Here is a 60,948-nt window from a genome sequence, read left to right on the forward strand (position 1 = left end):
GCTCTGCCGAAGTTTCAATTTCTTGAATCAGTTCTCTGCTAATTACTATGCAAAGAGTTCTTATCTGTTCTATAATTCTGTATTAGGATTTTTGGTAAATCGCTGCCATAATCGGATTCTATTTTGATTAAATAATCAACCTTCCTTTCTAACGTTTGTTTAGATTCGTATTTATTCAGTTTATCTTAACTTTTGGGATGCTATATTGTTTTATAGCACAACATCTATATGTTTGCCTGTATTTCAATTGAGCTTACTATTCTGCCTTTACCATATTTAATTTCGAAATACCGCCAAACAAGGGAACTGACCGGCAAGATGTCATTTGCTGTCTATCCAGCATGTACATCGGGCTTGTTTGTATCATCATACCCGAGCTTAAAGTTACTCGTATTTCCAGCAACACTTTCCCAGTTCAAATTATCTGACATACTCCAGAACTATATATCTCATTGTCATCAGTCAGTATTTGCCGAATGAAATCATCATTACAAGATGAGTCACGTTGGGTTTTTAGGTAGCCTGTGTTTTAGAGAAGCACTTGTAAAATCTCCCTGTTGAAAGCATGGATAGAATTGGGACATTATGCTTGTTCCAGGGCCCAATGTGCCAAATTTAGTTTGACAACCATTCCTGTCCAACCGAAGTACCCAGATGTGTAAACAGTGGCATACGGGAAACGTCCTGTATTGCGCAACAAGACCTTTACCTGCAATGCATCTTTAAAGGTTAACAGTAAAATAAATATTGGCTGCCCAAATTACATTTCATATGCGCGACTTCAAACTACTTTGCGGGAGTTCTAACACAATATTGCTCTCTAAATGCGTGAATTTGCACAACTTTTGCGCGATATGTGTGTGTAGAAGAGATAGAGAGAAAGAGAAATTAGGTATGTTCACACACCTTTCTATTATATTTCAATTTTAGAGTAAATAATAATAATAATAATAATAATAATAATAATAATAATAATAATAATAATTATTATTATTATTATTATTATTATTATTATTATTATTATTATCATGTACACACATGCTTCAGAACTATTCCTTTTTGTCTTTCAGGACATTTCCTGCGCAAGTTGTCGGTTAATTTTACTGACACAGGACAAGAATATCAGCAAGACTTACTCTGAATGTGAATATTAGTTTATCAGTATACAAATGCTTCTTTGTGCAAGCAAATATTAATACTTTGAACATTTTTGTTCAAATTATTTATAAACTAGCCATAAATAAACTACCCGAGTTTTATATCCCTCCGCAAAATACACTGGACTCGGGACGTGAGTGATATAGAGACAGAAATTTCAAATCATACCAGAAAACGATACAAAATTGCACCACGATTTACAACTGGCTGGTCGTGTTAAATTCTAGTGTTAAGACATTGTATGTAAATTTGCTTCAGTGGAAAATTTCATCAAGATAGATAAATTATGGGCTAAATATATTCTCAAACTGAGGAGAGTTATGCAGACTAACCTGGACAATCTTACATTGATCGCACGGTGTTTTCAACGATGATGATGGATCTGAAATTACTACTATTAAATGTACTTATTTACTTATTTTTGCAGCATTCTTATTTTCGTGCGTTTAACATTATGAACACATTTATATGCATCGCAAAAATTGTATTATATATATATATACATATATATATATATATATATATATATATATATATATATATATATATATATATATATATATATATATATATATATATTCAAGTTATAAAGCGTGTCTACGCGAATTTATGTGAGCGCAAACTGGTTTAAAAGCGGCGCTGAAATATGTACTCTCAAAGTAGTCAATTACAGTGGGAATCTGATTCAAATAAAGAGTATGTGAGTACCAGGAACAAAAATCATTACCTGCTTTTAAAAGAAAAGTACATCTGCAATTTCCGAGCTTACATTGTACATCATACTTAAAGTCTCTCATTAAGTCTAAAAATTGTTTTTGATCCAAAATAGATTTATGTTTTGTAAAACATCTATGTACCTACTGCATGCCAAACATCTTATTCGAAATGTTGAAAATGGTGAAGAAAAATACTTAATGACATGAAGATCAAAGTGGACCACGTGCAAAATGATTGCATACAAACATGGATACAAAGGTTCACATGTCTTCCTCTTTCGCCTTTTGTTTAATTCATGCTTGCAAATTCTGACGGTTTTAGAATGCATGCAAAATGATTACAATGGTCTGAAAATAAAATTCGATTATCTCTATATTTTTACAACTGTATCTATTAAATATATTTTGTCTAGCACACTTAGCTTTTGCTGAATTGTGCAAACAAGTTTGGGTTTTTTTCTCCATAAAAAACAAATAGGTCCGGAAAACATCGAAAAATGAGCACAAAATGTGATAACTTGCTGACAAGACCCGATGGTATTTTCTGAACATCTATATATATAAATATAAAAATGCGTAAAAATATTGCCCAGCATGGTAGTTTCGTCTAATCAGACTGGCAAAGTGTAAATCAAAAAGTTCAGAAATGAAACAAAAATGTCTTAACTGTCTTTAAATATCAACCGATCGTCTACATATTCATACAAATATTATATTTAAATATTATCTCTGTACTTTGAGTGGTTTTAGCGCAATCGTAGTAACAAGCTCTTTGGGACCGGCAGATGGGCGAACAAAACCAGATTAAGATCCTTCTGCTGCAAGCAGCGTGGGCATAAAAAGTATAACTTATAATAATATTATGGTGAGTTTTTTAAAACATGCACCTATAAATGCTCGTGGTTTCTTTTCTTTCTTGTGTGGCAATTAATGAATCATCATTTCATTCTCTTATAAGACAGCAGGCATGCAGGCAACATGCTAGATGGCTAAACGGATCGATTGACAAACAGAAGGATGAATGGACATAACTAGCTATATATTTAGGTCTGTCTTTAATACAAACTGGTTCACCAAAGCATCGCATCACCTGCAGAAAATCTAAACTTATGAGTAAAATATTCCTTGATGTATTTTGTACACTCTTGGAAACGTGAACATCATAGTACATGAATAGCTAAAACGAAAAGCTCTACTTCATTAGTGTCAGGTTTTACATTGTGGTTTATTATAAAGCATAGGTGACTAAACATCCAACTGATGCAATTTTTTCTTTATAAAGTTGTGTATTCTTTTCAATTTCATTGCATATTTCATTAGAATCTTGTTATGACTACCTGTGACTGAAAAAAGACCAAAACATCCTCAAGAATGAGTTAAAGACTAATCATTACGAGGTAGGTCCGACCCACCACCTACTTCCTGAACAGATTTGTCCTTGTATTCACTATATTTATAAATAACAATGCCACCATGCTGCTTCTTTTAAAGCAGCATATTTAGGTGTAGTTCGTCCTCAACTTTTACTTTAAAGTGAGTGACAGGACTGCTTTATAAAACAAGTTTTGGTCCTGCCTCACGGCGGGGTGTGGGGGCAAACAATAATGTAACATCATTGAAACCGAATAGACTCTTGGACTGAGTGATAGCACAACACAATGTTAGTGAATGAAGATTATAAGATGAAAAATAAATGTTCACGGCAATACATAAGCAAGTAGACTCGCAAAACCACCCACTACATATCATATAAGACTACCATACTGAACACGTAATGAAAATACAGATTTATATATGAAACAAAATATGAATATGGTTATTACATCCACAATATATGTAATGAAACGATTAAGATTCACATAATCATATTATACAAATGAATAAACTCGAGTGCGATTCACATGATAAAAAACCCAGCAAATAAGTATGGTTCACACAACCATATGATACAAAGAAAATACGTATGGTTCACAGAACCATATGATAAAGGAGAAATAAGTATAGTTCACACAACTATATGATACAGAGAAAAATACGTATATTTCACACAACCATATGACACAGAGAAATATACGTATGGTTCACACAACCAAATGATACAGAGAAAAATACGTATGGTTCACACAACGATATGATAAGAGGAAAAATACGTATGGTTCACACAACCATATGATAAGAAAAAAAATACGTATGGTTCACACAACCATATGATGCAAGGAGATTGGTTCACAAAACTATGTAATTGTAAACAATGCCTTTATCCAATGTTTGGAATTCACTTCGTTATTCCTTGGTCTTTTTTAGAATCCCGAATACCTATTCAAAAATTCCCGTCATGCAACAAATACACTGTCAGTTGAAATGGTTTCGCTGCCATTCTGTCTCTTCCAGCCCATCTATCCATCCATCCATCCATCCTCCCAGACCTCCAGCCATCCCTATGGCTGAATAAAGACGTAAGTGTATCGACACTCCCTGATCCAAGCGATCACTGTGTCGCATAAGTCAAAATGTCTCCAAAAATACCGAGACAAATTGTACAAAAACAGGGATAAAGTACCCGTGCACATTGTGCTGTATGGGAATCTCTCCGCGAGCGACCTACGGCGAGATGCATATATTGTTCAGACAACCAAAAAAAGAAAGAAAGAAAAAGAATATAAAGTACCCTAGATAACACTGTATGTGTCTAAGAAAACAAATTGTATTAAGGCATTACCAAATTATTTTCTTACCTTATTCCATGACAAATACATTGTAAAATAAAACCAAGCCAATATTATAGCGTCTCAAGAGACTTATGCCAGTGAGGTAATGAAAGGAGGTGGTGTAGCCCCTATTCCTCTAGAGGGGCTACATCAGCACCGAGAAATAAGCATCTCTTTCGAACATGCCTAGTTTTTTGTTATCCTACTAGATCTCACAGTGGGTCATTTAAAATAATGTCTTGCGTTTGTATGTCGCTTTTTGGAGTCGATTAATGACAGCTAGAAGCATGACGGCTATTGGCTCAGCATCCTGCTATACGGTCTCTTTTCACCGCCACTCCTCTGTTCATGCCCATAAAAAGTATATCTAGTGGCTACAGACAGATGATGAGCAGACAAAAGAGACAGATCATTCTATCACGCAGTAACACACATCTAATAAAAATATAAATGATGGTATTTAAATGTACATCTGATTGAAATAAATCTCTACATGATACTTATCAACAAAATGCGTTATCTGTCATTTAATTATATTATTAAATCGTATTTTAGTGTCATATATACCCAACGAACTATACACTTAGATTTATTTAAGACAACTGACAAGTAGCTGAATAAGGGCGTTTTGTCAAGAAATGAGACAGTATTTGAAGCTAGTTAAACGCATCTTCACCAAGAAAACTGCAATTTCTACCCACTATCATCAATGTCAGTAAGAACCTGTGCTTATTGTTTACATTCATTTAGACCAATTCTGTAACTGGGCTTTGAACAAAATAACAGCTCACAGGGTGAAAGTAAAATTAATAATAATAATAATAATAATAATAATAATAATAATAATAATTTCATTGAATTTGACATTCTAGATAAAAATCTAAATGCATAGTATTCTTCATGCGAATTTCAATATTAATTGTAGAGATATATTTGTATTAATATATATCAATAAATACAAAAATTTTTCAAAATATATATAATACATACTAAAATAATTCCAAATAAGTTTATTAAATGCATAAAATAAAGAAATATATGTTTAATAATTACTAAAATAAATAACATTTATGCAACAAACTGCGAAAGCTTTAGCAATATCAAAATTCCATGCTACAATGCATTTAAAGTAATAAACTGTTTTACAAAGAAAACAAAATCCACTGCTAAGTGTACATTTCGTTGTAAATTCAAGTGAGACCAGCGGACACGTCAGTATGAGGATTTGTATGTTAAAATAATTCAAATAACCTATATAGCTACTAATTTGGTGGTGTCTGAATGTACGGTCATATTAATACAGTTTTGGACTGCACCTTAGTTGTAAGAAAATTGCTTCTTCAGTAAACAGGTCAATGTGAAATGGTACTTTTCATAAACATCATGATATGTAAATTTCATATGGTCAGCTACAAGTAGATAGGCTGTTGTGTCGAGTGATCAAAGTAAATATAAGTTATATCACGCGAAAGTAAGTTGTCTAAGAGGAGACCTAAATATGCATTACACTCTTAAGAATTGATCATGTGGCCATTACACATAATTTTGAATTCACTGTTTTTTTTTTCTCTTCTATTTCTCGTTCAAGCCAAATAGGATACATTATGATTTACCCAAATGTAAGGACAGTTTGCTGTTGGTGAGGAAAAGATTGTTTGTTGTTTTCCAAGCTTTTTAGAAATGCAATCGGTATCCTGATGTGGGAACGCGACAGCACTGTAATCTGCGTATAATAATAGCTTACAATCAGCACATGTGCTAGTTACCATATCATTTACATAACATAAAAATAGCATAGATCTTAAAATGCAACCTTGAGGTACACCTCATGATATTGTTAAAGATCTATAATCTGTATTGATAACACTGATAATTTGTTGTCTATTTTTGTATATGAGTCTATCCTATCGACGGATGTAATTCCTGATCATACCAATCTCTTGCACACTATTTCATAATTCACTGTGTCAAAAGCTGTCATACAAACACGATCATTCCAGTGTACAAACCTTTTGACGTTTGTACCATAATATGATCACAACAAAGGATCAAGCACCTAGCAGTACAGTACAATTTGATAAAACCCGACTTTACTTAATAAAATCAGTCATTTAATAAATTTTCAATTTGAACATACATTGCACTTTCTAGAATCATAGACACAATACTGAATATGGTAACAGACCTGCAATTGTTTCCTTGTAGGTGTAACTAGCTACTTTCAGTTCATACCGCTTGATACAGACATCAATGTAGATAAATAGAATTATGAAAATACTAGCACCAGCTGTTTTAACCTTTGCTGGATATTGTCATGGCATGTAATTTTAGATTAAGGTTACTCAGTTCTTTGTAAAAGAAGTCCTCACTTACAGTTTGAAGCTGGAGTGTGTTAATGTGCCAAGGGTTGATGAAGTTGATATGAATTGATGAAATTTGGGTAGAACGGAAGTTTCAGCAAGTGAATTTGATGCAGATAACTAGCCTAATGAGTAATAAAATAAATGACAAGATTACAAGAGGCATTGGCACAATCCAGCAGTTGAAGGAAGTAGTTTTTCAAACCATCTAAAACATTGTCATTGTTGTAGCATATCGAAATTTCCGAAATGCTGGCAGGATTGTATCTAAATGATGGTCTCCCTTTTCACGATAATAAGGAGGGAGTAGAAAGAAAGGGGAGGAATGAAACGGTGAAAGTTCGATATTTATCTAACACTCAAATATCCGTCTCTCGTCCTGTTTCACTCTGTTAGAGCGTTGTTGAAATAAAAATCTTAAAAAGACGCCTCTTCACGTTGTATAAGCAACAATATATTGATTGTTTCTGAGCATAATCTGTTTCTTATTTATATATAAATATTGTTCTGTGCCAATAACCCCGTTTCACCGTCTGTTGTATGAGGAGGCATATACATAGCTCGGTCATCCAACTTGAACAAGTTGGAAAATTGTTCTTTATAGTTATTATGTACAATTTTCCACATCTCGTATATATTGTCACTTGGATAGCTCTGCTCCAAGATAAGACTTTTCAGTAGCATTAGCTCTGGCAAGTTTTCAGTTTCTTGAATCAGTGCTTTGCTGATTACTATGTAAAGATTTCTTATATGTTCCATAATGCTATATTAGGGTTTTAGGTCAATCGCTTCCATAACCCGATTGTTCAGAGAGAGATATTTTGGTTAAATAAATATCCTTACCTTTTAATGTATGTTCAGATTCGTATTTAATCAATTTATCTTAACCCTTGGGGCGCTATACGGTTTTATAGCACAACATCTATATATTTACCTGTATTCCGATTGGGCTTGCTATTCTGCATCTTCTACATTTAATTTCGAAATACCTTCAAATTAGAGGTTTACCGGAATGCTGTCTTTCGTTGCCTATCCAGCATGTACATAGAACTCGTATTTATCATGATATTCGAGATTAAAATCCCTCATTTGTAGTTCCAGTAACACTTTTACAGCTCTAATAATCCGACATACTTCAGAATTTTAAATCTCGTCGTCGTCATCACTGTCATTATATGGTATTTGCCGAATAAAATCATCTTCATGAGATGAACCATGTTCGGTTTTAAGGTAAACTGTATTGTAAACACGTACTTGTAAAACTTCTTTGCTGAATGCTAGGACGTTAGCTGCATTGCAGGAAACAAAGCGAGTCACTGAAGCTAACCACTTCTCTTTAAGAAATGGATAAGGTCCTGCACACTTCATCCTTGCGTCTTTCCAGTGACATATTCTAGCTAGAGAGCAAGTGGAAGGCTTAAATTATTATTGCTGCTTGGGCTGAGGCAGCATCCCTTTAAATAGCTTTGCTGAAGGCCGAAGGAGCGATCATGATCAAAATATTTCTTGGACAATTTCAATCTGCCATGAGCAGGAGGGAGGGAATATAGTTATACTTTCAGATTCTAAGATGCCATGAGAGGAATGAGACCTCCGAAAAGGGTCTCTGTCTTCACGGGCACAGTTCACTTTGGAAATTCCCATCTTCAATATCCCAGAATCCACGGTATAGGTTCAAGGGGCTAGGCATGGGAGTGTACTCTGTGCCTAGCCACATAGACCAAAAGTCTCATAATGGGGGGTGGGCGGACTACCTCTTGCATTGCCAAGCACACTCCTTGCCCTTAAAAAAACCAGTGGCGTCAGCTCCCTAACCACAGGCGTAAAAGGACTGCGTGTGAGTTAATCCCAATGAGTATCTTTATCTTGCAGCTCCTGAAGTGAAGGGACGAGATCATCCCTAGAATCAAACTTGGCAGTTGGATGAGAATGCTTCTCATCCTTCTTGTGTGTCTGAGAAAAGAAGAATAGTCATCCTCCAAGCAGGTGTTTTAAATCCATGACTCACAACATCAGTACTGCTATGAAGCTATAGCCAAGGCTTCCATTGCGACATAAAGGGAAAAGATAATAAACGTCCCTGAAATGAATGCCTTCAAATACACAGGGATCAAGAGGGATCACAGGAAATAATAAAAAGAAAATTCGGATTTCCTTCCCTAGTCGGAATGTGTACAGACTCTCTGTACCCAACATCATTGATCAGTGGTATGATGAAAGGACACATCTCGACGTAATCCATGTACCTGTACATTTGTCTTCCAGTTCTCTGTTGAGGCTGTCCGCTTTGGTCTATGGATCCACCCCTGCTTCAACAGCAACCAACTTACAGTAAGTGTGATTAAATTGGGATATATCATTAGAACAAATAGACTAGCTGCTGGTGTATTCATTTACAACTAGGACCGTGCCTGCTTCAAACAACACCAAAGGAAGTTTTCAAAGTGAAAGTTTCCTTTTATAATTTTCAGTAAGAGCATACACTTGTACTAAATAGTATTATTATTATTATTATTATCATTATTATTATTACTATTATTATTATTATTATTATTATTATTATTATTATTATTATTATTCTTTGGTTTCAAAATATAAATCCTTTCACATCACTTGAATGTTCTATAATTTCCGGAAACGTCTTCAAATAACTTTGTGTTTTTAATATTTATTGTTTCAAACTGCAGTAATGTTTATAATTGAAGGAAATGTTTTACTTTTCTTTTTAATCTACTTTTCTTTTATTACAAGCAAATTTATCATGCCATATAATTCAGGACGAAAGCTCTTGTAATTGTTTATTTCAATTAATACGATAAATTGCAAATCATTGTATGGGTGGGTCATTTCTTTAATCAGATATTTTTAACATGTTTAAAGGTAACCAAAATGTTTACTTTAATCTAAAAGCATATTTTTTAAACAGAAAATTCTTTAATCTTTGGCATATTTCGTAATTATACCTTTTTACGAGCAGGCATGCACATCGCAGGAACCGGACAACAGTCCCACATTTGGTACTCGCTGACTCATCAATATTTGGTCAATTGGAATGCAAAAATACATAATTCCTCTAATAATTTTAATATAAAAAATAAAAGTTCAATACCATTATATGTATTGTTATGAGAATGCAGTACATATTTCAGAATTAAAGCACAAAGATAATATCTTTATCAATTAAGTTGACACACGTTCAGTCGGACATTATTGCTATTATTCTCTTTCAGATTTTGCTCAAGAATCCATTTATCTACAGTTAATAAATATCGTATGTGTCTGGATGAAATCACACTGATACAATCTTTAGAAGTAACGCAAAAAGTGGAGTTATCAATCATTTTCACTGTAGTTTTGTAAATCATCTCGCAGTTTGCAAAATATTTTCGACTAAATGAGACAAATTTAAAGGAAAATTCAGCCGTAGATGTAGGAACTCAAAATAAATGGTCAGATCACATTTTGATTATCAGAACTCTTTGTAGGGAATAACAAGTTATGAAGTCTCAGTTTTAAACCTAGGGTTACATTTTTCCTTAAAGAAGGTCTCAGATTTTGAAGAAAATCTTATCCAAGAAGGACATCCATTGTAAAAAGAAATCCTACAAAGAGCAATGATTTAAGAAATACAAGTCTTGACAATATTAATTCCGTTCTATTCGTACACGTCTTAAACGCTATTTATAGACACATTCTTGTGAATTAATGCACTGTAATATTTTTGTATACAAACTGTTTATTACTTTGATAATTAAAAATCCATTTTAGACTTGTTATATATTTTTCTGATTTAAAAGCTTCAATTTACAGTGAAAGAGTTAAAGATGTGATTCTTTAGCATTTTATTAAAAAAAATTTTTTTTAAACATTGACGATTCTTTTCTACTAAATAAATCGGATTTCCGGATAATAATGTCTTAATTCTAAGTCGGACCAGTAGTGTGAGGAAAACACAGTAATTTTTACAATCTAATGAGAAGTGTTTCTACTTGTCTGCAGGTGCAGTGCCTATTACTAGAAAACGATTTAGAAATAATTAATTATTTTAGCTAATGTTTTTGGTTCTCAATCGCATATGCTGAACTTGATACACCCGTGCATCAACAAAATAGTACGAAGTAATTCCAGGTAAGTGTTTACAATTTTGAATGGATATGTTACTAATTATTCCAATCATCAATCGGTTCCAAGGTTGAATTTTGGAAGGCAGAAGTGAATTGTTGTTAGAGTGTCGATGATCGATTGGTATAGGTATCATTATAAACAACAGGTTCGATTATATCTAATTTGGAGCCAAACAATTGTACATTGCAACAACTAAATTATTTGATGCTAGCTTCGATGATTCAGGCTATCCCACCCGGTTTCCTCATATAATATCGCCCAAGCCACACTCTCGGATGCATCTGTTACTATTTTCATAGTCTCTATTTTTATTTTTCCAGTTATTCTTTATCTTGAAAGCTACAATTATCCAAAATACAATCAGCAAGGGAAGAATAAAATACGTATACATTCTTTCCATGGACGAGCGACTCAATATATATTTCAAATTTCGTAAAATATTTTCTTTCTCCCAGGCCTTTTCAGACACATAATACACATGGGCTTGCCATGCGGCATCACAAGACAATATAATATCTAAGTGCTTATGTTGGAATACTTCTTGAACCTTTCTGCAGGGCATCTGGAGTTTATGGTTGTTATTTGAAGTTTACTTTCGCGTGATGAGCATTGACTCTGTTTTGTCTGGGTTAAAGGTCACTATTCAAAGACGGGAATAGTTCTGTAATTTTAAAAAAGTATCATTTGGATTTTTGTCAACTATTATATATATATATATATATATATATATATATATATATATATATATATATATATATATATATATATATGCGAATATTCTCACTGATGTTTGTATATCATTTACGATGTCATTTCAGATATATATATATATATATATATATATATATATATATATATATATATATATATATATATATATATATATATGTATATATATATATATATATGTGTGTGTGTGTGTGTGTGTGTGTGTGTGTGTGTATCAATGCGAATATTCTCACTGATGATTGTATACCATTTATAATATCTTTTATAAGAACTACAATTATAATGGTCCAAGGATAGATCCTTGAGGGAATTCTGCATTTATAAATTGAGAATCGAAAAATCGGGAATTAAAGACAATTCCTTGACTTCCTAATGACAAATAATGTTCCAACCACGATAACAGACTGTTTTAGTTTAAAAAGTAATCAGGAATGTCAAATATGGTCAAACACTTTACTAATGTCAAAGAAAACAGTTCTAACTTCCTTTCCATGGTGTAGAGTTAAACAAATCGTATTATAAATATCAAAAAACTGATTTGTGGTAGAGTCACAGAGTGTATAGTATGATTGGTTTGGTGATATCAAGTTATGTTGAACAATATAATTATCCAAATATTTGTAGACACATTACCATACTTTCCATGCATGCAATTTGGATCGGTGTTTATGTTAAAATAATAATAATGATAATAAAAACAATTATTATTATTATTATTATTATTATCATTATTATTATTATTATTCATGTTATTATTATTATTATTATTATTATTATTATTATTATTATTATAGTGATATATAATCTATATTACATTAACTTTTCAAACTAACAGATATTTTTTAATTATGTTCTCTGACATTTGAAAAATCAATCCATGGGTTGTGTCGACCACTCTATTTACATTTGTCCGAGCTTTATCTTACCCCCTTAACCTCATTTTAGAGATCTTAACATTACGTTGGGGTGTGGGGAGATTAAACCAAAGGATGTGAACATCCAAACTAAATTTCATATCTATATTTTTTGTTTTATCTTTTGATGGGTGTTTGTCGTACCAAAACAGTAAATGTTAACCTAGTTCAACTGCTAATAAAGCAACTGATAACATTAATATGGTTTCAATTCTCCCGATATTAACATTAGCTACTTTAGCAGAAGATAGGCAGTTTGCTCAACGGCACTCAACACAATAAGCTGAGTGGAATTTCCAAACTATGCAGAGTACACTTTTCTCAAACCTATCCAATTCCGTGCATTATCTTTCATTAAGAACAATCCATCAATCTATTTAGTTATTTTAGAATGTCTTGTTTCTAATTCACACACGTGTGTGTGTGCGTGTGTGTGTGTGTGTCTTTGTGTGTGTCAAGTAATAAAATGGATACCGTATTCATATCCTAAGGGTTTCTAAAGACTTTGCTAAGAAAGGAACAGAAGAACTATTCATTAAAGGTTTGTTTTGATTCTTTGCTACACCGTACCTTCCACAGTTAATTTCAACATAATTTGATCGAAACAATTTTAATAAGAAAATATCTATCTGTATATCAAACGAATTAGTATAAAAAATGAACTGATTTAATTTACAACATTTATTAGTCAATCGGATTATCCCTCGGATTTTCATGCATAATCTCTTTAAATGCCTTTAAAACCTTTTTCCAAGTTAATGTATTTGGCAGTTTCCTATTTTTTATTCTACGTTTCTCATTTCATCAATTTGATAACAATGGCTTTAGCAAAGGGGGGTGGACGGCGGTAAGCGTGACATGCTATCCACCACCGATTATTTCTTCGGACTCCCAAGTTTGATAATAACTCGCGGAGAGACTAGCTTGCCTTCTTTGAACCTTTTCACTGTGGTGTCGGTATCTGGCTCAGTGCGTCAGTCAAACAATTTAGAGTTACTTCCCATCAGAAACGTTCACATTTATGGACTTAACACAAAATCACGCTATCTCCGCTGTAGCTATTCGGTTCAAAGTTCACAAAACTGTGTTGAGGTAACCAACGGTAATGTGATATTTCGTCAATTTATCCATGCATGAAATTTTTGTGTGCAAGCATTTTATTTGTTTTTCTTTTCGTTTCTCTTTGATGTGTGTGTGGAGGGTGCATTTTCAGAATTATTTTTGTTACAAATAGGAGCAAGAATATTTTTGTTAAAAGTTGTTGGGGCACCGACAAGTTTTATTTTTAAAAGTCCCCACCCTAAAGCTCACCCCCTGCTTCCGAAAATGAAATATCGGTCCTTGGTATCTTCCTAAACCAGCGGGAACATACATCTTTGTATTATCTTCGTTTTCACACACATTAACATTTAAGTAGCTACAACAGACACATCAACATCTTCAGCTTCCGAACTAGTTTGGGTTTCCCAATATTCATGATTGTGGACTGCTAAATTGTACAATAGAATAACACGGTAGGGACTGTTTCTTCATCTGTTGCTTTGATGGTAAATATGGTGTTAAATTACAGGCGAAATGAGGCTTAAAATCATGAGCTACGTTTGAATCACATGATAAATCATGTTGTTGGAATTAAGATGGTATTGACAATGATTGATACTGATGGTGCTGCTTACAATAAATGTAATCCGTGCTTGAAGATGCCAGAGTTTATTATGTCGAGTTCCATAATCTGTGCGACTCTGTCTCACATCCGAGTTTTAACCATTTCTGAACGTTTTCTGAAACGAAGAAACATAACAAGAATACCAAAACAAAATGGAAAAATACTTGTCATTCTGGTATGGTGAGGTGCCTTTCATAGACATTGTGCAGTTTTTGAGCAAAGCGTTAGAAAACCTTTTCAACGTACAGCAATATTCAAATATGTGGCTGAAGAATTTTGTGGCGCTTGTCGTGACAAACTTAGTTTTGTTAAGTGCAATAGAATATACCCATGTGACTTCGCGCCCTTGTAAGAGTAATTTAATGAAACTAATCTGTCGCGCAATGAAGACTGATACACGAAAGAACCTTTTCTGATACAGGTTAAGACCATGCTAGCCGCGTCTGAAACAAGTTAGGCTTCATACGTCTGGATGAACATCATGACTTGTATCTCAGAACGGATAACCAGATGCTCGCATACGTATTTGGAAATGTTAGCGAACTGTTTATGACATACTACAACTTGGATCCCGCTTGGTATTTCTTTTAACCTGGACTGGAATTGGCTAAAGAGCTTAAAATGACCAAAAGACAGGCTGGAGCTACTGACTCATGTGCACAATTTTATTCATAACTGGATTCAGTGTGAGGCTTTCTATAATCATGCATCATCATTCCTTTGCCAACAATAAGTCTTTGCCTGTATGTGATGAATTGCATAAATATAATTATGCCGTGTATATTAGCTTGGCTATTTCGTAAGGGTGTCTGAGAATAGGATTGCATTGATAACGCATAATACTTTTACGGAATAATTATTCATAGAAATGAAGACATTCGCTACATTTTAGAAGTTGAGCCCTAGTATCCAGATTGCATACATAAGTCTATCTGTAACAGCGCTTAAATATAATCTTTGCTTGCGAAATGTTAAAAGTCCAAATGTCCCGATAGACAGCGCTATATTAGTCCTTCGATATAGGTGCAAAACTAAACAGAGTACACAAAGTTGTAAAATTCAGGCAGCAAGCTTGGCTTAAACCTTGCATCGAGCTTAGCACTAAAGAGATCCGTTGCGACAAATAAATGTCAACTCGATTTCTTTAAGCTGACGAATAACTGTTCTCGGCAAGACGATGGAAAACATGAGTAAATATAGAGCTTGAAAATGATGTAAGACGACATGACATACTTGTGGCCTCCAACGTTTTGTTTCTCTGAAAGCATTTAATGAGAACTTAATTACTCCCCACCGAAATAAAACACATCTGAAATTTAAAATTTCGATTGATTTTGGCTTTACTATATTTGAGCTGTTCTAGTGGCTCCATTATGACGTTATCAAATCAAAATATGGCGACACAGCCAAACTGCTGCTTACGGACACAGACTCGCGATGTTATGAAATCAGAACTGAGGATATTTATGAATATATATTATATGCAATGAAGGACAAATTTAATTTTTCGTTTTGACTGTACTCGCGATGATGATAGTCCGCTTAGCAAGTTCTATGACGCTAGCAATTAGTCAATACAATCTCAAAGCCGTGAGCTATTGTGAGTAAAATACGGTATCAAGCTGCCTATTTTAGCTGATAAAAATATATATTCCCTGAGTATTTAATTTTTTAAGTTATTAATGTTTAACCTTTCCATTTTTACGTAGTATACGTAATACTGGGCTATATTACACCCACCCATCTTGTTAAGCTTATTCGCATTACCAATAGCCCTTAATATATAAGACCTTATGGAGCCCTTCCGGATGTCGTGCGCTAAAGTCAGTCTATTTATTTTCACTTAATTCTCGTCGTTTATTCGCATCTCTTTACCGTCATCATCCGCTAGAGAATATTTCATTTGTACCCTTGCAGCGTATAAGAAAGGATTTCTGTATATAAAATACATGAAATCATAAAGGCTAATTTTAGGACTTCCGGTCGAAAATCTCTATTTGATAGTACATTTATGTTACAAAAGAATATTGTGGAGTTTGGAGAGAGAACAATTATTCGCGTCCATTTCCACTGCCTGAGAAGGAAACTTTACCAAATAACACACTAAAATGATTACACCTGGCAGTAGAATTAAATTATTGTATTTTAAAACTAAACTACTGGGTTTTAATGGAACTAATTCTGAGTAGAGATCCAGCAATTAGCTGATTTTGATTAAAACTTGTAACATTTTAACACTTTTCTGTAAATATAGATCATATTTCATTAGGCTACGAAATAAATCTGTCCTTGAAAAACAAAGAAACAATCAAATATAATACACACAAAACTTCAGAAACTACTACACCTGCTTTGGCCAAATATTTTCAGATTAAGCGAGAATGTATATTTTTTTATTTCTTAAGATAGGGCAATGTTGCGTCTCAATTCGGAAATAGAAACTACTTTGTGCAATGAGAAGAAATCGACTGAACGGTTGAAAATAAATACGGCCAAAAATTATTTTTAAAGAAAACAACGAAAGTAATAAAGGTATCGCATCACATTGTGAATATGTAAAACTTCATCTTTTAGATTTAAGTGTCTATTTTTAATTTCCCATTGGGTATGCGTGTTGGCTTTGTAATTTGGTCACAAAATAGATGAGACTAATGTTTGTCGCATAATGAGCGGTATCAATGTTCAGCACGTGTATAAAGGATTCTTTGGAACAGGCGATATATGAATGCAACAATTTATACCAAAAAGAAAACAACTTTTGAAAGCAAGAAGGAAAACAATGAAAAGCTCAAAAAAGAAAGTGTATCTGTCACAAATACAGCAGTGAGATTACACATGATCTTAGAGCCTTTTTACATCCGATGCTCGTTTTTAGCATAACGGTTATTTGTGTGTTATATGTTTGACTGTCTTGTAAAACTTGAAATGTTAACATGTAAACCAATGAGGAAAAACGTTCTTTCATCAAGCGAATGTAACATGAAAGTTTCATGTTATCGACGCTTTTATATGCATCCTACAAGCAGAATATTTAAATAATGCAAAGAAATTTTTTAAATTATTATCTACCTAGTTTTAACTCAGTAATAGAAAACAAAGTTTTGAACTTTTCAAATGCCATTCTATCTGTAAGTATTTGAACTGCATTCAACGTGAAGCATACTGATATTAAAGATTTTGCGTGATTATCGCATGTAAATAAGCCCTCTGATCTCACCAACGTCAGATTATTAATAGCTTCCTTTGGTTTCTTCAGTAACATCCTCCTCAAAAACTTCGCAGCAAAAACTGCGCCATTGAGACTACATTATATTCGTCTAATTGACAAAAGAAATTAGAAGAAAGTTTTGATGACTCACTCGACTGATTTCGACAAACGTTACTGTTGATAACTTGTATCATATATTTATACTAAAGAAATGATGTTGATACAATTTTGACATAATACTATTAATTATTGTTATTATTATTATTATTATTATTATTATTATTATTATTCAGATTAACACTGGAAAATTGTTCAACGAGGATGTCTTCCCGTGAATTGAATAAGGTTTTCTTTACTAGGGCCCTTTGTTCACGCTGTCGAAGGATTCAGATCTCCACTAATCCATTCCCAACTTTAATCGAAGATTTAAGAAAAACATCTTACATACTCAGTTAATTGATTGAGAAAATTGGAAGAAAATGTTCATTGTTGATATAAGAGTTTTAAAGCAGTCATTGCAAACATACGCTTATTCGAAGCCACTAGTTTTTATGCTATCTTCTGTAAAACTGATGGACTGTCGCGGAGTGAAATGCTTTATGCTTAGTAATGTATGGTTCAGGAAAGATTGGCAGATGAACAGCTTAAACTTGACCGTGGCCAGAAAGGTAAAACAACGAGTTGATGTGTCTCAGAATGAATTATATGTTGAATAATGAGACGTTCTTTTCATTGACACAATCAGTAGAAGTTAAAGGAAAACGAAAAGTATATTACCTCTATAGCGAAGCATCTCATACATGATGAGTGTCCTTTGAACGGTTCAAGAAATATATAAGCAAACGATAAACTTTGAATACAACCTTTCATAACTGTTACCCACACACCATCGGGAAAGTGACCTCTTCGTTTACGTTTACACTAACGTAGTCTCGACAAAAATGGAAAGAACGAGATATCTAATTTAGGATCATAATGGAAAGATTCATAAATTTATCAAGACCCGATTTTCTGTGTTGGTTTCAATCTAGTCGCATGTCATCCAGGCATGCTAATCCGAGGCTGACGTGACTTCTTGTTTGTGTCTCAGTCGGAAGAGTGTCAGCCTTACCCTGTCGTGATTATGAGTCCTGCGATGGGCGAAACTGGGAATATTTACTTGGACACCGTCCATTCCCAGCAACAACTCAACCTCGATAAACATATGTATGTATGAATGTAAGCATGTATGTATGTATGAATGTAAGCATGTATGTATGTATGAATGTAAGCATGTATGTATGTATGTATGTATGTATGTATGTATGTATGTATGTATGTATGTAGCCTCAAAGCAAATTTATTGTGCCCAAACTAATTGTGAACCATATTTAATTTTGATCCTTGACTTTTTTACCCATGGGTCAGTAGGCTTCCTTTGTACCATAGAGGACGAATTATATGCAAAGTTAGAGGACAAACGAATATTCTCATATAGTAGGCGTATGGTCATTTATGTAGAAAAAGTAACTACGGCCTGCATATAGTTGAGAATGAAACCTCCCAAGATTTTGTAACCGTATATGTAACGACCCGTAGGAGCTCGAGTACAGTTGAAACATGACAAAACGTTTGTATCTTGAAGACTTAAGAGTGTGAAATCATTAAGCTACATATTTTAATGATTGTAAATTTACTTTATGGATTTTTGTTTTATATCTTGTTTATTTCTGCATTCATGCGCGAAGTTTTTGTATGGTCTTGGAAACTTGCAGGTTTTTCAATGACAGATGATGCACCCAAATTTCGATTGACACTCCATCTGGTTTGCAATCAGCACTCATCAATGCGTGAATTCTCCATCGTTTTGAGGCGTGATTATAATTGTGATGAAAGTTAATATAGCTAGTTAAACAATTTTGTTGCTATATTTAATCAAGATATTTTCTTGAAAATGTGTACCGTTTTTGTCATGGAATGTAACATATATACGATACTGTATGGGTGACAAAACATCGAATAGCAACAGGCCATGTTCGTTGAGTCACTGCAGATTTTAATAATTATAAAAATGAAGCCTATCCTTTGTTGATTGTGTTTGGTTTTAGGCATTTTTGATGGCATTCTCATTGATTACTTAAATATATAATACAAGGCCCGCGGTCTTGAAACATTTTAAGGTCTGTTCATACTGATGGTAAGAGAGAACGATGACGGTAGGAGAGAGAGAGAGAGAGAGAGAGAGAGAGAGAGAGAGAGAGAGACATGTGCTCCAAGAATAACACACCAAAATTATTTGTGTAGAATTTCGGTTGTTCCGTTTCTCAAAATACCGTTATCTTGGGGGATATTGGTATTTCGCCAAGCGGAACGAAACCAGTATAAACAAAAACATGTCTGTGCTATCAAACATTTATGTAGTTTTGCTTCTACCAAATTGTATGTCTGTATTGATTTTACGTTTCATATGCATGTAATGGTGTAAATTAAAGAATGTGGTATGTTAATTACTTGTTTGCTTGGTGGTTTGGTGGGTGGGTTTCATAATAAGTTTATATACCTTTATTTTGATATCTATATATATGAAATAAGTTTGTCAATGATATCAGCAAGTATTATTAATATTTGTATGGAATTTCGATAAATACATTCCACAAGACACTATTATCATCTCGCCAATTTGTATTTTACGAAATAGATTTGTAGCAGTTTGCACAAAGATATATATATATGTATATATATATATATATATATATATATATATATATATATATATATATATATATATATATATATATATATATATATATATATATATATATATGGGGTGGGTGGAGGGTGGGTGTTGATATATTTACGTAAATGCATGTGCGTGACATTCTGTCGGTTTGTATGAATTTGTGACGATTAATATTCATGTATTTGTCTTAATGAATGTGGGTAGGTAGGTCATTGGTTGATTGGTAGCTATCGGTTGGGTGGTAGGCACCTATTGTTTATGTTGTCGGGAAGTATTAACATAATTTGTATGGACATTCTGTTATTCCGTTCCGCTTTGGCTAATGGTATTTCTCGGAAGGAACGGAACATTTATAAGTATTTATTGTAAAGTATGAAATTCCTATAAACAAAATTCATTAATAATGGGACTGAAGTTGAAGAATCACACATAGAAATATTGAGACATAATGTAAAATGGGCTCACATAGATTAATCTCATTATAGGAGTTATGTGAAAGAAATAATTTGAATAGACCAATGTATACAAATGAAGATTTTTTATTGATTTTCAAAACACGGATATCGGCCAGGCTGTTTTAAATTTAAACCCAAGCAATTATTATCAACAAAAATATCAAAAACAAAGCAAACAATTTAAAAAGCCGAAACAACCAAATAACAAAACAAAACTAGAGTACAATTACTTGGGCAACGCAAAATATAGTGATGGTCACGTGAGTGTGACAGTACTGTGACGTGGATGTAAGTTAAATATTGGAATATTGGAGGAAATAGAGGTGCTTTCAGGCCATATATAATATGTTAAATGTTTGAATTTCTGCCATTGACTTGCATAGTTCTAAACTAGAGATGTTATTTACATTGTTTTGCAAACATAGAAAAAAGTAATAGAGGAGAAAAGGCATTAGTTACATAAAGTTCATAGCTGAAACTGGATGACCATGATAAAAAATACATTGGAAGAGCAGCTTCCCTTTGAGGATCCTTATAAGACGAGGATTCTCATATAACACTACCATATCTATTGTAAATTGAGGCGTACTCCTTGGGAAGTTTGCCATACAATTAAGGGTTTTTATAGAAGTATGAATATTTCTGAACCTTTTGTGAGAAATGCCAATAATGGTATCGTACTTTTTTATATAAACTGATGTAGGTTTTGCGAAATGCTAGGCGAAGGTCATATGTCAGGAAATATTTGGCTTCGTTACGCTCATTCACTTCCTTTTTCGTTCTATAGCACAAATCAGCACTTCAGAGTATGGATGAACAGATAAAAGCTAAACCAAAGTAAAGCACAAGGAAGTACTATGATGCAATAAAAACAACAACCAACTAGATACTGAAGCAGTGACACACAAACAAAAAACTGAAGCCAGCCCCTGTATAGCCAATTGCCTTCTGAAACGAGACCAGGGTTAAGAGAGGGGTGCAACCGAAATAGAGGTGAGGGAGAGAGAGGCACACACAAACACACCAACTGTAAAACAAAACAGATTTAAACTAAAGCAAGCAGCCTTGTATGATTTGAAACATCTACACCAAAGTAATATTTGAAACAAAAGCATATAAAGTAAAATTACAAAGTATGTCTACAAAAATGACTCCTGGTAAGAGTCAAAACTAATTAGAACCAGGAAAGGGGGAATGGAGAAGAAAAGATGACCAACATGCAAAATACCTGGAGGGAGGTGAGTAGGGAACCATACAACAACCATCAGAGTAACCTCGAGAAAAAATTGTCACTTTAAATAACTAAAACTTCATGGATGGCAATCAGTTTTTACGAGGGGACACCTCTCAAGTGCTAACCAAGCCACATATGTTTGGGATGGATCTTAAGGTGTCCTAAAAACAGGGTGCGCTTCCATAAAAATCAAATAGCATGTATGATTAAACGATACTCAGATTTCATTCACAAAATGAAAATAATATAAAATATTCAATTAAACGCTTGATCATCATCTTCAAATTTGAAATATGTTAATTTAAAAATATAAAATGAACGATTAATGTGTTTGTTTTTGCCAACGATTGGTTTGTAATATGCATATATTTTGTATAGAGATATCAAGTATGTGCAACTCCCAGTGGCTGATGGCCATCACTAGAAAACGTCCAGCAAAATATTTCTTCACAGATGCTTGTAGACACTGTTGAAAATCATAACCCTTTACTCTGCATCTGATTTGCATGCTTCAGTGATTCTGCGCGTGGTAAGCTTTCTTGATAGTCTCCAACATCAGGATTCAATTTTAATCAATTCACTTGCTTCTCAGCTACTAAATTTATGTTCATCGGGCAAAAATATAAGTTGACAGATGTAAGGTGGGAATAGTAGAACTGATCTAAAAGTCCGGGTCCCAGCTTGTTACGTCATCAATGCGTGGATAATCTGCTTCTTCTGTGAAGCTTTCACAATCGAAATTTCCAGTATCAACTGAGGATTCGACCTGAATAACGAAACACACATGTCTTGGGTTAATATCTAGTTAGAAAACGATCAACGAAGTTACAAACAAAATAAAATAAAATAAAATAAAATAAAATATTGAGATAGAAAGACAAAAAAAAAATCCCACAAAACAATGGCAATGGCCAAAATACGATTCACTCAGTTTGCGATGATATTACTTGACGTGATGTACAAAAACCTGTCCATACATGCAGATATTGTCTTTAAGTGTAGATGTCGGAGCAAGATAACTGGTTCCAAATAATGTGTATGTGTGTTTGTTTGCTTTTAGAAACTGTAGTGTTAGGCGGTACTTAAATATGGATATTCATCGGATGGCAATGAGGGTCCGATTGCCTCTTTTAATGGGCTGTTCCTAACTGGGGTTCTTAAATGAGTTGTATGAAGCAACCACGTACTCTAATATAGTTGGTATCTCAGGATTAACAGCCAATTCACAGTAATTAATTATCTTGCAGTTTGTTTATTTCTGCATGTTGCTGTTTTTGTGGCTTTGTTTGTTTGTTTGTTTGGGGTTTTTTTTGCGGGTGGAGACTGGCATGGTTCAGAAAATAAAATGGAGAGAGAGAGAGAGAGGTTATAACCTTTGGAATAAAAGGTGGTTCCATTATTCTGCCTCGTAAGTCCTCCCAGCGAAATTCGTTAAACCATCCAAGCTTTGGTATTCCCTGCGCGGTGGGGCGTTTGACAGGATTATTTCTTGAAAAGAAAGGAAAAGGAATAAAGGTAATGCTTGAATGAAATTAATCAATATATCAATTATGCAAAGGGCGCGTGGGTATTATAGCCATGTCTCTTTAGGTTTTAAATGTTTAAATGTTTAGTTATGAGTTTATTCATGAGCAATACCTTGTTATAAATATTAACATTCAATTATGTTCTACCCTGCACCGTGATACAACAGACAAAAGCATTATATTCTTCCCATTCTTCTCAGGTTACTTTAAATGGCTGACGCCCCTGTGATGCGTAAGGAACAGTGCATTTTCTAAATATCTTGTATGAGAGAGATATTCAAAATTGTAAATATTGATATCTTATTTTTTTCTATTAATGGCAATAACGGAAAGTGCTATCCTTGGAATCTGCAAGAAAATGCTTGATAATACTATTCTGATCAAGCACGAGTGAATATTCTACCGTTATCAGATTTGTGTCTATCTATCGAGAAAGACAGGCCGATAGGGACAGGGAGAAATTCGGGCTAACTTTCAAATCTCTATATATAGAGACAGACAGACAGATTAGATAACAAGTGTAAAAGGAAAAATAAGACAATAATGAAATAGCTGCAAAATTCTTATTCACTTTGTCGCTGTACAGACACGTTTAGCAACAGATGTTCAACCTACACGTTATTTCCGGCAAAAACAAGTGGCAAACATTATGTTTTTCTCTAAACATTTGAAGAAAATCTATGGTGAATTTTACAGTTCCATAAAAATTTAAAGTCTAGCGCTTCATATATTGTGATATGGTCAACCGTGTTTTCCCCTTTTTCAAATTGTCTAGAAGCAAATGAAAGCATAGATATATAGTTTCACGTATACAAACACTGAAACCCGTGCGGCAGAGTCATATATCTACAGAGGTGAGATAAGAGAATCCTTAACTGGTGCACCGCTCTCATTTTCTCGGACTTACCTAGTTATTAATTTATTCTCTTTGTATCATAAATTGTGTTTAACCAGACTCCAGAGATAATCTCAAAATATGTGCTTTAGAAATGTGTTAATTTAAAATCGAGTAGGTTTTATTTTTGTGTGCTCGGAGGTTAGAAGTTTGTTGTCTTCGTTATGTTCTCGGTGCCTATATGAATCAGACTATATCCATCGTTCAACTCCTTTGAAAGAGCATTTCTGGTATATAGCTAGTACGTTGAAATCAAAGACGAAAATACCTTCTTCCTTGTATAGTTTCCATATAAAATCTACAGTGTTCCTATGTCACTTCAGTGGACAACAGCATCGATCCCTTTCAGATATATGAAGTTTCCGAAAGAGACCTTCAGAAATGTTTTTTTACATTATTTACAAAGACATCAGCATCTCTCCTTCTTACCTGCATAATTTTCGTATGAAATCTTCAGCGATCTTTCTAATTTCGGTTGGGAAGACAACATCATTGATCCCCTTTATGATATTATTACATATATGCATGTCATTATCATCCTTGTCTGCAAATAAGGAGCTGAAAGAAGAAATACAATTGTTGAAAGATACACAACTTCATGTGCTGACTAGGTACTTCTAAATAGGTACAGAAAGGATAACCTAAACAGACAGAAAGCATAGCAAAATCAATAACTCCTAAGGACCAAGTAATTTTCGACCTTGACTTGAGGTACAAGACAATATATATCTGTTGAAATGCTTTAACCAAGAATTATGTCTCCATCACGTGTCTTCTTTTTCTTCTTCTCTGAGTTATCTTACATAATGGAAATAAATTAGCACATGCTAGAAACAGAGACTGTAAATATTTCACAATTGGATTTGTGAAGGCATAAATGATTGTACACGATGTCACAGGTTAAATACGCATTTACCATTTGCTGTATCCGATAACGTTGACTGAAAATTATTACTGACAGATGCATCCGTCAAATGACTAGGTAGAATATAAAGTAGTGCATGCGATCATCATTCACAATAACACAACTACTATGTTTTGTCCAAAGTAATTTTGCTGTAGCTGTTTCGGTTAAGTACCAAAAACGCATTAGATACAGACGCATACACATTCTCACATTACATATTAATTAATACTATTGCATGACTGTATTATTTATCATTCACGAAGTATAAGTTTAATCACAGCCGTTGTATTATTTTTTTAAAAATAATTTATATAATGTATGAATTAAAGTTTAGATTTTTCTTTAGGTTAATACAAAGTCGGTATAAATTAACTTTTCATTTAAATAGCTTTTTAGTTTTAGTTTAGTCGTTACTTTCGGTTCAGATATAAAAAATGTACGTTTATGTAAAAGAAAGGCGTAGTTAGACAACTAGATTCTCTTTTTGTGTATTAAATATATTATAATTTTTATGCGAAGATGCGTAACTTAATCATTCTTACATGATCGAGGCAGCTGTAACTGTTTTGACATGTGCGCTATTGCGAATTCAGCTGTTTAAAAACACCAGAGGCTCGCGTACTGTTTAAATGCATGTACTGCAGACACATGCGAGTTTTGGTGCACATCAAACCGTTTATAACTCGCGTACACAGTGTTTGTCAATTCTTACCGCCCAGAAAGCATAGCAAAAACAAGAACTCCCAAGGACCAAATATCTGCCGCTGTGTTGTGTCCCTTTTTTAAAATGATCTCAGGGGCTATATAATCTGGCGTTCCACATAGCGTCTGCGTCTTTTTTCCTGGTCCCACCTTCTTGGCCATACCAAAGTCAATCTATTGAGAGAAAGCAACGCATAAAATGGTATGTGTTATATGTAGCTGAAAAGCGGAGTGTATTCGGAAAGTACTTAGTAACCTTAACTTGACAATTATCCACCATAAGTAATGACAGGTGAAATGTTTACCGAACAAACCCATGAGTGAGGATGGGGATGATCTATCACTGATTCACCGAATGCGATTAACATCAATCCGACATGTGTTGCAAATTATTTATCTAAACGTTTTACAAAAGCGCTGTTAATTTATGTATGACACTGGGAACTTAAATTAGGACTATGAAAAAAATGTTGCGAATCTATGGAAGAAAAGGACAAAACATATTAGATAATGTTTTCTCACCACATAAAGAAATAATATTTATTATCAAAATGAAAGAATGAAAAACCAATAATAAGAGCGCGATGTATAAGATTCAGTTTTAACGTGTCATACAGAGACGAAAGGCTCACTGAGCAAGGCCACAAGTTCATCAATGTTAGAATATGCCTTCCACTGACATAAAATACAAAACAAAGTTTGGTTAGAGAATGTTATTAATGGAATGTTGAAGGCAATTATTTACGGAAATGAAACCATTTACGAATATTGACTGAATGAATGCTGTATATTTCATTCATTTTTCTACATACTTGATGAAATCCAATACATTCATTATAAGGCTAGAATTGGGTTTGAAGCACATCAGATTCATGTGTAAAGATTACAGTTCAAACATGTATGGTGCAAATTGTTGTTGACCTGTACATATCAAAGGAAGAATCATGATTTGAATACCATTCCACTATAACAATAAAGACATGGATTGCCACTACCATAAGGCGACATAAAAAATATTGAACAGGGAAACAATCCAAGTATCTCAAGTCGATTTGTTCCACATGTGTATCATGTATCATGTATCATGTATCATGTATTCTTTGTTGTGAGTGGTGAAATATCTTAATCGGTTTGGGAATTATGATCTGCCAAAGAAATATATTTAGGAACATGCAGATGAAGTAAGTGATAATGACATATTTCCACTCCTCATTATCACATCTGGGATAGGAGAGAACAAAAAAAAACATGAAGTCATCTACATTCCCTCCCAGGCCAAATGTCTGCTAGAAGACATAATTATTAATCATAGATTTCATAGATAGGACATTCCTATCTACAAAATATACAGGAAATTGATTAGGAGTATGTGTTATGCTCCATAAATGGATGTGTGATTGATGGATGAATGATCTGACAATTGGAGATAAATGTTCAATTGATTTAATAGAAGAAGTTTGATTATAGAACTGTACCGTTATAATGCTTGTCCATTAAGTGAATCATAAACGTACAAATACAAAAATATATAAAACCAGTTTCGCATATGCTCTGGAGTCCAGGATTATGCATTTGAGAGTATATATATATATATATATATATATATATATATATATATATATATATATATATATATATATATATATATATATATATATAACAGTTTTGCATATGCTCTGGAGCCAGGATTACATATTTGAGAGTATAAATGTGTAGGTATACATACCAGTTTTGCATATCCTTTGGAGTCCAGGAGTATGTTTTCGGGCTTTAGATCTCTGTGGATGATTCCATTTGAGTGTATGAAGCTGAGTGCCTCTACTATACAGGCGGTGTAGAATTTTGCAGCTGTATGACTAAAGTTCTTTCTATAACAAAAAATCAACAAATTTAGAAGAGTAAACGAACATAGCATTAGACTTTCTTCAAAGTCGACATACATTGAGTTCAATGAAGATTTATATTAAAGCTATCAGACCATTCTCGCGCATTCATCTCTTTCCAGAGAATATCAACAACACATATCCCACAGAAATATTGTTTCATTCAGAAAAGACAAAACCTGAACTTTTTCTCAAAAGTCATAGCAGTGATTGCACTTCATCCGTTCGACACGTGTGTAAGGTTGTGAATTTTGTAAAATCTCTGGATGAGAACTTGAGGTGGTTAGGTTTCGAATTGACGGATTTCGCTTCCAATTTAGGTAGATTACATTATTTGTCTCCCACGAGGCTCTGCCACCCGAGGAGACAAATAATGTAAACATTGACTTTGATTTTCTTATCTCGGTGGAAAAATGGCATTTTTTTCAATTTTCTCCCCAATACGTTTTTGTCGATTAAAAAAATCATCATCTGGAATATAGTTTAGTAAATCCAACGAACACTGTATTCATCAAATATTTTAACTTCCTTGCCGTTTCTACTTCTCACAGGGTCAAAAAAAAATTATGAAAATCGAAATAACTATATAAACAGAATAATTCAACATCTGCAACTCTTATAAAAGCAATTTTAAAGTTGTGACTTTTAAGTGTTTTGTGTATTCAACCGATAACGTCGAGAGTCACGTGATATTACTTCAAAATATTTATAACCAATACGTCTGTGTTAATTAAGGCAGTGAGGTCGAGGTCGAGTCCTGGCACCCAAACTGTCCTAGTGAGAAAATAAGAGGAATAAAAGTAATAATATTGTCACATTTGTTCAATGAGTGTTATATCTGAATAACAACTGATTAATTAATTTTGTTTATAAGGATAACTTTTAAGCTCGGAAAAAGTATTTGTTACAGCTGATGTGACTAATGCGTGTATATCACTTAGACAACCGGATTACGATTATATTTGACAGAAAATTTAGTTTCCTGTCCTTGATTGATTCCCGTGATTGTGTTGTAAGGTTTGAAGAAAGGCCAACAATAATGAATTAATAAAATGATACAAGCGTATAATACAAATACGGCCATTACTGCTAATAGTGTCCTAAACTTGCGATAAAGGCCATTTTGTATCTCATTTAAATAAGGGGTCACTTGAAATTACCCGAATGTAACACGTAGCCAATGTTTGTTTCCACAGGAAACTTATGGTAAAAACAGTATACAAGGAAGAAATCACATCTGTTAGATAACACAATTTACAAAATTAGCGCCGCCATCTATATCAAGTATACATGCACAAGTAAAGTAAATGCATTGAACTCGATCTCCGTTTCTTCAGACAACTTTTATGATGACATAAATATTTACGTTTGTATCATCAAATTATTGTGCACCTATAAGAGAAAGATGCCCTCTACATTGCCACATGCGAAAGTGTTCATGTTGCTTCTTCATTTAAATTTGGATTTTAACACCATTCTTTAAGTGTTAGCTTTCTTGCAAAACAAACAAACAAACACAGAAGCAAAATCTGAATCAGCAGTGTATATAATTGTTTAACTTACTCTTCATATAACACCGTGAACAGCTCGCCTCCAAGACAAGGCTCCATTAACAGATATAGATATTCATCATCCTCAAACGTTTTATGCAACCTGGAAAATAAAAACAAAATTGTGAAAGAAAAATAGCTCCATATATGTTGCTTGAACATGCCTACCTTATAACTATCATCTATGAAGTACTATAATTGTATCAACATGTTCATCTGAAGATGCCTTAATTATATGTATTTTAAATGGATACAATAGCTACTGAATTTTCGTCAGGTCTATATGTCGATAAGAATTAAAAAATTTGTCATGACTCTTTTGTCATTTGTATGAGTTTGATTATTCGTTTGCAGCTTCCACATGAGAATCGAGATCTTATCAAAAGGAATGCATTTAATTATATTATATCATACCAGAATTGTTTGTAACGTCTTTATACGCAAAGGATTGCATGTCTTAATATAGCATGATTGCTTCATTGTTATTGTCTCTCATCCTGTGGAATTTATGCACATCAGAAGATCAGTTTGTGTTGGACAGGTAATTTTGCGACATGATCTAGTTTCAATATGCAAACGTGATACACGTGTTTTAGTACTTTTTCTTCATTTATTTTAATTCAGTATTTTCACGATCATAATAGTTAATGTAATCTAATGCTTCTCACCTTTTACAAATTTACTGTTTCTTAATGAACAAATCCTATCCAACATTCCTATTTAATAGACTGAAACTCTCTGAAGTAAATTGCTTCGAAATAAGCATAACAACCAAAAAATGTACCATCTTTCCTAAAAGTGAGTGACACAAAAATGACTGCTTACTTAAAATGCTATCCAGCTTATTTTGACAACAATGCTTGGATACCATGGAGTGTTCATTGAAGTGAAAATCTTAATGCAGCCTAGAAAACAGTTACTGTGCAAATGGGATCCGACATGAAATGAATTCAATTTTCGTTTGGATAATGCGTATGGCTTAATAGCAAACAAATACATATATAGACCCAAAGAGTTTAAACCAATACAAGTATAGACGCAGTAAGTTCAAACCAATACAAGTGAAAGTCCCAAGCAATTCAAACCAAAACAAGTATAGATCCAGTCAGATCAAACCAATACAAGTATAGACCCAAACTGTTCAAACCAAACAACGTATAGACCCAAATAGTTATAATAAAAAAACTATTCGAAATTTGAGAATGATCAGGTGACATGAAACACTAGGCCGGTTATCCGTAATACATACCAACATGCTTACCAACTTTCTTTTGTCTACATCAAGTGGTCATTGCATTAAATATGCTAAGAAGATAACGTGCGTACCAGGTTGTATTCCCCTACCTGAAACGGATTTTGCTTCAACGTGCTAACAAGGATTTTGTCAAAAAGAAAGTTCAAAATGATGAATAACCAGTTTTCATATCCTTTCGAAGTATATGTAAATATGTTTACAGCTTTCTCTTGCAATTGTATTTCTTTCGTTCTTTATTTTTGGCAGTCGTCCAAAAAGAGCATAATAGAAATGACAATTGGACACACGAAACGACACCAACATCTCCTATTAAGAACAGTTACAAGCAGTGGGAGCATGGAAAATAAAAATCATAATCTTACCTTACAATGAAATCTGATCTCAATTCCGACATAATGTTCTTTTCATTCAGGACCTGTGTTTGTTGGCCGATTGATACGATGTGCTGCTTGTTGAGGATCTTTAGAGCATACGTTTCTTTGCTGTTATTGTTTTCCTGTACCTGAAAATTATTCACATACGTAATATGTACTATTTCAAGGTATTGTCTTTCCTCAAGACGTGCAGTTATGTTCTATGATTTAAGGTATTGTCTTTTCGGAAGACTTTTATTTCTGCTGTATAATTTAATGGTATTGTCTTCACTGAAGACTTGTATTTGTGTAGTACATTTTGGCAGTGCTGTGTTGACTTATTACAACCAAAGTCACTTACAATCTATGCACATTATCCACCAGCCAGTTCTCACCGTTGACTTTCACGATTCTCTCTAGGATCAAATGATAATCGATGAGTATTTATCGAAGTGTAACGTGTACCTAATCTGTCGCCAAAAAATAACGTTTGAGTGATTTGTGTTAGCTTTTTGAGTGATTAATAAAATATGCACGTTTATCCAACCAAATCATAATCATTTAATCCTTATAATTCCAAATTGCATCCTTTTGACGTCAACATAGCGGATTTCATTAAAACAGCGTCTACATTAAAGTAGTACGTAGTATTCTATTTTAGGCAGATTAATATCAACGTCTTTGCTAGCCATGAGTCACCATCATAATCAATTACGCAAACATTCTTTATGTTTCTCCTTTCATTCTTATTGCTTTCTACGCCGTTCTACCGCATCCATTTCCAGCGAGCTCCACCGCTTTTGATTGGTGCGACCATTATCCTAATAACAACTACATTAAAAGCAAAATGTCCAAAGAAAATGTAGTAGTTTATGAAGTTACGCATGCCCTGAAAAACCTGCCATATTCTTTATTTGCAAAACAGGGTTAGAGTTTCAGTGGATAAAGGACGTGCGATTACAAATGTTTTTGATTCACTATTTGGAGGTTTTATTTACCAATGCCAAATTTGATCCCGAGTCTTAAAAAAAGTAGCTAATATAGAGAAAGCTTGATCAAAAAACAATGGGAACCGATTGGGAACAAAATATGTCCCATAATTAATTCATATGATATGTGAATCTATCAACTTCTGTTACTGTATACGGATTAAAAGTTACCAACCTGGAAAAGAGTGAATAATGGACAGACGAAAAAACTTGATATATCCCACTTTTCTTCAAAGATACGAGGTTTTAGTTGGATGTGATATTTTACATCATAACAACGCATGTAGGTTATTTACTGATGATGCCACTGAAGTAAAGGGCTTTGCCCAAGGACAATACAATGTACCAGACCTGGCTCATCCTATGGTAGGATTCGAAGCAGTATTATTTCGGTTTTGAGCCTTTCACGCCAAACGAATGACCCACCGCGTCTCCTACATTCCTTATTTGTTCCTACGACATACAGGAGTATACATGGGGACAGAAAGAGGAGAAACGAAAATTGGAGAAAAAAGTACTTACCAATATTACCCTTCCAAAACCTCCAACACCCAGCGGTGTTACTAGTTGCAGGTCTTGTAGCTTCAATTTTGCCATTTCTGCTTCTAAACTAGAAGAACGAAACAGCAGAAGGTCATTAACGAAACAAATAAAAACAGAAGAAATGTTCATATCTCCGACAACAATATTACCTGATCATGTTGAATTAGGATAACTTTCTTTCCTACCTCAACATCACTCCTCGTAAAGTGTCTTTCTGACTATGGGTTATATAGACAATTAGAAGCAACTCATAAAGTTTAATTCCCCGTTCCATCCGCCAGGCGCCCACCGTTATATCTGTTTAAAACTAGGTTTCGCTTTCGCTGCCATGTGCTAATCTGTCCTTCGAACACACCAATTCATCTTGATATATTTTATACCTTATCTCACTCACATTTATAGCGATGCAGTAAGTCCAAATGTTGTTTGATATGATGCATACAATATTTTTCTAAATTCCGGACAATTGATTAATATTTTTAAAATTATCGTACTGATTTATTTTCCTTACATATGACTTCCAACGGCAATTAACATTTTCACTGGTAGAATTTCCAGTTCGCTATCTTTACTCTTAACGCATTTCCTCTAATTATGGCTCTTTTTATATCGCGGTTATTATTAAATGCCAATTTGTACTCACTTTTGATATGTACTTCATGCAATGGAAATATGCAAAACCACATTGTGAGTTAAATATCGTCTGCACCTCTGCTAATCGTTCAAAATCGAAATCAGCTTAAAAGTGATTTGGATCTAAAGTGGACCGTCTGGATGATATTTCAAAGTTTGGATGTTGTCGTCCTTTAGGAAGTCCGCCAAAATGGTGTTCCCATGGAGTATATGGATGCCTTGGTTTCGGAAGCGTGGAAGAGTGTGGATGTAGTGTTCAACAGCTTTTGGCTTCCTTTGGAGGTATAATATTTTCTACTGATACTAGCAGAGATACGCACAGATTCCTATACGCATTTAGCTTCAAAACATAATGCGTACAAACTTCACTTGACATTCACACATGTCTAAGCGATATGTCATCTCTTATCATTTTCTCAGGTCCAAACTTGTTTTCTTTCTCTTGTGTTGTGTTAAGAAAAAGTGAATCTATGTTCATCACCTGTGAAAATGTCATTCTAACGCCTCTAGTCGCCATATTTATGTTTAGCAAGTAGCGACTTGGAGATTTCAATTTGGGTCTGTTTTGAACCGGCCATCAACAAAATACGGGACGAATCTTGTACAAACAATTTTGAGCTTCAAATGATGATGTATATGTCAAACAACATCAGAATTATTCATGCCTGTGATCATAGAAATATCTTCCTTTGTGTACCGAGCAACTACATTAATTCCACCTTGACATCAGCCACTTTCTGCTCATCAATCGCTGACAACGACCTTCCTAAATCTTCGTCATTGTCCATGTATTCGCCGCTCTCCTTGAAAGGATGAAACCGCCTCTAAACTGTAGAGTATGGCAGAGAATTACATCTATAAACTCTGTTCAAATCGGACTTGACATCAGTCGGAGAGTACCTAAAGAGCACCCTCATTTTACAGTATGCTCTTTGTTCTGTTGTATATATAATTTGACTCCTCCGGCATTTTAACGTCAATGTCAAGTTATCTGTGTTACGTCACACAAATGTCTATACAGATTTATGGTGTCCCTACAGCGTGTCCGGCGTGTTGCATGTGCAGCTGCTGATCACGTGTAGCACGGTACTTTATTTGGTGATCGATATTGCATTTATTCACAGATGCAAAGACAATAAGGTATAAATAAAATATTCAGAACTTTTAGACTTCATTTGTGTGTGTGTGTGTATGTGTGTGTGTGGTACATGCAAGAGATTCAAAGTAGAAGATGACGTTGACGAAACGTGCCTGCTCTGTACTAATTACTCTTCATCGCACTCTTACAAAGTGATTGCGGTGTGGACAAAGAATACACATTCTAGTGCCTTTAACAAGCACATCAACGGCCGCAAAAGATTGTATTTATCTTTTTCTTCTCATCATGAAGTGCTGTGCCTATGTCCAAGCATCAGAATCTCTCGTAAGTCTCATGGGGGACGCTGATATACATTTCACTCCACCTCCCATGAACATTCGAAAGACAGCATTAGGTTTTAATGATGGTATGAGAGAAGTTTCCATCCAAGCATTGGAATCTCTATAATAAATAAGACTATATTGTCGAGAATGTCGATGCAGGATCTCATTCTCAATTGTACCTTAGCTCCCTGAACCAGACGTGACAATCCTGAAACAAGCATCACCATCCCAATGTGCGTGCGGGTGTGGCGTTGTACCTATTCCTGCCGGTGAGGCGTCAATATATCTCGCACTCCGTCAGTGAACTGCAACGGTCTCGACAGACGTGTTATTTAAATCATAAAGCCGGCCGGCCGTACAGCCCTACCATGAACATATTTGTCATCAACCGAATGTCGTTCCGACTATCGACCATTCCCCTTTCATGACGATCAAAGTAAGGTGGATATACTACAGTAGGAAATGGAGTTTTACTTATAAAGAGGACGGTGAAGCTTGTACTAAAGTCACACTTTCAAGAATATTACTCTTGCCTGGTTATGGTGACGATGTCCAACGGCAAGTTGGAACCTGTCAACGACCTCTGCAGCTTCAAACAATTCAATCTGACCCCGAAATTCAAAAATGAGACGGCAAAGTCATGCTGTTTTTCAGGGCAACATGATGACTACGAGATCGGCTAAAAGCTGTCCGGCGAGTATTTTCACATTCTAATCCATACGACGTCGCGCATATTGTTTTGGTTCTCCTATCCGGGAAATATTCCGTGTTCTTCCTATCGGCATTATCCTCAGTCTTTCGGCCTTAACAGAAACATTAGACTTTGTAATTTCTTCATCCTCTACAGTTTATGAGGTGTAACTGGACAAGAGCCTTCAATTCGCAGACTAGGATAGATAATAAACGTCAAGATGTCAGACCTTTTTCCCTCTGAACTTTTTATACATCTTGTTATGGACTTGTTCACATACCTCAGTCTCGTACCTTTTCCCTCTTTCCCAGCCAAAATCGAAAATATTGTTCATTCGTCTGAAAATAATTTAAACAAAACATTTTTCTCTGCGAACGAGTTACTTCAGCTCCAATGCATGTTCAATGCGGCGGCATGTTTGCTATCAGATTACAAACGGTCCTTCTACGCCAAAGGCGACCTTTCACGGGCCATCTTCATCAAAATATTTCGATTTCGACACATATAAAAACTTAAATCTCAGTTGGCAAGACTGGAAGTCACTTACAACAGGAATAACCTAGAAAACCCTCAACCGGAAATAACGATTGTACAGATGGCATTATGTCGTGTTGGGGAGTACACTTGTTACCGGACTTAACGACAGTTTATGGCAATTGGACGTTTTAAGAAACGGCTCTTCACATCAACCTCCTGGGAATGAAAATCATTCCCAATGCGTTAAGTAATTGGGTATAACACTTAAGCGGACGTACGGTTCTGATACTTTCGGACAATTTAGTAATAGTCAGATAACTCCTCAAACGTTCTGAAATGGAGTGTTTTAACCACTAGCGCCACATAAATGGTGTCACACTACTCTCTGCCTCCATTTATCAGCCAGCCAACTTCTATCTCTTTCTCTGTCAAAACAAGGAATTATCCCCATCACCATAAAGGGATACCGGACCATGACCATGGACACGTTACGATATCATGGACGAGACTATATTAACTTCAACAAGAACATTTCCTACTTGCTTTCCGATTTTGATCTATCCACACCACGTTCGCTAAAGTTACTTCCAAAATCTGAATCTCTTCTGGGTGTTGATATAGCTTAACTAATCCAAGTTCGAGTCCCTCTTGTGTACGTTCATTAATCAGCTATATAAGACTTGCTTTCTGTCAACGCTTGCCTCAATCGGTCAGGTATATGCCCTCCCCGTCGACCCGAACAACATGCAATTTCGTCTGACGGATCACTGTATTCTAATGACATGACCTAGTTTGATTGCAATCACGCGTTGCCATAACTAGGCAATCAACAAGTATTTAGTCGTCCCCCTCTCCTGGACCGTCGAGAAAGGTGAAACTCCACGATCCCTTGCGCGCTCTGAAATATTATCTAAAGTATATAGGGGGCACTCTAACGAAATGGAAGTTTGAGAGAGTGACATGTATGAGGTGAAGTTATTTGCATTTGCAACACGGACATTGGAGGGAATTTTAGCATACGTCGATGTTACTTTCATTTTCCTTTGATGATGTTTCATTGGATATTGTTCTTATGGAAGATGTACATGATCTAAGCAAACAACTGAGCAAAATGACGTTCTAATACTATACAAGATACGAAACTGTAGAACGACACCATAGACATAAAGACATTTTTATCCAAGATGGCTGGATTCAGAGGTAGTAAAATTGTATCCAATGTAATGTGATCAGTTACTTATTATAAGAGAAACATGACTTAATAAAAACAATTTGTTTTCTCAAACTTACAAGATAAACCTGGGTGTCAGTGACCCCGTGGATGTATGACATACTGCATCTAATACGCAGAAAATGCCACATGCGAGGTATTTAAATAAAAATATACATTAATGATATTAAAATAGGTATCATGTTGGAATCTATTCATCCTTAAATCTCCTAAATATTTATTGTTGCATGAAAATACATGTTCTGATAACAAATTGTGAATCTGTTTTTGAGAAGGCGTCATTTTGTATGATATAAAGTCAGCAGGAGTTAATCATAGTTTAAATCCAAGGATTGAAGTTAATACGTGTCTTTTCATATTTATTTTATAATACAAATTGCGCACATTTTGAATAAAGTCTGATAGTAAATACATGATAAATGAGTTTAAGAATATTTTAAATACATTTTAATTTGCAATCCTGTTTCGTTTTCAGTAGCACGCTTTAACATACAAGAAATGAAAATCAAGCAATAGAGTAATATATTTCCAGTATATAAAATGTACAAATTTTAGTTAAAATTGTGTTAAATAATTAACTTGTAGTAAAACAAAATGTTTCAAAAAGGTCAACAATTGAATAGAAGGATAATCATTAACATGAAAAATGCAGCCGCACCTTTGATTCTAGTTATTAATTATCCAATATAAAATACAAAATTATGAAACGATTGATTGTCCGTACTCGAACTGTACTCATGACACAAGGTTTGCATCACCTTGGTTATGTTATAGACAGCGCGTTTATTATAGAAAAATAAATGTTCTGAGAATAGGAATTACAGAAAAGAAATTGGAGTGAAAAATTTGATTTCTTTTAGAAAATAACTGATCAATGTATGGAGGGTATTACATGATACCGTGTGGATTTGAAACTGACGATTCATGTGAATAGACACATCTATGTCGAAACAATGAGGTAGCAGTTTTTGAAAAACGGGATTTTCTGGGCCATTTTAGCACTTTCTTACAGTTTCATTTTCGGTTTGTTCTAATAGTTCCATTCTACTTGCTTGAAAAACGAATAACTCCGCAATTATATCGGCAACTCGTTCTTTACAATAAGTTCAAATGCATAAAGCCCTGGCTCTGCCTTATATTATTGTAAACTACCTAACATGGGGAGGTAATCCGCGGTTGATAAGGGAGATAATGTACTCAATTGACTGATAGACGGTGGATGACAGAAAAAGTTTGCATTGGCGATTCGTGAATTATAAATATTGCTGCAGAAATGAGCCATTCCTAACTTACTCAGCATGACAGGAAGAAAGTGGGTCTGCAGAGTTGATCGTACTCAGATCTATCGCCGAAAAGGTTGTCACGTCACCACATTTATCCTGAAATAACAATCGGAAGGAATTGAGTATGTGTGTATTTATTTTGACGCAATGCCAAGAACGTGTCCAATTGTTTAAACTACAAGCTCTTTTAACAATTTCTATAGTGTTTACTGTTGGATATAAATAGGGAAATATTTCCTTTCTGTTTTCTAATTTTCAAGTTTAAAAAAGCTGGTAATGTTCATTTGGTCGAAACATCATAAAAACTTCATGACGTTTCGTGTACACAAATAAAAATTGTCTAGTTCATATATTCTGTAGAACAAATGTGTATTACTCACAGTGGGTTGCGGTTTGAACACTGCTTGGACCAGCAAAGATTTTATGCCGTAATGTCTTGAGCAAAGTACTTGACTCCAGGAGTCAGTTACGTCCTGGTGTGAAGTTTAGCACCAGTCAGTTAATAATCCATAGTTCTCTATGCAATCTTCTGTCATTTAGATAACAAGTTATTCCTCCCCCACTCCGGTCGGCCGACCCGTTCAAGTCCCAATCCGTCACCCAGAGATTGTATTTCGCTTACTATGATAAAAACTGTATGTTTTCATTGCCTGCTTGTATATATAATATTTAGTCAATATATCTTCAAATATTTCACTCAAATGCATGTTTTTAAATATTTCATCTTTCACAATTTCCAAGGCCAAAGGGATGGGGTTAAAATACGAAGTACATTTTGCAAATGGTAATTATATAAACAACTTAAATACTAGGTCTTATGAATTCCAACCACGTATTTTCTGAACAGACTATGAGAGACAAACGCTGTCAATAAACCCCTTCGCTAAAGCATAGAATAAAACCTGCATTGGAAGTATATAACATAGAGACTGAGCTTCATGTAGCGTACACAGTACAATTTTAACTACTCCGTAAAATATATTAATACGATTTCATAGCACAAATCGGGACCCATTTAAAAAGATTTCTATATGTATAACTATTTGTATTAACATATTTCATGAAATATTTACAGTTACCAAACGATATCTTACAAAATCATTCCAGTTAGAAATTGTTTAACTCTAGTAGAATATGACATTGACCCATTTCAACTTGAACCATTACGATAATTTAAATATACTGCTTGTGAGAAGGCCGATTTGCCTGTGCTATTCAATCAATCAATAAGGACATAACCGCCTATGAGAATAAATAAATAAATAAATAAATAAATAAATGCAATTTCTGAAGAATTCTAACGACAAAGACTATAAAGCGCGCTCTTTACTTTATGCTCTTGCTATACAAGCGACTAAATGTTTTAAAACAGGTTCCAGTTAAAAAGAACTGCAATATGTGTTCATTTTGCAATCCTCTCTCTCTCTCTCTCTCTTCACGCGCGCAGACACGACGATGTATTTTTTCATACTTACCCCAGCAGCACTTTCCAAATCTTCGCATCGCTTTCTTTTTCTGTTCTTCTTCCTTACAACACAGCATAGGTTATTTACTACCCACTTTTTTAAATTTGACATCCATCGGAATCTCATCGATTTCGTTTTCATGACTATATATATTTGCTTCTTTCAATGATCTAATGTAATCCAGACCTGAAAGCTTGCTAACTCTCCTGGTTACTACCCTGCTTCTACGTTACGTCATTCATGGCGCGGGTATTGTTGACGTCATCATGCGACAAGAAAACGTATACATGAGTTTATTAAAATAGGTAAATCGCGATTAAAAAACCAAACTTGTATTTTAGTGAGGAAATAAGAAAATAGTCAATATTTAATTTCTGCAATGACAAACTAAAGTCAGCATCGTGTAGATAACTTCAGTTATGTAGGAAAAATTAATATCTATACACGTTGTTCACAGCCTTTACGAGAATGAGGACCCTTCTTAACTTCAAACGAAATTTCACAGACTTCTACATGCTACTATTTGTACTTTTATGTTGACTTCAAATAACCCCGCGGTTCCTCGGGGATCCACTATCTATTGATTGTGAATCGTTGGTCTATACTTCTACACTGAATAATATTAGTTCAAGGGACCAAAGGTCTGTGTTTGCTTTTATGAATTCAACAAAGTTTCCATGATGGTTTAATAGAAGGGACACGATATATTAATACGTAGATCTGAAAGATGTTGTACTACATTTAGAAAGAAAGAGGACAAAAAAAAAAAAACCCACTTCGTTTTACTTTTACATTGCATAAAAGTCCAGTACCAAGATTATGATTAGTTCATTTCAAATGATTTTGTACTACAACATTTTAAACTTATTTGACAACCTGGTTTTTAAAGTATTATCTAATCCACAGAATTAAAACACAAAAACTTTACATACATACCTTAAATATGAACAAAGTCGAGTAATATAGTAGTAGTAGTTGTAGCAAGAGCAGTAGTAGTAGTAGATAGGGTTATAGTAGTTGTATTATATTAAACAATAAATCTTGTTCGCTTATTTATGAAAGAACCTGATTGGTATTGGCATATTCCCAAACAAATTATAATACTAAATTATTATATTGTTTTATTATTAAATCTGTTTTACGACATTTTTGTAAAAACTGTGTTTCGCATTGTTGTTAAATAATTGAATTTTGTTTAATGATAGTCCCATTTGCTTTACATGGTTCTGAGGTTGGGGTTTGGAATGGAAAATCATGATAATATTGTAATAAACTTATTGAATGTATTATCTGCATGTTCCTCTCAGTTTATCGCTTTGTTTTGTTTTTGTGAATTGGTATTGATTGTGGTAGTCTTTGTTTAGAGAATATTGTAACATACAAATGGATTTCTTGACCGAGTGATCTCTAACCCTTCGCGCGAATCCCGCTAGGAGTCATACGTTTTCCCTGATTCCAAAGAATTCCAAACAACTAATATTGTAAACTGGAAGGTCCAACGTGTCCATTCAATAAATAATTTTACTCTAATTAATACAAGACCACAAATCTCACAAATTCCCAGTTGTCTATCAATCTTACAACTGCATGGTTAATCATCATTAATTTTCCGTAACGGACCACCAGCAATTCAGTCCGTGAAGCTATACAGCTCAACCACCGATTACAGGGAACTATATTTACTACCTTAGACCAGTTAAATATATATTTTAGGACACATTACGCCTACAACTCCACACCATATGTACGACCGTAACAACAACAAACAACGATTGCCGACAACGAAACATTTCCTCCTCTTTTTTTCCATTGTATAATTTTTTAGTCTCCAATCATAAATTCTGCAACTGGAATCACACAATCAATTTACACAACTAGATTTTAATAGGGACTACAGAGTGACAGGGACACTCATGCGGCTCTGACAGGAATTCTCCAACAGCAAACCATGACTCATTGAAACTCACTAACACTTCACTCCGTGACGTTGCTCCTAGTAATTTGCTAATTATTTCGGTCTGAGAACTATATTCCCAGCACCGACTTCCCATAATCAGACATGCAATCAAAAGACAAATCTAAGACACCCTTAGATATAAACAAATGAGCATGCTCCACATTTATTGCAATATATTTCTTAACTCATCACTTAGTCAATATCAATGACAAAATATCATAATGCAGAACATTCAAGAGACTTGATTACAGTAAGGATTAGTTTCGTAAACTTGACCCTCCCTAATTTTGTCACATAGAGAATAATCACTATATTGTTTATTATTATTTGGTATTTTTAGGTATAGTGCACTTTAGTCTTTAGGCTTAGTATTGTTACGTATGCATGTTTAGTAATTTGACATAGGACTATTTCTTTGCATTGTGTTTTTCGGTCATGTTTTGTTTAGAATGGCGTGCATCACTAATATTTGGCCTAGAAAGACTTAATGAGGAGTCATACACACTTGAAATGAAGTAAACGATACAAGTGTGAAATTTGTAGATTTTCTTGATGTTTGGTCTTTAGATGATTAGAAGAAAAAAATCACTGCATGTGCGCGTTAAAAAACATTTCAGTTGACAGCGACTGTTGTCTAGACATCCTTGGAAATAGGGGGAAAACATCGAATAGCAATCCACGCCAGAATTTGCTATGTGACAGGCTTAGGTCATGGTTTATGTGATCATAACAGTGTTCATTATTTAAATGGTAATACAGCCATTGACCCTACACATAAGTCAAGATGGGCAAAAGGTTGAAATCGCCTGACTATTTGTGCATCCCCTTGGTCTCCCTCCCTACCTCCTCCCTCCCTCTCTGTCTCTGTCTCTCTGTCTCTGTCCCTGTCTCTCTCTCTCTCTCTATCTCTGTCTCTCTCTCTGTCTGTCTGTATGTCTCTCTGTCTCTGTCTCTCTGTCTTTCTCACTGTGTCTGTCTGTCTCTGTCTCTCTGTCTGTCTGTCTCTCTCTCTGTCTGTCTCTCTCTGTCTGTCTCTCTCTGTCTGTCTCTCTGTCTCTCTCTCTCTGTTTCTCTGTCTCTGTCTCTGTCTCTCTGTCTGTCTGTCTCTCTCTGTCTCTCTCTGTGTCTGTCTCTCTCTGTCTGTCTGTCTCTCTCTCTGTGTCTGTCTCTCTCTGTCTCTCTCTGTCTCTCTCTCTCTCTCTCTCTCTCTGTCTCTCTCTCTCTCTCTCTCTGAGCATCCAATGAATAAGAGAGGCATGGTTGTCCAATATCCTGTCATATTTATATCCTTTTCCTTCAAAGCGCCACAAATCTTTAAATATTACTATATGAAATAATCACCAAATAGACAGAACCGATGTTAATGTTACATATCATAGCGAAAGCTTCGACCCATTCAGATCTTTTCATAGTCCTTATTTTGCATTATATTTAGGTTCATCACACCAGTAACTGTCTTTTCCTTTTCTGTCAACGATGTTTTGTTTTATATACTTAGGAATGAGCTTAAATATAAATTAATTAAAGATGGACTAATGGATTATCGTGATCTTCTCCTTTGTCGACGAAAGCTTAGGTGTCAGAGCGTCAGACACTTTCAAGGTTTGTAGGTTCTGAATCCAACCAGGCCAGCCCGAGTCTGCTTCTTTGACGTATCTTTGGGAAAGAAACAATTAACTCTAATTTCCAATATAATCCAAATGATATAGCAAATAAAGCTTTAAAAGTGTCGTTACAACCAAAACACCAAAGCAAACATCTTTTCACGATACAAAAATTGTAAATGCATGTGAATAAACCTCATTAAATCGCGGATGTTCACAAAAAATATGTCATTATAAAATTGTTAAAGCAAGAGGCTCTTAATACAATATTGCAATTAGTAAAGGAAATATAGAACACAAAGATGAACAGTGACTGAGGAAACAAAACACGAGAATAAAAAACGAAACAAGATATAAAAACTAATTGATTTTTGACGGGTTATATGTATAAAGATGAATGAGGAATAGAGCGAAGAACTAAGGAACAGAAGAACAGAGCGATAATGAAAGTGGGAAGTGCACCATTTATCCCTGCCGAGTGTGTCCGCTACAAAATGTTGTTCTATCATTTTGTGCATATTCACGATTACCTTTATATATTGATAAGTTGATTGTTTTCATTTTTGAGTTTCTATTTTTATTCACATTGATTAAATCAGTATAAATTACACATATGATTTATACATGAAAGATGGTTTTAATGAAGAAAGTAGAGCACTAGGCCTACAGACATAAATTCTTGAGTACGGAATTCTCATCAATGCATTGACGTACAGGTGCAAGAAAATTAGAGTGGAACAGAACGCGAAACGACGAACTAGCAAGAGGTAATTAAAATATTTTAGTATATTTAAAGTTGACATAAGTCATTATTCTGCTTTAATTAACAGTATTACCAATCTCTCTCTCTCTCTCTCTCTCTCTCTCTCTCTCTCTCTCTCTCCCTTTGGTCTGTTTGACTTAACATTTACTATCATTCTTCATAGGTCCTTAGACGTTGTGGTATTACATAAGCGAAGCTCCTCTATTCTCATCTTTTCGTGGATTTTCGCCCTTATCTTGATACAATGGTCAAAACAGAGAGAGAGAGAGAGAGAGAGAGAGAGAGAGAGAGAGAGAGAGAGAAAAGAGAGAGAGAAGGCGCGGTCTTTGGATATTTTCATATTTAAATATTAAAAAAATCGATTTATAGAACCTTATATTAGGTTTAAGAAACAACAACAGAATCAACAAAGCTTTAAATATATTACATAACTCTGTCCCATAACCAAAACATTTAGCTTACTGTGTCGACCGGCGATTGCAACGTTGTATCATTGAATATAAAAACACTTTGGTTAGGTCCCAAGAGAAGTGTAAACTTACCGTTACGAACAACGATATTTTAGGTTACTTAGTGCCATTGCAGTTTCAATCTTTTTTATTGAACCCAATTTCTTTTTCTCTCTTACTTCAGATTTCTGCGCAATTTGTCCCTCCTGCACGAGAGGGGATTGGAAAAAGGAAAAATAAGGGATTGATATTAGATTGTGTGCTATGTTAAATTCATTTAGGAAAAGAGGAATATTATTACTTTTTATCGTTATTTTCATACCTCACTAATGATTAATGATTAGAAATTCATCATTGATCTATAGGAATAGACCCATCAGCACAGAGTTCCAAGATTGTTTATATATCCGTATTATTACGCCATGGTAATAAGTTTGTAACTTTACCCAGTATCTTCATAAAAACCTATAATTAGCTTTCAAGCCTGACAGTGTTGCTATATTTTAAACAACGTACGATCAGTTTTCACATCCGTTGGTGTGGCAATACTTTATGTGATGATCATTCATCCGTACGAGCTTTATATAGGAAACTCGATCATGTTTACTATTCTTGACACGATAACAGGATTTTCTTCCTCGTCCACTTCTTCTTCTTCTTCTTCTTCTTCTTCTTCTTCTTATTATTATTATTATTATTATCTTCCCTGATTACGCATTTACACGATACATTTTTAGAAGCATTGTTTCACCGGAATGAATGAATGAACGAATGAATGAATGTATGAATGAATGAATGAAGCGAAGACAGATACAAATAGGAGAATTATGAAATAAATGAATTTACAAATGAATGAAAGAGGATAAATAAATAACCATTACAGGAATGCAAGAATACAATACCAAATAGAATCCTTTCTCATCTTATTCATCAAATGACCATTACAAGCTAGTCAGAATACATGATCAAATAGAAACCTTCATCCTCTATTAATCATTAAATAATCATTACACCGTGTAAGAAGACAAGTTTCAATAGAAACCCTATTTCTATTAATCATAAAATGACCTTTACGAGAGTGGTCAAAAGAAATCGCTTCATTTCGCACATGATTACTGCAACAATAGTAACCCAGGAAATAAAGTAATAAACTGTAAAATTACGAGAATCAAGAAATGCTACTTTTGATGAGGGCAGGGATATTTAACGATTTATTTTGTTGTTGTTGTCTCTTCATACCGAACAATAGAACAGTTTTCTTAACAACAAATAGCTCTCGTGCACGCATATGTAAAAATATAACATTATTAAAATTATTATTTTTACAATTCTGATGTGAGATAATAAAATAGCTATCTTTTAAAGATAGTTCATTAATTCCAAACTTGTTTATATGAATTAACTTGAGTATTGACATGTGCCGTCTCGGTGATGACACATTTATTATGCTATAAATAGGAATCAGGCAATTAGCTGACCAGGTAAAGCGCTCGCTTTCCATGTTGGAATGCATACCATACATCTCCAGACTGGTTCTCTTTCAAGTCTTCTGTTACAAGTTCGCAATTTATATTTTGCGTTAATATTTTTACACATCGAAATTTTTCTAATGCTGTCTGTAAAGGAAAGATTTACAAATATATTTTGCTGTCAAATCTGGACTTCTAGAAAGAGAGATCGGTAATCAAATTTGTCGAATGTTTTGTTGTTGTTGTGTTTTCTTCATTTCGCATTCGAAATCAAATTTCCAGTAGCTATTCCAGTATTCTCTCTCTCTCTCTCTCTCTCTCTCTCTCTCTCTCTCGTATGAGGATGAGAGCGCGTTCTTTTGTGGAACTGGGAAGGTAGCTTTGAAGATTATGGTAAGCAGCTTGTTTCGTTTACACGGATAAAGTTGTTGTCTTGGTGATGATACCTTTTGTTTGTTTCAATACGTCGGGGAATCAGCTCACATAGTAGAGCGCTCGCTTAGCATGCGAGAGGTACCGGGATCGATACCTGGATTCTCCACATTTTTAAACATTATTTTCTAAACTTTGTAATTTTAAACTTGGAACTGTTGCATCGCCGATACTTTTCGAAGATTATAGCGAATATCATCATGTTTCGTTTCACGGATACCGTTGCTGTCTTGGTGATGACGCATTGAGCTTGTTGAAAAGATTTGGGGATTAACTCAAATGGTAGAGCGCTCGCTTAGCATTCGAGAGGTACCGGGATCAGTGACCGGATTCTCCAGGCAAGTATTATTGATTTTTTTTTAAAAAAAAACTTTCTTTAACTGTCATCTGTTGTGTCACTGATATTTTTTCGGTGGCTGGGTTGCCATTACTGCCATAAACGAAAATGCCATGTTGTTCCAAGGGAAAAAATAAATGTACATTTATTTATATTAATTTATTTATGTTACTGTGATATGCGCACTATTACATAGATCCCTATATCTCTCTCTCTCTCCCTCTCTCTCTCTCTCTCTCTCTCTCTCTGTCTCTGTCTCTTGTGTGTGTGTGTGTGTGTGTGTGTGTGTGTAACTGCTGCCAAGTGAAGACCAGCTGTTGAATACACACCAACAAATGGGGACTTAAAAGTCAAATGGGGACCCGATTCAAGTCTTTACTTGCCAAAAATGACAATCTGAACTGTCTCAGTTGTCGGTTCTTTCGAGAAGTGTGTAAACCCGGGTTTACACATACTACTGGAACCGCTGTATTTTCATACACAATCTCTTTACACTTTGTCGTTCATGCAGCTTTAACAATTCAAGTGATTATTTGCTCTGGAAATACAAAAGTTCTTTGATAAAATTCTTGGAGAGAGACATTCACTGGAATTTATAGTGAATTCAAATCCGGAATTATAATACTGTTATTCAACCGAAAGAACTTTGACTCATCAACATTTTACAAGCTAAAACAGACATATCAACACCTTCAGCTTCGGAATTTGTTTGGACTTTATCTAAATGTTATTCAGGACTTTAAATTATTAGGACTTGCGTCTGTAAATCTTGATTATTTTGGGATTTAAATCGCAAAACTGTAAGTTCTTTTTCATTGTCACTTTGTAATCTAGAGAAATAAATTATTTGATGAACTTTACAAAGCTTGTTGCTGTTCGCTCTTTCATGTTGCTTATTTTAAGAGCATAGACTCGTACCAAGCGGCTTGAAGCTCATCGGCATGATCTATGTGTGTGTAGTTATATTTAGCAATAACATAATAAGCCTCAAAACAGTCGACAACTCAGCGCCTAATTTATCTGTCATCAACTTTCAAAGATGTTTTGAATTTTTTCTTAGCAGTCCTCGTGCGGCCATGAAGTAGATTTATTGTTTCCACATTTATACATCATTGGCCAATACAATTTCCCCATGTTACATATTTATTAATCTTGTCATCAAACGCTGCAAGAGTACAAAGGCTTCTAATCCACCACCAGGATCTCAGATAACAGTCAAATTAAGCCTTCACAACTAAATTATTATACTACAGATAATGTCGACAAAATTTCGGGAAAATGTCAACTTAAATAACATCTCATCTGAATTTGTGTAGACAAAATAAAATTATGTAATCTGATTATATAATGAAACCAAGACGAATTGAGCGCAAAACGATCATGGTAGCATTTTGCAGACTGACTGGTATATTGCATGGCATAGAAAGGAAAGGAATTTGTCTTGTTGCTTCTAGTTTACAGAGGATACTGTATAAGTAGCAGAACGTTTACCAAGAAAGAAAATCTTGTGGAAAATGTTATAGGAACAGTTTGTGAGCGAATTGTTCGAAAACGTTTCAAACATACAGCAATATTCAGACACACGACATAATAATTTTGTGGCGCTGCAAGTGGTCGTGACAAACTTAGTCTTGTTAAGCGGAAATAAATATAACCATATGGCTACATGTCCTCGTAAGAATAATTTAATGAAACTAATCTGTCGCAAAAAAGTCTTCCACAAGAAACAGACATTTCTGATGCAGGCTACGGCCATGCTAACAACATCTGGAACAAATCTGGCTGCACACATATGGGTGAATATCATGACGTATGGATATTTACCCATATGGATATGGGTATGGATAATCATGTGCTCATAAACGGTTTTGAAAATGTGCGCGAACTGTGTATGACATATTACAACTTGGACCCCGCTTGGTATTTCTATTGCCCTGGTTTGGAATGGGCTACTGGGCTTAAACTGACACAGGACAGGGTGAAGCTGCTGACTGATGTCGACATGCATAGCTAATACAAAAAATGGATACGGTTAGGGACTTTCTGTAACCAATCGTCATCATTCCGTAGCCAACAACAGATATTCGCCTGGATATGATGAATCGCAGGAACCTGCGTATGCCACGTATCTTGATAACAAAAGTTTATATGGCTGGGCTATATGTTTCAAAAGTTGCCGGTAGGTGGTTTTGCATTGATTGCACTAAATCGAATAATAATTACATAGTAACTACACTGCCTACATTTTAGAAGTTGATCCTTATTTGATTGCATACATAAGTTTAGATACAAAAGGGCTTAAGGAATAACATGGCTTGCAAAATGTTTAAATTCCAAAGTTAATTCCATTTTTGCTAGTAAAGAACGCCATGTTATTCACCTCATAAATCTGTGGCTGTTCTTGGATATAGGTGTAACACTAATTAGAATATACAGAGTTGCAAAATTCAGACAGCTTGGCAGAACCCTTGCATTGATTTTAGCACGAAAAGAGATCCGCTGAGAAAATTAATCTTGAACTCGATTTCTATAAGCTCATGAATAACTCTTTTTGGCAAGACTAAGGGAAATTTCAGAAAATGAGTTAATGTAGAGCTTGTTAATGGTGTGACACGGCGTGACAAACTTGTGACCGAACCAGCTTTTGTTTCTCTAAGATATTTTATGAGAACGGAGTTGTTGTCCACCGAAGGAAAACACATCCGACATTTAATCAGCCGATTTATGTAGGCTTCTTTGTTTTTGAGCTGTCCATGTAGCTGATGCATGACTTCCATTAAAATGTTATCAAAGCGAAACATGGCAATAAAGCCACACTGCTGGTTACTGACATAGACTAGCCATGTTATGAAAGCATAACTGAGGATGCGTATGAATAGATGACTGCAGTGAAGGACAAATTTGATTTATTCTGGTTGTACTCGCGATGACGATAGTCCACGTAGCAAGTTCTATTACGTTAGCACCAAAGCATACAGTCAAATTCGAAGAGGAGTATATGGTAGACAAAGAAGAAATCATCAACCTCGGAACTAAGATGCACATCTTACGGCAGATGTCAAACGCGCTCAAGGTATTGACAGGAGCGTTGATGAGTATGTGGCAGCGCAATCTGATGCAAAACAATATGAGAACATGAACATATTCTGGTCTGATCTCCATCTTTTGAATAAGATAGCACTAAATAAAATGGTCCTATCTGAATAAGATGACAAGCACTATAAAGTTCCTGATGGAGACAAGACATTGGCTAATGGATATTTCATAAATAAAGCAGAAGATATGTAAGTGATAGATGTCTTTGGAGAGGTTACTGTAATTTAAGGTCAACCAAGAAAATCAACCAAAAAAAAAGAAACTCATACTGCAAACAACAGATTGTATGCTGTTTCAAGAAAGCAGAATGAAATCCAGCAGTCACGAATAGGCGAATAAAATTTGTTTCTTTTGCCATTGCATCAAAACAAAATATAGAAGTGGTCTATGTATGTTCTCAGATTTGACGACTGAGTCAAAAACGTTTTGTTTGATTATTTCTATCTCTGTTGCATGTTCAGAACGCGATATTTTCTTGTGTTTAACAACTTCACCGCGCAGATGATTTATCTGTCTTTTAACAGTCTCTAGGCTATAAACTCTGTTATCTCTTTTATTTCCGTTCAGATCGACTAAAAGATTTTTCCCTTTGATGCCAGGATGCTAGAATCAGACCCCAGCCCAAATGTAAAGACAGACAGGCAAACCCCGTGAGGTAACGAAACTGAGGCCGATATAGTATGTTGCATGAATTATTGGGAGCCTTTCCACCAATAACCTGATACGCAACCAAAGGCAAACAGGTTTCTTTCATTAGTCGATTCTGATGATATGCAGCAGTCGACCTGCGACATCAGTTATCTCCCCTTGATATTGACCCAAATCATGAAGAGCAGCTCCATATTTGATGGCGTATTTTATGACTGACTTACTTTGAAATGTTACGTAATATATTGACAATAAAAACGAAGTCTTATTATATTTTAAACCTAAACTACTGAGTTTAAATATAATTAATGCTGCGTAAAGGTCCAGCTTCTAGCTGATTTGGATTAAAACTTCTATCATCTGGTTGTATCCTTTTCTGTCAATAAAACATATCATTAGGCCACGAAACAAAGCCGTCTTTGAAAAACAATGAAATGATCAGATACACACAAACGTCAAAATACTATTATGCGGGTTTTGACCAATTGTTCTAAGGTTATGCGTGGATATAGGCCTTTTGATTTGCCAAAATCATGCAATGTTGCGTCACAATATGAGACGAAAAATTAAACAATACGGTAAGAAGAAATTGCCTGAAGAATTATAAACAAATATGCCCAATAAACTAAAAAAGCAAAGAAAAATAAATTTATAGCATCACTTGTGAGTAGTACGTGTTTGATTTGTAATTGGTCACAATATTGATCAAAACTAAAGTTTGTCGCATATACACGGCCATTATTAGCGTAATCAATGTGCAGCACGTGCAATGCATGATATTCGCCGAATAGACATACAAATTAGAAGAAAGTTGTGATGACCCACCCGAGTGATTTGAACAAACTTCCACTGGTCTTAATAATTTGTCTCAAAATTTATACCATATACATGATGTTGATGCAAGTTCGAAATCAGTAGTAGTAGTAGTAGTAGTGGTAGTCAGAAAACACGCTGGTGGGTTGTCCAGTATGGATGTCTTTATGTGACGAAGTGGGCTATTGAATAAGGTTTTCTTTACGAGGGCCATTTTGTCTACGCTATTGAAGGACTCGGATCTCTACTGTGCCATTCCCAACTTTATTTGATGATTTAAAAAACAAATTTTACTTAATCAGTGAATTGATCAAGAGGATATGAAGAAAATGTCCTTTCTTGATAACAGAGTTTTAAAGCATCTAAGTCCTTTTGAAGATCTTACAACTGATGACTGCCATCAAAATAATGGCAGGGTTTGCGCCTCAGTCAGATTATTTATGTTCCATTCAGTGCCAGCTATACAAACTATCGAACATACCGACTTGAGCTATTTGCTATATTTTGTTATTTTACACATTTAATAGATAGTGCCGACGATATTGGAGTGATGTACCTTACGATGCACCACTGAGGCAACCTGGGCTCATCCAATGGTAGGTCTCCAACCTGGCGAATCCGTCATACAAACGAATGAACCAACGCCGCTCCTCTGATTTGGGTCAAACAGTCGGATAAAGCCTTCATGGCGAGCCTACACTGTACAAATTGCTTGCAAATTTACGTTATCCAAACTTACTAGGCTTTAAATAATGTTCGATATAATTAGTGGAGTGTCTCAGATTGAAATGTTTTCTCTTAGCAATGTTGGAAATATAAGCGGATGAAAAGGTTTAGCCTGACTTTGGCCAAAATGGTCAAAAGATGAACTCATGCGTTTCATACTGAACTTGGTTCATTGTTTGTGAGTTTTTAACTTCATCGGAACAGCACGAGTCCATTAAGCTGAAGTGACTTTGAGTCCTACTATGGGCGAAACTGTGAATGTTTACTTGAACACCGTCCAGCCCCAATAACAACTACTCAGCCTTGAAAAGAACATATGTATGCATGTATGTATTTATGTATGCATGCATGCATGCATGTATGCATGTATGTATGTATGTATGTATGTATGTATGTATGGATGGATGTAACCTCAAAGTCAAATTATTGTGCCCAAATAATTGTGAGTAATAATAACTTTCATCCTTTACTTTTTCACCATTGGGTCAATAGGCTTCATTTTTACGATAAAGGACAACTCGAATGCAAAGTTATGGTTGGATGGAGAGATTGATAGAGAGAATCATACACGAGGGTAACGTTTTACACAATGTGAATGAAATATTTAAATAGTACCAATGTTCTCCTTTTACAATGTTTTACCTTATTACACAGCTTTCAATATTTAAGACATGTATTATATGATTATATAATTTTCCTCGCAAATGTATCGTATAGTCGTAGAGCAAGGTGCATCGTTCCATTTCCCAACGAGCCACATCAGAACACAGTCCTCATTTGTCCCTGCATTATTCGGTTCCCCATCACCCCAGCGCGCGGTTCTTACCGGAGTTTTGCTCTTCATCCAGATGAATTCACCCTCATATACTAAATCAGTGGCTCCGATCCATGCATCGGCTGAAAGGTATGACATCGAAGAATGAATTAGATGGTTATTGTGGGAATGGTTATAACACCTTGAAAGACCTAGCTATTTAGTGGTTTGAATTGAAATAAATACATGTGATTCATCCCTCTTTTCTCAGGTAACTTAACTCCCTTACCACACACTCCCTTGAATCACTCAGTAAAACTTATATAGGTCTTGCTCACGTCGTTACTATAATGTTATCTAATAGGACCCATCTCATCATGATTTCACCAATCACAGCCAAGGAGGGTAGGCTGCCAGTTATGACCATTCACATTAGTGGTTCGACTGTTGATGGATGCGGACGAGTTTTATATTCAACCTAATGTCTTAAATTATCTTGATTATTTTTGAAGATACTTCATACTAAATATCTGTATTACAACAGGCTCCTGCAGCGTTGTTGTTGTTGTTGAGTTTAATTATAGTGGCGTGCGCACAATTGTGCATGTGCCACTTTTTTGTGACTGCACCGCAGCCTGCTTGTTGTTGCTGGGGAAGGGGATGGTACCACCTCCACAAAAATATTATTGTCAATATCTAAAATGCCTTGTTAAATGACCGCTTGTTTGCATTGTGTCTTCGATTGACTTTTCTTAGTAGATTATTCTCAGATTTGTGTACGGAATATAACACTAATTGGATAAATTTTTGATATGTTTAAATTTTTATCAATTATACACAGAAAAGCATTTCTAATGCCGGTACTTTTCAGCATGGAAGATTAGGACTCTGTATACATATATTATCAAGTCTAACATCGTATTCTAATTTTTAAAGGGCGCCCCGGAAGCTCAAATTTATATGGCGTCGGGATCGTATTCCAACTTTAGCGGGCTCGAGACCCATCCTCCATGCCAGATCGGGTCAGCTGCCTCGGTGTGTACTTGAGAAAGGCGTTTAGCTCCCATTTCGTCAGCATAATATAACCAATAATCCGTTAAAAGCAATCTCACACCCCACACACATCCCAGCTTCATTTTCTTCGAGTTTTGCGGGGATACAATGCTAGTTTCTGTTCGGATTTATTTTGTAGAGCTATTTAACAGTTTTAGGAACATAAAAGTCAGGCGTCATGCCATTTATTTAAGTTTTTGGAATACCACTGCTAGACTATCTTTACCAGTGAATGACAGTGACGTACTCCTCATTACTCCCCCCACCTATCCCTCCCTACCCATCTCTGCCGTTCATAGGGTTTGTTTACATGTTTTTCTCGCGGAGACATTTGTCGTCTATTCATCAGTATTTGCTATTTAAGGAGAAAGTTTGACACCTCGAGTTATTCTTACATTTCCATAATACTCGTATCGCATGGCGATACCATTGCAGCAATATATTTGTGTCTGTATGCACTTTTCTATTTTGTATCAACAGTCCCAGTCCTGTGTTTGTGTTGAAAATACTGGAATTATTAATTTTAAATGTCCTTTTCTGTTGAAGGTTGACACATAAGAATTAGCGTTCTTTAATGTTGACGAAATAAAATATTTATACACTAATTATTAAAATAAGTAAAGAGGGTCAGTCCGGTACATTTTTGGAAATATGGATTGGTCTGTCAACATATGAAGTTTTCTTAAATAAGGATTTGCAATTTTGTTTTTCTACGACAACGATTTGGATTGGCTTGTCATCAAGCATGTTTTAAAATGGAAGAATATGAGCCACATTTTACAATGAAGACTTATCGATTAATTTTCCACTGCTTTACGATACCTTTATCTTTGTTAGTACTGCTTTTTCTTATCATAACTCTTTTCGCAAAAAGGTAAATATATGACAAAACAGAAGAACTTGCCGGTATATGCTTGTATCTGAGTTACTCTCACTACAATGTTTGAACCTGAGATTTCAATCTTCAGAGAAGTTAGTTTATGCAGATATTTTTATGTGATTCATACAATTAGATGAAGCGTATAAAGGATTGGGGGAAACGCTGAAATTTTCAGCTTCTGAAACGCATCTACTTTGTTTGAACCCCATCATAATCAAAGAATGTATACGTTTTCTTGAATAGATATAAAGAAATATTTCACAAGTGTAGTGAAAATATTGTATTTTCACGAATCTGTGAGTGAGAACACAACGTTTCCACTTCACGAGAGAATTATTTCCTTATAGCTACTAAACAAAACCCTAAAATATTTTTATTACTTATTGCTAAAGGCAAAAAACGGCTGCATTGTGATATCGATAACAAGAAGTTCAGCATTGGACAATAAGTTTAGGACAGTGATTTGTTACAAATTTATTTTATACATACAGTACTTCAAACTGTATATTCAATCAAATTAAAAGCTGTTTTCACACGTAAATGAAGAGATTTGTGTATTATTTTTTCTTTAATACACTTCTTGCACGAATTGATACTATGCATCAGATAAAGGTAAAAGCGTTAACATTGGTAAACCACATATTTTAATGAATGGGAGTCTAAGGATTTTGGTTGCCTTTGTTGTTTATTTCTGCACTGAAGCAGGCTTTTAAGTAACCGACGATTGTCACCTAATTTGGGTTTGCAAACAACACTCATCAATGCGTGAATTCTCCATCGTTTTCAGACACGATTATAATTTTGATGAAACTTAATATCGCTGTATAAACAATTTTATTTCAGTATTCAATCAAGATTTTCTCCCCCTAAAAATGTGTAGCGTTTTTATCATGGAGTGTAACATATATACAATACTGTATGTGTAACACAGAATATCAAACAGTAACAGGCCATGTAAGTTCAGTCATTGACAATTTGAATAATTAATGTGGAGAACTAATTATAAAAATGTTAATACTTGAAGCCAGCTTCTGCTGTTTGAGATTTGTTTTTAGGCATTTTTGGCTGTGAATCCTAATATGTACTAGGAGAGAGAGAGAGAGCTAAGAGAACGAGAGAGAAAAACCTAGGTCTAAATATATTGTTTATAGTTGTAAATTAATTTTAAAATATCACTTACATAGTTTGTTCAGGACAGTTCCTTCCAAATTCTTAAAAAGGACCCATCTGGTAGACAAGCGTTTGACCTGACACTGCTTTATTAGATCAAACAATTGTTTTATAAAGAAAACAAAGGAGCCTGAAAAATGTTGCTGAACAACGTGTACGAAAACTATTTTCAAAGGGATTGAAATCATTATTCCAATGTTAGCAAGAACAGAAAAACCAGACTGGTTTCCATTAATAAATCGCTCCATATGTATTGAAGCTACCGGCACGTAAATGTGAACAGGTTGTTTTGCCCAAAGGCCGCTTCCACCATAAGTCATGTTCGTGCCTACCATGCAATGTCACATATCTGTAATCATAATTATTACGTTCAAATAGCTGGTATGTTGCATTGTGACCAAAACGAAAATAATGTTTAGAAATTTGAAAATGACACATAACAAAGCTTCTATGGCATAATTACAAAACACTATACATTTATGATATCTTAATAAGGTTTTTAAACACTAAATACATATTTCTTCCTTAATCCTTGACTAATACATTTATAAACACCACTTTAATAAAATTATTCGTAAAACTTTCTACATATAGTCTATATATTCTAGATTTTTCAAAACAAACACCACTCGTGAAATACAAAAATAGGACGCAACTCCCAACCCCCACCTTGATAAGAAATAATGATAATTGGATAAGAGTGTTTCAAAGCAACATGTATGCGTCAGTTAATTGGACCTTACGAATGCGATTAACATACCTTTTTAACATTTTGTTCATAAATTGTGTCAAAGCACTAGAAATAAAAACACTCAAAAACAAATAGATTTTGTGAACATGGGGATACTTTACTTGCACTTTCTGTATAATTTAGATTGTGAATTGATCAATTGTTAAATTCCTATCATTTAGGCCCATGCTTGTTTGCGTCTTTCATTTAATATTCACAGGATGTTCTGACAAATTGTTTATATTAGTGACTACAGTATTACAAATAAAATAAACTTGTTTTTTGAAATGTATAAATACTACCTGAAAACATTAAAGTCGTAGAAAAAGACAACCATGCACAATTAAAATTATCTTTTGCAGCCCACCCATTTTCTTTTAAATAATTCTCTAAATAAGATTACTAGCCTATGACTACTATAACAATGAAATATCCGGGATATAATCTGCGCTTACATAAAGTTACATAAAGTATTAGATGTCGTTATAGGACATCAATTTCTAGGCCAATACAAATATTTTCCAGTATCAGCAACAAGCTGAAATAAGTTAGTTGACACATAATAGAGTTAAACGGTTGAATCCCTGTAGAAACAGGCATGTAAAGTTTCGCAAACATAACCGTGTTTCTGTTTTATTTGTTTTGTCTTGTCTATGTTGAGTATTTGCCTTTGAAAAAGACTCTTTAAAGGGTCGAAAGCGCTCAGGCTAGCTAGATATTATTTTTTTCGCACTGTTCGTTGTCAAATTATTGCATATATATATATATATATATATATATATATATATATATATATATATACAGTGTGTGTGTGTGTGTGTGTGTGTGTGTGTGAGAGAGAGAGAGAGAGAGTTTGTGTTTTTGAAAGCAGGAACCATGTTGTCGACATGGATTAGATTTCACTTCCACATGTAACGTAAATCTGCAAGCACCATTATCTGAGCCAGGTCTGTATCTAGATCGGTGTATTCACATCATTTCATCGATGTCGTGTATACATACTAAGACGTTAGTGAGAGATAAAGAGATGATAAAGCGATAAATAATTTAAGATGTCTAATATTGGCTACTAAATAGTATCCAGTTTGTTCATATATGCCTTTGCTGTCATTTGATTATTTTTATATATTAGTATTATCTATGTTCTGCCACTGTTAAATGATTAAAATATGGTAAAGATTGTGATTGTGTTCTTGGATACATCGTTTTCTCTGTTAGAACATTTTAAATTTAGTTTCCCTGGCCGAATTCCTAATTACGATGTTTTCCAAAGTTATGGTCATAGCGTTCCTTCGTTAATACGTATAACTGGTTATACCGTTTGATTTATGTGGTTCAGCTGGGAAAATTAGATAAAATATACATTTATATCACCAGAGGAGCCCAAGTCAGATAAACAATGCCTGGCGCATCAATAACATAGGTGAACCAACAAAGTATCCTGGCAATGAAAACCTGATAATTACACATAATTTGTAATCATTAATAACAAAGGCGTAAAAAAGACAACATATAACAAAGCCATGTTAATCATGCCTCATTCATAATCGGTAATTTAGAACTACTGGGTGCTGGTTCCATGTAATTAAGGCATGAAAATACATTTTGTATTTTGTACTTATTTTACTAAGTAATTTAGAAATATCTTTTAGCTAGGTTCTATACCTTAATGTTAACTAATTGAGTGCAGCTTGAAGTAACCTCTCTTGTATTCATGTATAATCCTGACTTTTGTGAAAATTACTGAACATTCAACGTTCAGAAAAGAAAAACAAATCTCGTTAGACACAAAGCTACAAATAAAACATTAAAACTCAAATCATTGAAGTGCTCTAATTTTGCGAAGCTTGACAAAAGAAATTGAGCGTGTAATGAATGCACTCTCTGCAGTTGTTATGATTTATAATGCATGGCGTGATGTTTCCACAGATTAGGTTTTTAAAAACAGAATTGTGGGGTTTAAAGCCATTTTTCAGCACATGATAGGCTGTGCATGGCTGCCAGTATTAATGGTGGAGGAAAAACCCCGGGAAGAACCACCGACCCACGAGAAGCTACTGGCAAGCTTTCTCGCATACCCACATTGGCCGAATCCTAGACTCGAACCCACGCAGACAGTGGTGAGATGGCAGTGATCCGTAATGGAGAGCGCTGTAGACCACTCGGCCACTCGGGGCCCCGTTAAGCTAATAACTTCTTTGTTAAAGTAGGGTTTAGTGAGCAAACAAATGTCATTACTAGTGACAGTCATGCTGATTCTGACGTTCATTATGCTATGGTGCGTGGCGAATCCTTTGATCTGGTAACGAGGATGTTGATTTCATCGATCACGTTCATTCTGATCATGACGTAGTAGCACTTGTGATGTCAAGAATTTAAATGTCCATTTGCTGTACCACGAAAATGTTGTTTGTGAAAATAGTGATCACAAGGAAGCAAATGAGCTATTGAAAAAAGACGATTTCACATAAAAGTGATTTTTATGATTCACCGGCTGGTACATGTCCACGTATATCGATACTTTCATAGGATATCAAAGTCTACTGGCTTATCATTTCCTTTTTCATTATCACATGTGTTTATACATATGTATGCTACCTGTAAATTGTATTACTGTTACATACGAGTTCTGGCAGAGAACATACCGATGTGGATTTTTAGGTTTAAGAAATCATTGTCCCCTGTTCAACGTTATAAACAACAATGTTTACTGTCTATCTATCAATATGTCTCTCGATATAATGAAGAGACACAAATTACAGAAACCCAACGTTTTTCACTAAAATGAAAAACATAGTAAATATTCATGACCATACCAACCTGCTCCGAATAGGGCCAAAAGTGGCAGAAACGATGTCATTTTGAATGTTTCACTTTCCGGTGACATGTCCCTCCAACAGATGTTCACGCTGGCATGGGTTGTCCTCATAGGCGATATATTTGTTCAGTTCGTATATCATATTCTGACCGATTTTAAATGTCAAAGTTTATCTGTTGCGTACCAGATTCTGGTTGATAGACATATCATTTGATCTACGTGAAATATGAGAAAGTTGAAATATGGCAATGGCTCATTACTTTGAGTCACGTATTCGGCGGAATGTCTTCATGTTCATGTATATATTGTCTGTATACCCGTATATGTTTGTAAGCATGCCCTAAAGTGACTTTCATTTAAGCAGAGAACTAAGTTTCAAAAGAGTTTAATAGACTATAAATTCATACGTGATATGGCTCCCGATTATCTTAAATGTAACTTTAATTTTGTTAAAAATGTACATATGTATTAATTAGGATCCATCCCAAACAACAAGTAATATTTACCTAAACTAAATTCAAAGTTTTATAAAAAGGGTTTTGCTTTCTAGAGCCAAACTATGAAAATCCATGCCACCTTATATAAAGTCAGTACTGACTTATCATTTCCTTCTGCAGGATAACATGCATTTATCCATATGTCAATTGTTTGGAAATTGTATTGCTATTACATTAAGAATTCTAACAGCATACCAGTATCGGGTTTTTCGTTCTAAAAATCCCTGTCCACTGTGAAGCGTAATAAACAACAATTTTTCTCTCTCTTTATATATAATATATATATATATATATAAAGAGAGAGAAAAATTGTTGTTTATTACGCTTCACAGTGGACAGGGATTTTTAGAACGAAAAAAAAAAAAATATATATATATATATATATATATATATATATATATATATATATATATATATATATATATATATATATATATAAACTGAAAGTACGGCAAGTACGGCAGCCAATTATTCCACTACAAAGGAAAATATAGCTATTGGTCACCAACATGGAAACGTTATACCAACCTGCTCCAAACAGTGCCAAACGTGGCAAAAATGATATTATTTAGAATATGTTTCTTTCAGCTGGAATGAAAGTATCTGGATAACGTGCGTCTGCAATCTATTCCCCAAACAGATGTTCAAGCTGGCATGGGCTGTCCTCATGAGCGAGATATTTGTTAAATACTTATATTCTGACCGATTTTAGATGCCAAAGTTTATCTGTTGCTTGCTCAGAAGAGATAACCTTTAATCTTCATTCAGTATGAGAAATTTGAAAATGGGGCGATGATTCATTACTACATGTATTCGTCTGAATGTCTGCACGTGCAAGTACATATTGTCTGACTGTATGTATGTCTGTATATGTATCTAAGCATGCATGTATGCAAGGACGAAATCTTGGAATCTCAAGGGATTCTATTGTACTGCAATGCTTGCTTGAGAATT

At 34.6% G+C, this 60,948-nt stretch overlaps 1 protein-coding gene across 2 annotated transcripts; it reads right to left on the minus strand.

The window, feature by feature from the left end:
• Positions 1-20,918: 20,918 nt before the first annotated feature.
• Positions 20,919-60,682, minus strand: LOC149782160 (cGMP-dependent protein kinase 1-like). Of its 2 annotated transcripts, none has more exons than XM_089934835.1 (11): positions 60,523-60,682; positions 52,919-52,989; positions 38,343-38,428; positions 32,575-32,662; positions 31,073-31,212; positions 29,469-29,558; positions 27,749-27,890; positions 26,033-26,196; positions 24,843-24,971; positions 23,366-23,480; positions 20,919-22,758 (listed from the first exon to the last, which is right to left on the minus strand). In XM_089934835.1, exons 2-11 carry the CDS (start codon positions 52,934-52,936, stop codon positions 22,654-22,656), a joined length of 1,077 nt encoding a protein of 358 aa, XP_089790961.1. In that variant the 5' UTR covers positions 52,937-52,989; positions 60,523-60,682; the 3' UTR covers positions 20,919-22,653. The 2 variants fall into 2 exon arrangements, with proteins under 2 accessions (XP_089790961.1, XP_089790960.1); XM_089934834.1 differs by lacking the exon at positions 60,523-60,682 and adding an exon at positions 59,500-59,604.
• Positions 60,683-60,948: the final 266 nt, after the last annotated feature.

This window comes from Sinohyriopsis cumingii, chromosome 15, assembly GCF_028554795.1.
Source record: "Sinohyriopsis cumingii isolate HCF-2022 chromosome 15, ASM2855479v2, whole genome shotgun sequence".
NCBI classification, from domain to species: Eukaryota; Metazoa; Mollusca; class Bivalvia; order Unionida; family Unionidae; genus Sinohyriopsis; species Sinohyriopsis cumingii.

Excerpts from the sequence above, each read along its gene's own strand:
- LOC149782160 (XM_089934834.1), bottom strand. The coding sequence starts at position 59,566 with ATGTCACCGGAAAGTGAAACATTCAAAATGACATCGTTTCTGCCACTT. Across the intron at positions 32,663-38,342 it reads CTTTCTTCCTGTCATGCTGA|TTTAGAAGCAGAAATGGCAA; the intron begins GTAAGTTAGGAA and ends TCGTTCTTCTAG. Across the intron at positions 24,972-26,032 it reads TTTGCTATGCTTTCTGGGCG|CTCCTTATTTGCAGACAAGG; the intron begins GTAAGAATTGAC and ends TTCTTCTTTCAG.